Source organism: Lactuca virosa, chromosome 6 (assembly GCF_052849685.1).
Source record: "Lactuca virosa cultivar CGN04683 chromosome 6, Lactuca_virosa_CGN04683_v6, whole genome shotgun sequence".
Lineage (NCBI taxonomy): Eukaryota > Viridiplantae > Streptophyta > Magnoliopsida > Asterales > Asteraceae > Lactuca > Lactuca virosa.
Window position 1 is genome coordinate 109,275,605 of NC_136431.1, and position 72,089 is coordinate 109,347,693.

The 72,089-nt window shown below is 36.9% G+C and overlaps 1 protein-coding gene across 2 annotated transcripts; it reads left to right on the top strand.

Annotated features, from left to right (window-relative positions):
• Nucleotides 1-19,649: 19,649 nt before the first annotated feature.
• GCT (RNA polymerase II transcription mediator) lies at nucleotides 19,650-28,943 on the top strand. Of its 2 annotated transcripts, none has more exons than XM_079056070.1 (24): nucleotides 19,650-19,883; nucleotides 20,029-20,140; nucleotides 20,498-20,637; nucleotides 20,856-20,926; nucleotides 21,016-21,155; nucleotides 21,249-21,335; nucleotides 21,476-21,563; nucleotides 21,677-21,757; nucleotides 21,837-21,914; nucleotides 22,031-22,110; nucleotides 22,402-22,480; nucleotides 22,575-22,862; nucleotides 22,961-23,020; nucleotides 23,114-23,348; nucleotides 23,486-23,704; nucleotides 23,799-25,145; nucleotides 25,308-25,545; nucleotides 25,643-25,757; nucleotides 25,852-25,939; nucleotides 26,029-26,107; nucleotides 26,196-26,491; nucleotides 26,581-27,559; nucleotides 27,648-27,989; nucleotides 28,076-28,943. In XM_079056070.1, the coding sequence occupies exons 3-24, from the start codon at nucleotides 20,614-20,616 to the stop codon at nucleotides 28,684-28,686; spliced, it is 5,625 nt and encodes a 1,874-aa protein (XP_078912196.1). In that variant the 5' UTR covers nucleotides 19,650-19,883; nucleotides 20,029-20,140; nucleotides 20,498-20,613; the 3' UTR covers nucleotides 28,687-28,943. The 2 variants fall into 2 exon arrangements, with proteins under 2 accessions (XP_078912196.1, XP_078912197.1); XM_079056071.1 differs by having other exon boundaries at nucleotides 19,650-19,802.
• The last annotated feature ends 43,146 nt before the right edge of the window (nucleotides 28,944-72,089 follow it).

Sequence of the window (72,089 nt, forward strand, 5' to 3'; positions counted from 1 at the left end):
ACACCCAATATGAAATATTAAGGCTAGGACCCAACAAACTATTTTATAACTTAGAAGAGGGATGCCGTAATCCAAGCTATAAAATATTTGAAGGTAGGTGAATGACGATTCACCAATTTCCACCATGAAAAACGAAATAATTTATTAGGTTTTAATTGGATTTGAAAGTCCTAGATCTTTGAGATTCATTGAACTGTTCAAAGGCATGTTTCAATCTCGAGTGTGCCCTTCAGGTTTTGTGACTGGGATGCCGAGGATCACAAAACAAGGTGTGAATAACCATGCAAATATACTTGGTACCCTTAATATTTACCCCTTAATCAGTGTGTCGGTTAACCACACACGCTCCACCGATACTATGATAAATATTAAGTTACCCTTTGCCTACCTTGTTAAGTCCAGGTTAGTGTGCCGGTTAACCACACACGCTCCACTAACGACTTAAGCAAAGTGCAAAGTGTAATTTCATGGGTTAGCACCAAATTCACATTTTCCTAAGTAACTAAGATTGGGTATTAATAAGAGTTTAGTTACTTAGTATTTATCATTAATACTTTTAATGAAAGGAGAATTATAGTCCTTGTCCTACCCGTTCGGCTAACGACCCTCCACCAGTCAAGGAAGCGGTGGGTGAGAGTGGACACCCATTACACTGCCATTTTATAGGCAGTAACCTTATACCCCCCTTATAGACCGGCTTCGTGAATGAGGCCTACTAACGGTAAGACTGACTTTACTCTTATACATATATATAAATATTATTAACTTATAATATTATAAAGTATAACGGTTGAATTTTAACTTTTAAAACTCTAAGGGCTAACTTGGAATTAAAGTATTCATAAGTGAAAACTTTTCAAATTCCAAAACTTGAGGGCAAGTTTTGAAACTATTCAAAACTAATTAATTCCATAACTTATGAGTTTAAAGTAGTTTTAATTAAAAAAAAACTCTTCAAGTTCCATAACTTGAGGACAAGTTATGGAAGACTTTAAACTAATTAATAAAAAAAATAACTTTTTTTTTATTGTAACTTATGGAACTAATTAAGGTTACACTTTTTTTTAATTTAATGAAGAGACTCTTGAACCACCATAACTTGAGGACAAGTTATGGAGTCATAAAACCATTTAATTAGAACTAGACTCTTCATTTTGTAACCTTTGCCAACTTTTATGAGTTTTATGATTCTTAAATGTGACTTTTCATATAACTTGAGGACAAGTTACAAAAACACACTTTGGAATCAACTCTTAGATTAAAATGGATTGAAAACAACTATTTCACACAACTTTTCTATTAATCTAAGAACCTCATAAGAACAAGATAATTCAAATCATCAATCTTCAAGAAATTAGCATGAACATACAAACTAATACAAATCTTGAAATTATGACAATTATCTTAGAAATTGGATTAGCATGAACATTACCACATCAAAAACAAGTTTATAAGTCCAAAAACATCTTAGGGTAATGTTCCCAGTCCAATTCCAGCCAAAACAATCGAATATATGCATCCAACTCGATTTTTCAGCTACTTTTGCAAGTATAACAAGAAAACAAGCCTAGGCTCTGATACCACTGTTGGGTTATGAGCATTCTAACACTCCTAAGTGTACATGCAACCCTAAATACCTTGGATCTATGTTTTCTCTATTATACATACAATTATGAACATCCAAGGTATTATCCTAATCTAGCATACAAAATAATAAATATAACAAGATAGAATACATACCTCTTTGATGTAGAATGTCTTCATGAAGCTTGAGTGCCTAGTGCCCCAAGTGTGACACCTAAAATGGTTCACACAACACCAAATACACTTGGAATAACTTGAGAGAAACTTGAACACTCCTTGAAATCGTCTAGCCCTCACACTCACACATTAGTGCACGATTTCTTGAGCCATGGGATTCTTTTATATGGTGGCTATTAGGGTTACACCATGTAACTCATAACTTTACCCATTCCTTATGCTCCATGGATTTTAACCTCCATGGAGTATCCATGGGTCACCCCATGGACTTAGTCCAACATAAGGAATCTTGGATCACAAGCCCACATATATAAGAATGAATGATTTACACAATCAACCCATATATTTAATTAGTCTCCTTTTGATCACTTAATTAATTCCAAATTAATTCTTGATCAATACTAATTAAATAATCTTATTAATATATTAGAACTTATAATATATTAACCAACCTTGAGTGTTATTTCTCTCATTATAGTCTATCCAAATGCATGATGCCATGCAACCCAAATGGACCATGTCGGGTCGGGTCAAGTCTTACCAATTATAGTTATGGACTTAGACATTAATCCAACAATAGTTATTAGACTTATCCAAGTGGGAGACTGTTGGATTAGGTGTCTAAGCCCATAACTATAATTGGTATGTACTTGACCCGATACTAGCATGGTCCATTTTGGGTTGCCTTCATCAGAGCAATTTGATAGGATGGATATTTGAGGAAGAGGTTATTTGTGATTTATTAATATATTATAAGAATAATATATTAATTGAGAAATCATATTATCTGATTAGTATTGATCAAGAATTAATTTGAAATTAATTTAGTGATCAAAAGAGACTGATTAAATTAATGGGGACTAATTAAGTCAATCAGTAATACTTATAGTTTGGGCTAATGATCCATGTCGATTAGGAATGGACTAAATCTATGTGAGAGTCCATGAAGAGTTAGTCCAAAGGGCCTATCATATGGATTATTGGATTTATGGCCCAAGTGAATGAATTAGGGTTTACAAGTTGAAACCATTTGGAATTCCACACTATAAAAGTAACCCCTAGCATGCAAAAATCGTACACTCTATTCCAAGGTGAACCCTAGCATGCAAAAATCGTACAACAAAGAGGTAATCATCTAACTTGTTTTTTATGTTTCAAATTGTTGGATTAGTGTCTAAGTCCATAACTATAATTGGTATGTACTTGACCCGACTCGGCATGGTCCATTTGGGTTGCATGGCATCGGAACATTTGGATAGACCGTTTATGAGGAAAAGACATTTTGTGACATATTAATATATTATAAGTTCTAATATATTAATATGAAATCATGTTATTTAATTAGTATTGATCAAGAATTAATTTGGACTTAATTTAGTGATCAAAAAAAGACTAATTAAATATATGGGGATTGATTGTGTAAATCATTCATTCTTATATATGTGGGCTTATGATCCAAGATTCCTTTATGTTGGGTTTAACCCATGTGGTGATCCATGGATACTCCATGGAGGTTAAAACCCATGGAGCATAAGGAATGGGTAAAGTCATGAGTTACATGGTGTAACCCTAATAGCCACACTATATAAGAACCCCTTTAGTTCAAGAAATTGGCACTATTGATACATATTTTGAGGGCTAGCCGATTTGAACATGTATGTCTTCTTCTCATGGTTATTCCAAGAGTTCATGATGTTGTGTGAACCATTTGAGGTGTCACACTTGGGGCACTAGGCTCTCAAGCTTTATGGAGTCAAGCAACAACAACAAGGTATGTATTCTATCTATTTTATTATCCTAGTATCAATGTTTTGGTATGCTAGTTAGGATAATACCTTGGATAATCATATTTGCATGTATAATAGAGAAAACATAGATCCAAGGTATTTAGGGTTGCATGTACACTTAGGAGTGTTAGAATGCTCAAAACCCATCAGTGGTATCAGAGCCTAGGCTTGTTTTCAATTATACTTGATGCAAATTGCTGAAAAATGCTGGAAAAGTCGAATTTCGGGCATTCTGGGCACTGGACTCGCCGAGTCCACTGATGAACTCGCCGAGTCCATGAAGAAAATCATCCTACTCGACGAGTAGGTTGATACACTCGACGAGTAGGAGCCCCTGACAGCATATCTTCGAGTTTTTTGGCTAGAAATGGACTAGGAACATTACCATAAGCTGTTTTTGAACCTATAATCCTGTTTTTGATGTGGTAATGTTCATACTAATCCAATTTCAAAGATAATTGTCAATAGATTCATGTTTTGTATTAGTTTAGTGATTAGGCTAATTACATGAAAAAGTTTGATTAAATTATCTTGTTCTTATGAGTTGCTTAGATTAATAGAAAAGTTAATTGATTATGTGTTTTCAATCCATTTTAATCTAAGAGTTGATTCTAAAATGTGTTTTTGTAACTTGTCCTCAAGTTATATGAAAAGTCACATTTAAGTTTCATAAAACTCATAAAAGTTGGTAATGGTTACAAAAATGAAGAGTCTTGTCCTCAATTTATGGAGGTTCAAGAGTCACTTCATTAAGTAATAAAATGTGTAACCTTAATTAATTCCATAAATTACAAAATAAAGAAAAGTTACATTCTTTTATTAGTTTAAAGTCTTCCATAACTTGTCCTCAAGTTATGGAACTTGAAGAGTTTTTTAATTAAAACTACTTTAAACACATAAGTTATGGAATTAATTAGTTTTGAATAGTTTCAAAACTTGCCCTCAAGTTTTGGAATTTGAAAAGTTTTCTCTTATGAATACTTTAATTCCAAGTTAGCCCTTAGAATTTTAAAAGTTAAAATTCAAACCCTTATACTATTATTATAATTTTAATTATATAGATATGTATAAGATAAAGTCAATCTTACCGTTAGTAGGCCTCATTCACGAAGCCGGTCTATAAGGGGGGTATAAGGTTACTGCCTATAAAATGGCAGTTTAATGGGTGTCCACTCTTACCCACCGCTTCCTTGACTGGTGGAGAGTCGTTAGCCGAACGGGTAGGAAAGGACTATAATTCTCCCTTCATTAAAAGTATTAATGATAAATACTAAGTAACTAAACACTTGTACATTCCCAATCTTAGTTACTTAGGAAAATGTGAAAAGGTGCTAACCCATGAAATTACACTTTGTACCTTACCAAGTCATTAGTGGAGCGTGTGTGGTTAACCGGCACATCGATTAGGTGATAAAGTTAAGGGTACCAAGTCAATTTGCATGGTTATTCACACCTTGTTTGTGATCCTCGGCATCCCAGTCACAAACTTGAGAGGGCACAATCGAGATTCAACCATGCCATTGAAAGTTCAATGTATCTCAAAAGATCTAGGAGTTTCAAATCCAATTAAAACTTACTTATATTTCGTTTTTCATGGTGGAAATTGGTAAATCGTCATTTACCTACCTTCAACTATTTTATAACTTGGATTACGGCATCCCTCTTCCAGTTATAAATAGGTTGTTAGGTCCTAGCCTTAATATTTCATATTGGGTGTTATATTAAGGACTTTAAATCAACTCTCTTGAATATCTCCTAAAAGATGATCTTCCTAAATCTCTTGAAACAAGCTTTCCTAAATGAAGATGATGTCCCATGGAAATCATACTTCTTTCACCTCCTCCAATTATTCTCCCTAACCCACAAGTTTCTGAAAAGTTTAAGGTCACTCAAGCAAAGGTCTATATGTGATCACATCTTGGAGATGTAGTCAGATATTGACAAGCCGGGAGAGTTGGGTGTCAAAGTCTTGAGAAAGTTGGTGACTCAACTATTTTCTAAGTCACATAGTGAGTTCCTTTGGGACTCCTATGAAACAGACTATGACAAGACCCTTAATGATCTTATCTATTTGCTAAGATCAACTTCCTAAAACTTTATGGACATTGACAATGATGACATTGGATATCCAGTAAAGCTCTCTCTTCCCAATGGAAAGGGATCGACCATAGTCAACTCGGTTGACCAAATGGTAAAGAGAACGGCTAAGTCTGAGATAGTCCCATTATCAAGGGTCTATTGCCAAAGAATGGGGCATTGGTTGCGAAACTGCCAAATTTACCTAAGGATATTAAAGTCAATAAGTTTGACTCTACTTCGGGTAAAGTCCACTATCTAACTCTGCTAAGTTTCTATTCTGAGATTCTTGATACATGATGTGACTGGGTCACATGTTGATGTTTTAAGAATCAAAGAAAAAGTGAAGAAACTTAAAGAAAGAATATGTTGAATCTGATGGCATAGATGGATTTCTATCGCATAGTTTGAAGATCGGATTCTTGAGCTACTTCTTAAGAGTTATGATATATTGCTTAGGAATAAATAACAACAAAGTTTTCATGTGCTTTTGCATTATAAGGATAGTTTTTCCGCAAAGTTTTAAAATAAAAGAAATTTTTTTTTTTTATTTATTTTAAAATATCCTTACAATGGAATTTGTGAAAACTTTTGTTGCTTATAAGATTCCATTAAGAGCAAGAGTGGAAATATGAATTTGATTCTTTCATTTGTGGTAGTGTCTAAATTTACCAAATAAGGAAAGATTCTCATCACCTAAGTTTCAGTTGGATAGAAACTTGGAATCATGCAAGTTGTATAGCATGATGAATAAGAACTTTCAAGCATTGGAAAAATTAAGACTAACTACTTGTTCACATGGATGTGTGAGTCAAGTAAAGGATCGAGTACACATTCTTGTGCACTGATCAAGCCCACCACAAATAATCGTTAAGACTATTCGTCATTATTTACTAAAATTCAGTAAATATGGTTATACTTACAAGCTTAAGTGTAATTCTGAGACATTGGAAAAGGTTTCAATGTATGGCAGAGCGAATAAGAAGAATCAACTTAGGCAGAAAGATAAAAGTTTCTCAAATCTGAAAAGATGGGAGAGTACTTTAGTATCATGTTATATAATCATCTTAATGATTAAGAGACCTTATCACAATTCATCCTCTAAGTGCATTCTGGTAGCTAAGAAGAGGAGCTATGAATTGTTGAAGTGGTTAAATCAAGAAGATGATTTATCCTTCATTCCAAAAACAATTCTTAGAGTTATACTCTAAGATTGTAACTTGAGTGACATGTCTTAAAGAAGGTTTAAAACACTTGTCAAATGTAAGAGTAAAAGTTTTCTACTCTTGTACATTTGAAATTGGTAAGTTGTGATGTTTTGGATAAAACAAAGACCAACTAAGGCCAATTGTGTGAAGTGTTTGTCTTGATTAGAATCCACACTATCTCTTGAATATCTGACAAGAAAGTCTTATATGTCAAGAGGACAGTGAGAGTCTTAAAGGTCTTGAAAGTCTCAAGAACTAATCAAGAATAAAACCTAAAGTTCTTCACTAGCACACGACTTGAGGTTTATAACCTATCGTGTCGACATGTCTGTGCCTATTCAAGTTGGCTTTGCATAGGAGTTCTGAGAGTTCTCAATTGGTTGCACAGCTACTTGGAAGCAATGGCAGGCCCTTGAGCTGCCAAATGGCAAGAATTTAAGATTGCACAAGTTTAATCCATATAAGTGTGGATTTGTCAGTAACCTTGTCTTGTGGTTATGGTTTTGACAAAATTCATATGGATAGGAACTCATACACCATAAAATCTAAGTGTCATAAGGTTTCTCTCCGATTCATGAAAATGATGGTGAGGAAACACTTTCACTAAGTAGATTTTAGCTAGATAGCAATTGTGATATTTGCATTCTCAAAGTCGTTGGTGGAGCGTGTGTGGTTAACCAGCACACTAACATGGACTTGTGAGAAGTGGTAAAGGTCTAAACAATTGAGACTATGATTACGACATCCATTTTCATAGTTCTTAAAATTGTTTAGACACACCTGTGAGCTATCTAAGATAAGGTGTATGATAATGATAAAGATTTATCAAAGCAATCTAGTATCAGAAATCTGAACTTTGGTAAGAAAGTCAATAAAGTATTGATTTCTAGAAGTCCAGCTGATTTCTGATTACATGTCAAAGCTAGTGGGAGCATAAGTGTTATGCTAATAATCATCATGTTAGTGGGAGCATGATAATTATGATAAAGGTTGCAAGTTAGCAATGTTAATTATAGAAAACAAAAGTTTCAATTCGTGAGGCTGCAGGGGTTGAAAAAGTTGTTTTGCTATAATTAAGGGAGAGAAAATTATACTTCATTTCAATTCTAAAAGCTTAGATTGAGGTTTTAAGTCGTATTTAGTCAAGGATATATATATGAATTTCATGTTGGAATGACTCAACATAAAGAAATTCTATATATGGGTCCATTATTTGCGTTCTAAAATTCGATTATGATTACGGCATCCCTTTTCATAATCTGAATTATGAGAACTTGGCAAATAGAAATAGAAATGTTATAGCAAAAGACTGGTTTAGTCTTTATGTGAGACATCATGACTCGAGTCCCATATGCTTCGGATATAGGATCGATTACATGTGTTATATTTATCATTTCTAAAATTTTCCAAATGCCTGGGGCATTAAGAAGGGAAAAGGTCTAGAACTGGATATGACTAAAAGGATTAAGCAATTGTCGAGGACAATCTAAGGTTTACCAAAGATTGGTTGCTCAAGGACAGTTGGAAGTATAGTGATAATTCTGGAAGGACCATATTAACATAATCTGTAAGGAGGCAACTCTTGTTCAGAAGTGATAGTCAAAATGGAATCTGGAAATGTTTTAAAGTTAGAAATTATTCAATCTGTGTAAGATTAGGAAACTTATTGCAAGAAGGATATTTCCAAGGAGCTGATCTCCTTTGGAATGCTCTGTAATGGTTGTTGTCAAGTCTTTCTGACTCTGTGCATAATCATTACAGGAGGATCAATACATATAAGTTTAGAATCTAACAGATTTCAGTAAATGGCATGAATTTGGAATTCTTGCATTTGCAGTAAGGATTTTGGGACTGTGAAAGAGGATCATTGGAGTTATGTTCAATTGATCTAATTCACAAAGTGAAGATCATAGACAAACATAGTATGCATACTTGGTGTATGGCATGACTAGTGTTTAGAAAACATAGTGTACATGCTTGGAGAATGGGACAACTATTGTTTTAAATTCAAGAATAAAGTTGATAGCTGAAACAGTATACAATGAATAATGTGTAATCATATGGTGATAAATAAAAGGTGTTTTATTTATGTTCATAGGTTTTGATACCATATTAGATTCTATTATTATTGTGTTTCATTTTGCATGTTTTGACTTCCAGAATAACTAGGTCGTTCTTCCTGATTGACTAAGTTATTCAAACTATCCACAGTCGGTCATATGTTGGAAGTAGATATGAATCAAGACTGTCATGGGTTGGCTTGTAGAGGTCTAAGATGTTGGACAAGGGGCTACAACACTCATGAGTGCTCATAAGTTCTGAGTATTGGATTCAACCCGCGCTCATTGGAATCACTTCATGGATTTTATCATGAGTGATCATGAGACGATAATATCTTATATTCTTCAAACCTAGAGATATGAGTTGTTACTATGAGTTGGTTGTACATTGATTGCACGAAAACGCATTCGGTAACTCGGTGTTATAAAACGTGCCTTTGTGTATGATTCAACAAGTAGTAGAACAAGCCATATGAGTCGAAATTTATCCATTCCTTTTACCTTCGGGATAAAAGAGATATCTGTGGGCCCCTCGATGATTTGATGATGACAAATGGAAGTGCTCGGCCGAGCCAGGACTGATTTGATTTGTTCAATTAGTTAGTCGTCATAAATCGGAAATCGGGAAACAACAAATGGACAGAGAGAATGATTATAATCCATGTCTCAGTCCATATGATATCTAGAATGAAGGAATATATGATCCCTTATCTAATGGACAAGTCATTGACAAATGTCAGAGTTCATCTACAAGGTCAGAGTTCGACAGCGGCTTTTGAGAGCTACGATTGCCAGTTGGTTCCTGAAGTCATACGCAATAATAGTTTTAGACTTATCCAAGTGGGAGACTGTTGGATTAGTGTCTAAGTCCATAACTATAATTGGTATGTACTTGACCCGACTCGGCATGGTCCATTTGGGTTGCATGGCATCGGAACATTTGGATAGACCGTTTATGAGGAAAAGACATTTTGTGACATATTAATATATTATAAGTTCTAATATATTAATATGAAATCATGTTATTTAATTAGTATTGATCAAGAATTAATTTGGACTTAATTTAGTGATCAAAAAAAGACTAATTAAATATATGGGGATTGATTGTGTAAATCATTCATTCTTATATATGTGGGCTTATGATCCAAGATTCCTTTATGTTGGGTTTAACCCATGTGGTGATCCATGGATACTCCATGGAGGTTAAAACCCATGGAGCATAAGGAATGGGTAAAGTCATGAGTTACATGGTGTAACCCTAATAGCCACACTATATAAGAACCCCTTTAGTTCAAGAAATTGGCACTATTGATACATATTTTGAGGGCTAGCCGATTTGAACATGTATGTCTTCTTCTCATGGTTATTCCAAGAGTTCATGATGTTGTGTGAACCATTTGAGGTGTCACACTTGGGGCACTAGGCTCTCAAGCTTTATGGAGTCAAGCAACAACAACAAGGTATGTATTCTATCTATTTTATTATCCTAGTATCAATGTTTTGGTATGCTAGTTAGGATAATACCTTGGATAATCATATTTGCATGTATAATAGAGAAAACATAGATCCAAGGTATTTAGGGTTGCATGTACACTTAGGAGTGTTAGAATGCTCAAAACCCATCACAAATATCAATGTTGTATGCTAGTTAGGCTTCATGCTTTGGAAAATTAAAATTGCATGTATAACTAGAGAAAACTTAGATCCAAAACATTAAGGTTGTATGTGCACCATAGGAGTGTTATAGTACATAAAACCCAACATCTCCAATGTCCCTTGAGTAGTATAGATGCTAGATTTGGAATATGGTTGACTTTTATGACTCTTGCATGAGATTTTGGGGCCATTTTCTCCTTTTGTGCCCTAGTTAGTGTTTGGGACATGCATTGGACATGCATGTCCAAAAATCATCGATTTTTATGATGTTCTGGAGTAAATAAGACACTATGTAGGAGCTGGTTGCTTGGCCAAAAAGAGATTAAGAGTTTCATTAAGAACTTCTGATCAGAGCGTTCTCATAACGTGAGCACATGGGTGTCACGACGTGAGGATGGTATTCCTCGACTGTTTTGACTTATTAGGTCACGACGTGACCATTAGGGGTCACTACGTGACTATCGGATTGTAGGACAATCGAGTGTGGATTGATTTTGACTTTGACCAGGGTTTGACCTAAGGGTATTTTGGGTATTCTGAGTTGTATTTGAGATTGGTCACTATTTGATGAATAATTGACCGGTAGAGCTAATATTTGGAGCAGTGTCATGTTCAACGATCTTTTCAGACTGAGAGGTGAGTTTTCCTCACTATTCTTGTGGGTCGAAGGCACCAATGTCGGTCCATTAGTTTATGTATCCTGGTATATAGAATGTTGCTATGTGGTAGTGATATGTAGATTTGTTTGTTAGTCTGTTGACTGGTTATATGATTATCTGTTGCTAAGTATATGTTATTTGTTATTTATATGTCGACAAAGTATATGAGGTTGAGACTGTACTGCTTTGTGCTGTCAGTCAACAGACCGGGGCATTCCAACCAGGAGGTTGTGGGCCGAGGGTAATCCAACAAGGAGGTTGTGGACCGTTATGTATTGGGCAAGCCAACCATAAGGTTGTGGGCCGGGGCATTCCAACCGTAAGGTTGTGGGCCAGTGGTAATCCAACCATGAGGTTGTGGACCCGATATCTGTTGATTATTTGTTTGTGTGGTGGTACTTTTGGGGAACTCACTAAGCTTTGGCTTATAGTTTCAGGTACTTCAGATGACCGTGTCAAGGCGAATGCGTGATCGTGCGCATCCTTCATATTTATGTTATTTGGATTTTGGGATACTCTGATTACTGAAATACACTTTTGAAACAATGGCCTTGTAAACAATTATGGTTTTGGGTTGTTTTTGAAAAGTTAAAATTTATTGATATTTTTGGGATGTTACACTAAGGCATTATCCTTTCCTTTCAGATTGGAGATCATTTATCTTCTTGCCCAATTGATTCCCTACTTTGTTCTGATACTTTTGAAACTTTTCATAGTGTTAAATTTATTCTTAATCATATAAACATAACTACATATACTCAACCTATCAATAAATATAACATAGTAGTATATGTCGTCCGTTGTGGTGGATCTGATGGGTCCACAACACATTAGTGTGTACAAAATCCAACAACCCTTTATCACCATCACATGTCCATGTGAATAGTGACTAAGTCATCTTACCAACATATAAAACTCGCATACATCATCCAACTAAAGGTCGAATGGTTCCAAGTCAGATCCAATTGGAACTTGGTGATGCGATTCTTACTTATGTGGCCAAGGAGATCATGCCACAAGCGCGATTATATCTAAGCTATTTAGAGGAATCAATGTTTAAGTCATCACTGCTATTATTAGAAACACAACTACAATTTTATGAATGTCAATTGCAAGAAGATTTTTTAGACATAAAACCATCATCTTTATAAACTAGAATTTTCACTTTTCCATTATTAAATGAAAATTGAAATTCATGTTTATACAACGCATAAGATGAAATTTGGTTTCTAAACATCTCTGAGAGTAATAGCAAGCGACTAGATTTATCCTAACTCCATTACTCAATACATGCTCAAAATCCTCAATCATCGAGATAGGCGACATTCATCTATTCCAATGATTAGGTTTAGCTCTTTATGCTTAACTTGCTTCTTTCCTATATATTCTATAATGCCATCTAAATGTGATTACCATATCATGCATTAAGGATCCATGAATTTGAGTATGATTATTCAAGTACTTTATGTAGAGTAAAACATTTGAATTTACCATCCTAAAGATACTTAGGGCAATCTCCATTTCCTATGATCCTTGCCATTGCACTAATTGTAACTTGCCTCTTTTAAATCATGGTCGCATGGAATAAAGGGCACACCAATGCCATTCCTTCATAATGGGAAGTTCTGGCCGAAACTATTCCTTTCCATTTAGGATTCAAACGTTTCATATTCATTCAACCGATATTCAAAAGTGATAACTGAAATTGGATAAGAAATCTAATTACTCTCCAGTTTTCTCAGTTTGGAGAAGGTTTAAGAATCACATCAATGTTTTCCTCCATATTATTCATATTATAAATCAAGTCGAAATTATCATAAGAACTAACGAAAGACCCAAGCACAAGATCTACAGCAAGACTCTTGTCAAGGGCAACATTTAGATTCTCGAGTTTGTCTATGTAGCTTTCATTGATTACATACAAAATTCTATTCTTCAATTCGAATGCAATTAGGAACTTTTGATGATTTTCAAAACACCCTTGTTTTGCCATTTAGTGAAACATTTTACTCAATTGCAAATTCATTTCATACGTTCACATGTTCACAAAATTCCTCTTGGAACATTGAGGACATAGACATAATAATGCAAGAGACCTTCTTTGACAAATCAACATTTTATGGGAACAACAACTTATCTAAAGTTGAAACATTATTGATTTAGAGATATGCTCAATATGGACATCTTTCCCAATATCAAAATCAAGGAAGATCATATAATAATTGATCAATTCTCGAGGGAGAACAAAGAGAAACTAGAATTAGTAAGTGAGTGCAGAGGTGGAAGAGGATTCCATCCAACCTAAAGGAAAAAGTTTAATTAAGTCAATTTATTCCATAAGTATTAACCCAATTTTAAATTAAGGCTATGATCCATAAATATAATTCGTAATATGAAGAGGGATGTCGTAATCACATCATGAATCTATTTTAAGTAGGTAAAACATTTTACCAATTTCAATCAAAATGAAACTCCTAGATCTTTTGAGATCAAATGAACAATCAATGACATGTTAATCTCAGATTATGCTCTTCGATTTGTGGCTGGGATGCTGATGATCACAAATAAGATAAGAATAACCATGCAAACCCACGTGATATCCTCGAGGTCATTTATGATCTCACATTGATGTGCCAGTTAACCACACACGCTCCATCAACAATCATAATTTTCGAGAAGGTGCCATCATTTTAACTTTGTAGTCCCACATTAGTGTGTCGGTTAACCACATACGCTACACTAACGACTCACAAAGAAATAATGTGCGTTTTCATGGATTAGTATACAATTTCACATTTTTTTTCTAAAGTAACTAGAGTGGGGTTTTATAGAAACTTTTATTACTTTGTGCATTATACTTATAATGTGATTAGTGTCCTATCATACCCATTCGACTAACGACCCTCTACCACACAAATAAGCAATGAGTGAAAAAGATACTCATTCAACGATCATTTTGTAGGTCGTTTCCTTATACCTCTCTTAGAGTGTGCCTTCGTGAATGATGCATACTATTGATTCTACTGACTTTTAATGATACATATAGTAATAGACATTAATACATATGTATAAGGTATATTTTAAAACCTTTTAAATTACAAGGTTCAAGTCATATTAATTCAATTAACATTTTATAATTAGTATTTGAGCTATAATTTAAGAATTATCTATTAATTAGACCTTTAATTAATTTTCTTAAATCTTATTAGGATAATCATATTATCTTATAATTGTTAGTTATCTTATTTATCTTCCTTTCATATTCAAATTAGGAATCTAAATTACCTAGTTGATATATTAAGATTTTATGCATGTAACATAACATGGATTAACTAGTAATTATCCTATGTTTTGAATTAAGGCAAGAAAATTCATAAATCATAATTCAGACTGTCGTCACGTCATGACAGAAGGTTGGTCACGACGTGGCAAATAAATTTTTTTTGTTTTTTTTGTTTCTTTCGATTTTAGCTATTATGTACCATTAATGTGAAAATAAAGTTTCTAATACCACTGATGGGAATTCTAGGTTACAATAACAATATACTTGCGGAATATCACTTAACACTTAAGGGTACATACAACCTAAATTGGATCTATGTCTTTTCACGTCTAATATCAATATACTTATGAAATACACAAACTAAAACCTATGAATCAAAATTCATAGTTAAGAAGATTTGAATGATTAAATAATATATTTAATCCAAATTCAAATCAGTTCCTTATTAGCAATTATGAGACTTTTTGAAACCCTAAGAAAGACTCCAAAACCGTCCATGCCATGGATTATTATAGAATTGTCTTTTTTTTCAACTATTGAACAATTACAATTCACCCCCTACACATTTAATTAATTCAAATTAATCCCAAATTAATTCCCGATTAATTCTGATTAAGAATTAACCAATTTTGACTATTTCTAATTAATTTATTATACATATAATAAATTAACAAATCATCAATTAACTATTTCTAATTAATATATTAATCACATAATATATTAACATATCATTTTATCTCTATCATTTGATTAATACAATCCATTTCCTGGTTATTGGGGCAACCCAAAAAGGATTTTACTTTTATTCATCAACATTATACCAATTTAGTTAGGACCTAACACACTTAATCCAACGAATTTAATGTGCAAAAAAGGATTCATTATTGGCAAGATCTTGAAGGTAATCGATTTTGTATTATTTTTCTTGAAGGTCATCGTTTTGACTCTCCAAATTTTGTGGTGGATGGCAGCGGTGGACTGTGGTGGTACTGGTGATTAACTTCTTTTTTAATCTCGTTATTTTGAGTTGCAGGTAGTAAATAAGAGATTTCATTAGACATTTTTTTGATTTACAGGTTCACCATGTTTAAACTGAGACCATGGTAGACGATAGAGCACATGAAGTTGATTCTGATGACGAGAATCAAACGTATCCGAGTCACGAGATATTTGAGTGATTAAAAACATAAGCTATTACGAGGGGGAGGATTAAAAACAAAAAACGAGAGAATGGATCGATGAAGCAATATACTAAAGTCCGCCATGTTCGAAAAATATAAGCTATTCTGGCGAGGATGGCGATTCTGGTGAAGAAGAAATAAAAATTAGACATTCCGACCATACCACGCTTCGATTGTTCGACATGCTTGGTGGCGAGGACGAACATACAGTGACCGATGCTAAATCCGGTGAGAAAACGAAGGAGGACATAGGTTAAGTAGTATGAAGAGAGCGATGCTAGTAGTCCAAAAATGACATTGAGTATGCCAAATACTGTGAGGGATATTAGATGACCTTTAAAAAATATATAAATATCTAATTTAAAATGCTACATCACCAAAGTAACTGTCTCTCCCCACATTAGGTCATATAATAGTGTAATTGACATGTAAAAGTTAACTTTAGTGGTCTGTTGTGCCAAAAAAAACATAAATGGTCAATCTAAGATAACCACAAAACTTGATTGTGGTAGAATGTCATTTTCCCTTACATTTTATTTGAATTTGTTATTTCGTGTTTGTTAATGTTTCTAAATATTTATTTAACTTTAATATGTTTCTTTCCCTAAACGATGATCACTTATTATGCTTTTAAGTTTTAAAAACATTTTTATAGGTTTTTAACTTTATTAGGCTTGGATAGTTGACTCTATCAAACACCCTTAAGAGGTTTGATCCCGATATTGCTTAATAGTCTCCCTAAGCACAATCTACGTATTTTGACATGTGTTCAAATTTGAAAACTTAGTTGAGACCAATATGAACTTAACAATTGGATATTAAAAGTTAAAGTATTTGAAATTTACGATGTATGTAAGGATGTTACTTTACCTTTGTTTATTGATTATGTTGTTACAACCTCATATGCCTCGACACTTTAAACTTTTTAAATGCTAAGGACTTGACTAGTTAAAACCTTTCTCTGCAGGTAGTTTCATGAAATGATTCTTATTTTTCACATTAGAAGTTGTCTTTTTTTACTATATGAAAAAGATATTTATGAAATGTCTTAGGATATTTTCAAACAATAAAGTTTTCGATTGTGAATCTTAATTAACATGAGCAATTTGCTTTATGATTAGATCATTGATATCCATATGGATATCACCTTTCCTATAACCCACTTATAACCATATATAAACATGAAAAATATGTAAAAATCCTTTTTATGAAATATGTTAGAAAGAGTATAAATTACAAGTTATATATATATATATATATATATATATATATATATATATATATATATATATATATATAATAACTTGTAAATATTACGTTTAATGTTTTTATTAAAAAACTAATATGAGATTTCTTAATAAACAGATTCAAGAATTTCACCTCTTTAATTTTTGTTTTTCTATACATTTATAAGAAACACAATTTTATATTTTTCAGTTTCATTACAGTTTAATCTCAACTAGTTCTATGATCTAGCTTAATTGGTTCTCACTAAATGACATGTTTAGATGCAAGCTAAATTATTATTCATGCAACAATATTATATAATGGTTAGGCCAATAGATGTACTGTAACATCCTAAAAATGTGACCCAAAAATTACATTTTTCATTCAAGTAAAAACAATATTCCAAATCATTGTTCATACAACCCAAATAAAATAAGTATGTCAAACATCATAGAAATCAAAGTGTGTCCCATAAACAGAATCCATATGGTGTGTGTGATGCAGTCAACTCGAGCTCTTCCCATTGGAATCGGAAGTACGTGAAACATAAACTAAAAACCGTAAGCACAAAGCTTGGTGAGTTCCCCAAAGTACCACATACCAACATACATAACATATAACGGTCCCCGCCCAATGAGTATAACGGGCCCCGCCCTAACTTGCATAACGGGCCCTGCCCAATAAGTATAACGGGCCCCGCCCTAACTCGCATAACGGTCCCTACCTACATACAAACCATATAGCAACTAATTACATAAAGGATAATTATCGGGCCCCGCCCAGAAAACATACAAGCACATATACATACTAGTGTCACACAGACAATGAGTATCCTAACAGATCATATCATGGGTCGGCATTTGTGCCTTCGACCCGCTATACATGGTGATGAAACTCACCTCGAATGCTAAATCTCACGAAAGATCCCTAGCTGCTGTCCTGACGACTCCCCGGGCTATCGGTACAAAATAACACCTAATTAACACTTGGGTTCAAGACTATAACTAATGATCCATACTTAGGGTGAAATGACAATTTTACCCCTGACCTAGCTTGGTCTAAGACTAAGGCCCAAATGCAAAATCTAAAAGGCCCAATATCGAATAATCCTTTAAGGCCCACTTATAGCCCAATTTTCCAAATTGGGCCCAATTCCTTCTTATGGGCCTTAGCCCAAGGCCCAATAATATTTCTAGCCCAAAAATCCCAAAATCAGATGGCCCAACTAAACCCCTAACCTTCTAAGCCCAAAACGTGGCCCAAACCTAAGGCCCAACTTTGAAATGCCACCTGACTGAGATCGCGAGGCGTACTCAGCTTGTACGCTAAGCGTACTGGCTCGAAGGCTTGTACGCTGTGTGTACAGGCTTGTACACACAACGTACTCATCCAGATCAACCATCTTCTAGATTTAGCTCTCAACCCATTAAGACTTCGCCCCAGAATGCAGATCTGACCTCCTTGAGCTGGGTTATCACGTAAAGTTGCCAACTTTACGTCCATGCATGGCTATATGAAGCTCTAAAGCTCAACAAGGATTTAATAAGAGACTTAATGAATGTATGAGGCCCTAAACCCCATAAAGTTGGCACCTTTATGCCTAAGGAGCCCATGATAACCTTAGATCGGAAAGAATAAGTCTTTGGGATGTCCTAATTCCATCATTCACCCAAACCATGGCTAAAAACATAAAAACTTAACCCAAAAAGAGATCTAAGCAACTTTTAATCAAGATAATACTTGATACCTCAAACTCCTTGCAAAATGGGTAGTGGTTCTGGATCCAAGACTTCCTCTCCAAGCTTAGCAACTTCAAGATCTTCTAACTCCTTCACATTGCACAAAATAAACACCAAACTCTCTTCAAAGGCTCAAATGCTTAACAATGGAGGCTACAACTCGATTTAGGGTTTTGGAGGCTTTGGATGCTGGAAATGAGGCCAACCCTAGAGAATAAAGTGGCTTATATAGGGTGCAAGACCCTCAATTAGGGTTTCATTAAAGTACACATACGCCCAACGTACGTGATCTAGGTCCCGACTCACCAATAACTCAGGACGCTAAGCGTACCAAGTGGTACGCCCCGCATACTACTTTAGGGACCAAAATGCATAATTTCAAAATAGAGGGGTCATAAGGTACATACCAGGGCACAAGTGTTACATGTACCCTCACCACAACATGTGGCAGGGGTGTTGTGGTATTGAAGGGAGGTGGGAGAACATCACACCAAGTGGTGTGATGAGTATAATACCTTCCACTATGATAACTGAAACCACTACATAACCTCCTTTTTTTTCTCCATTGTTTTGACACTTGCAATACAATATCCTATTGATTCATATTTATTAAACAATATATAAGAAGTATGAAAAAAATAAAGGAATAATGACAAAAAAATGAGGTATGGTAAAAATAAGATGAATGAGATGAATATACATTTTGACCTTATTATGAATATTCACTTCTATACCTTGTCTCTACTTATATCACATCCTTGTTTCCCAAATCATTCATATAACAATCTATTGGATGATTTGATCTCGAGGTCTTTACTGAAATATGTGAAGGAGCTTCCGTTGACACAACCCGCTCCAAAAAAAAATACTGTATATAACAATTTATTACTACTTCAAAGTGAAAATTCTAAAAATCTTGAGGGGAGTCAAGTGTCGAATTCCAAAACCACAGGGCACGAAATGGATTCGTCAGCCTTGACGACACAGTACACACCAACAAGCCATAAACCACAAACCGGAAAAAGAAAGACGAGAAAAAAACGGAAGGAAAAGGAGTGGAGGATCGATTCTTCACAGGAGAATCCAGCCATAGCAGCACTTACCATCCCCAACACATAAAACCCTTCGCTTTTCTTGCTAAAAAGGGAATCTTTCAACGCAAAGGGTTCGTATTCTGTTCGTTGTTTCATAAAATTTCTTCATTGGTTACCCAGAATTCGCACATTTACAGATCTCTTTCACCCCCGTAAGTCTTAATTGAAAACCCGTTTTCAGTTTTCTCGAAATCTCCACCGTTTCACTTAATCAGAGCTAAAATTTGTTGTTTTTCCACTCTTTAGCTTATTCGATTTTAGCAACTTACTTCCTTTCTTAAATTTGTTTCTCTATAGTTGAAATTGAAATCCTCAGTAGCTGAACCTTGCCTTTGAATACTTCAATCAACGCGTGGGCCAGCTAGTAGCTTGATGCAGCAGGGGAAAATGTTTCGTAATCTATGATTAGGTATGCAATTGCCATTAATCTCAGTTCATATTATCTGTATGTTTATATTTTTGGGGATTTTCGCATTAGTTTTTTTCATTGTCTATATTGGGTCCATATTTTATATGCGATTATGGAGCTAGGTTTCCAATTGTTACTCTGATTGTGCTTTAATTTGATCAAATTTGAAGTTTCTAGGGCTAGCTAGGGATTCATTATGATCCCTCACATGTCACACAAACATCATGTATACGACTACTTTAAACACTCTGTATCTCTTTTATTCAATCAATGAAATTTTTCTTAACCTCAGTTGCTAATAATTTCATTTGATTCTGATCACAAACCATACAATTGGCTGATTTCAATTTCCTTCAGTTGTCTAGGGGAAGACCTCTACCAGTTTACTTGAATGAGGATACGAATGTGGCTTTCAATAGAACAAAGTTTTTACCTGATTTGAACTTGTGGGGAGGTGTTCAAGTGCATTAGTGATGTGGACAAATGTCTTCAAAATCGTATGTTTCTTCCCTTTACACTAATCTTCTTTTGAATATATTATTATCGCTTGTATTCGGCTATAGTAATGTTAACCATTGCTATCTACTTATCATATTCAGTTAATTATTCAAGTTCTTGATTTTCTTCCATTTTGGACACGTGTTATTGTTTCTAAAGATCACATGATTTTATTATTCATATTCTCATTTACTTTCTCTCTTTGACTTTTCTGAAGGGTGGTCTACATCAAGTATCATGGTTCCAATATCTCCCGAATGAATCTGATCCCAACATTTCTGATAGAAGGTTCTTTATTTTCATAAATTTTAATACTTTAGTATATTATAATTTATCAATTCTTGCTAAAAATCATATATTTTTCAATGTTTTCACAGTGCAAAGTTGAACCAAAGAGATTTTGCTGCACAATTAGTCCTTTCATCCCATTTGCAGTTACAAAAAGATGGATTCCTTAGCACTTGGGGTAATTCTTTTGTTGGCCCTTGGGATCCATCTCAGGGTCTACATAACCCTGGTAAACATTTAACTCTTTAATCACCTGTTTCAAGAATTGAAAAAGTGACATATTTAGTCCTCCAACTAATTCTTACTTGACAAAATCTTGTAGATGAGAAAATCAAGCTATGGCTTTTTATCCCTGGTCGCCATTCGTCTCCCAATGATAAAGCCAAAGCCATTGTATCTAAACTAAGAGGTACACTTATTTGTTGCAATCCATGTTTATAATCTGTGAAAACATATACTAGCAACAATACTATAAAATTACAAAAATAATGAAAGCAGATATAACTTATAAGCAATCATAGTGTAATCCATGTTCATAATTTGTTGCAGTTCTTGCATCTGGAGTTTGGTTAGCACCTGGGGATTCTGAAGAGGTGGCAGCTGCACTTTCTCAAGCTTTAAGGAATTGTATTGAAAGGTTCTTCTTTTTTTTTTTTTTTTTTTTTTTTTTCCTTTTCTATTCTTTATTTAGGTTTCTTGAAGAAAACTATATAATAAACCTATGAATTTCTTTTTCTCTAATGTTGACAGAGCATTAGTAAATCTTTCATATATGAGATTTGGGGATGTATTTTCAAGATACCATCCATCTTCACAAGGAGAATCATTCAGGTATGATCATTGATATTCTATAATTTTTTACTTTTTGGGTGTTTAAGTAGCTTAAAAATTACGATTTTTGCCATTGTAGGAGAGGCAGACCAATGCTTGAGTTCATATTTACTGCAACAGAAGAAGCAGTATTCGTTCATGTCATAATATCTGCAAAGTTTGTTGCTTTCTTCCTTCTTTTTTTCTTTCATCAAATCATCAATTGTCTTTATGACTTATGAGTTCTTATTTGCTATATGAAGATATTTACATTTATACCCTTCTTGCTACCAGGCATGTTCGGGCACTTTCAAATGGTGACATGGAGGCAATCTTGAAGCGCACGTCTAGTCATTCTAGTGACAGGCTTCCAGGTTGATTTATAGCATCCTACTTTCATTTATTTCTATTACAACTTTTTACTCTCATTTTTTTTTCTTATTAAAGCATTGTACTTTGAAAAAATCTATTCAATTATAGCAATAACTGCTAAATCTTTTTCTTTTTGGACCATTATACTCTAAAAATCTATCCATTTATATTTGGATTTCCAAAAAACAATTCTTTAATAAGAAGAAATGAAAGTAGAATGCTATAGTTAACAAATCAAGAAAAGTACATTGCTATTTCTTGTATTTAACTCTATAAAGTATTTGCTTATGCAGTTATTGCCTCACCTCATGGAATGCGTGGCAGACTTACAGGATTTTGTCCAGGTGATCTTGTGAAGCAATTGTATTTCAGGTATTCCTTCATTTCATAACTTCTTTTTATAATAATTAATAGCTTAATAATAATAACATAACTCATATTTCTTGTTTTTTCTTGTAATGAACAGTTCTGGAAAGTTCAAGGCTTCAAATGGAATTGTAGGTCTTCCAAACCAAATGTCCCAAACCTCCGGGTGCCAACTCAGGGGCCAAAAATGTTACCTTGAAGTAACCCTAGGGTGCGAAAGTGTCAAAAGTGAGAAACCATTACCATCAAATTCAACTAAAAACTTTTCAAAGCATCATTCAACTGAAAATGAGAAGGGGCCCACGTACGATAAAACTTTCATATATCCAACCGAAGCAGTTCTTGTACCCGTTGTTCAAACATCATCTGCTAGATCCTCTCTAAAAAGGCATCCCACTTTATCTTTCATTATTTAAAAAAAAAAAGTAAATAAACTTATATTGCTATTATCTATATATGTTCACTAAGTGTTACTTTATTGTATAGATTCTGGCTTCAAAACTGGATGGGCCCATCATTGTCTGGTTCCTCTTTCTCTATGCAATGGTAAGTCTTTTTGTTTTCAATTAACACATACAAAAACATTGTAACATTTACAATTACATAATCATAATCTAAATTCTGTTTGGATCTGTGTAGTGATGCTTTGAGTAGCATGGATGGATCATGGCATGATGCAAGCATCCGTTGTCAACAGGGTTACAATAGTAGTGGGAATAGTAATAGTAGCAGTATTAGCACAAGTTCATCCAGTGATAGTGATTATAGAATGACAGCAGAAACTGGTGACCTTGAGGCTGATGCTGATTCTCTTTCTTGCATAAAATCTGGATTAACTTCTGCTGATCAAATGCATATTGATGCCTCCAAAATGGTACAATCATCTATCTAAATAGTAATTTCACTTTTGGGCCAAATTATAGGAAAATCACTTATACTTTGTATTTTTCTTTTTGCATTATTTTCTTAAAGTATGTATTTTTTTTCTATGAATCATATAAAATTATGCAGGGTAGCAAGCGATCCAGGCCTGGAATGACTGAGTCATATGGTCAAGCTGGAGCTGTCATTAATGACTTTGGGTCAATGGAGGTCAACAATGAGCAAGGTGGGTCCCAGTGGGATTGGGATGATGATGACAGAGGCATGGGCATGGACATCCAAGCACTTCTCTCAGAGTTTGGAGATTTTGGAGACTTTTTTGAAAATGATGCTTTACCTTTTGGAGAAGTAAGTGATAACATTACAAAACAATGAAATCTTTAAGAAAAAAACTTTTATTTTTCTTCTAAACTTTTATGATGTTTTTTTGAAAAATTTAAAGCCACCAGGGACTGAAGAGTCACAAACACAAACTCCCATGTTTTCTGCAACGGATGGTGGAGATGCAAGTAGCAGCCCATTTACAGGGATGATGGATGCATCTGATCAGATCATTATTCCACTTGGGTTTTCATCTTTTGAAAGTTTTAATCCACCATCAACTGTTATAGAAGAATCCATAAGCAAAAATCAAGAACTCACAAAAGAAACAGTGTCATCAGGCTCAATGAACTACAACCCACCAGCTAACAACACTGAGTTTGATTATGTAATAAAAGCAGAAGCCATGATGACATTCGCACCTGAATATTCAGCAGTTGAAACCCCGGGAAATGACTTGTTATTAACTGTCATTAAAACTCCATATGTCCCAAAATCAAGAACAACCGAAAGTGCAAATTCAAGCACGAATAATTACATCTACTCTTCAATTCCTCCTAAGCATGATTTATCTGATGATAAATCGGGTGCGAATTTGAATGATAAGAACTACTACACTCATGTGGAAAGTGGAAAACTTAAAGATACAAAAGATGAAAAGGATGAAAAGCTTTCGTTTCGCGACAGTTTTGGTTTTGAAGAAGATGTTGCTAATGCTAAAGGTTTCAGTTCTTTAAATACTGCTTCAAGATCAAAGATTTTGGAAGGAGGATTAGGAATGGAGAATTTTGTTTTGTCATCAAAGACAGGTGTCGCGAATGAACTCGAATGCGTCATGTTTCAAGCTTTTATGTGTAGAATAAGACATACATTATTAGCTTCAAACAGATTATCCAGGAACAACAACAACAACAACAACAACAGTAATAATAATAATACAATTTTGTATCAAATGCATAGTGAATCGAATGTTTTGGGGGATAACATGTCATCAAAATACGATATAAAAAAGAAAGAAACAATTCCAGTTAGAATCGCGGGTGGTGACATGGACACTGGGCTTCTAGATGGGCCTTTGAACTCGCCTGTTGGTGTTTGGAGGACAGTTGGTGTCGCGAAAGGGTCAAAGGCAATGAGCATGACACAGAATATGGAATCTTTCGGGAATATTCCTCATAATTCTTTTACTGAGGAAGGAATGTTGTTGTCATATGGTCAAAGGCAACCTCTTTTAGAGCTTCTTGATGGAATGTCTTTGCTTTTTCAACAAGCGTTGACTTTTGTTGATGTGACTTTGGATTCGGATTGTGGAGACGGGCCCTACGGGTGGTTGGCAATGCAAGAGCAATGGAGACGCGGGTTTTCATGTGGGCCCGCTTTGGTTCATGCGGGTTGTGGCGGTGTGTTGGCGGCTTCTCATTCTCTTGATATTGCTGGTGTTGAGTTAGCGGATCCACTTTCCGCTGATGTAAGCTTCCACACTTTTTTTTTTTTTACTAAAAGACTATTTTGCCCCCCATTAGTACAACTTGTTCTGTGGTTATGACTTATGACAGATGTAATCATTCTACATTTTTGGGAAATTTTGTATTTTTAATTAATGTTTGATAACTTTAATGTTATGTTTCAGGTTCCGGCATCATATGCTATAACATTACTACAATCGGACATAAAATTAGCCTTGAAATCGGCTTTTGGCAACTTTGATGGACCCTTGTTAGTCACGGATTGGTGCAAAGGGCGAAATGGTCAAATTGATGGGTTTTCAGCTGAGTCATCAGCAAGTATAAACGATTGTAGAGATTCTTCAAGTACACCAACAAGCCCATCTCAATCTGCTGGTGGATCAACATCCTGTCTTAGCAAAGGTAGTAAATATTTTTACTCATTTAGTAAATAGTAAATACATTTTGTTATATACTTATTTATTGTTTTAATAAAATAAAAATCACATATTGTTGATAGATGGAAATCGAATTGATGATGTAAGCGAAAGAAGATCAAACCAAGATGAGTCAGAGCAGCAACTCGGCCTCAGGCCTGCACTTCTTGTGCTTCCTATTCCTGCTATTCTTGTTGGGTATGATTTTTAGTTTTCATTTTTTATAATATAAAGTATTTGTAATGTTATTTTGACCGGTCAAACTCTAAAAGGATGTATACAAATACAACAGGTACCAAGATGATTGGCTAAAGACATCAGCAAGCTCTCTTCAACATTGGGAAAAAGCTCCTTTTGAACCTTATGCTATGCAGAAACACGTGAGAAAAATTTAATTTACCATTAGTTTTTAACTTTTTATTAATAATTGTCAACTAATTCATTATCTTCTTTCACATAATTTTTGCAGATGAATTATTGCGTTGTATGTCCAGATATCGATCCCCTTACAACTGCTGCTGCAGACTTCTTTCAACAGCTCGACACTGGTGTGTCATAATTACTTGTCTTCTTCTTTTTCCATTAAGTTCTTTTTCTTTTTTGGACTGAATGAACTAAGTGTCTGTTTTCATACAGTTTATGAAACCTGCAAATTGGGAACTCATTCACCTCAAAATTTGGGTAACCAAACTTCCAAAGACTCGGTCAAATGGTCAACTTCCGGGTTTGTTTTACTGGATTGCCCTCAATCAATGAAGATCGAAGGCGATAGTGCATCTCTCGTGGGATCAATCAGTGATTACTTTCTTTCTTTATCCAACGGTTGGGATTTAACAAGTTTCTTGAAATCCCTCTCCAAAGTTCTCAAAACCCTAAAACTCAATTCCATCTTTGCCCCTAATTCAAAAGAAGGAAACACCACTCCATGCACAGTAAGTATTTTTACAGTATCACTGTTTGTTTGTCATCACTCATCAATCAAATCTATACAAATAATTTGGACTAACTTGTAATCAATCAGGTAATATACGTGGTGTGCCCATTTCCCGAACCCGTTTCAATTTTAAAAACCGTGGTTGAATCATGTGTAGCCATTGGATCTGCCATGTGTCCACCATCCGATAAAGAACGAAGATCCGCCTTACAAAATCAAGTTGGAAAGGCTTTAAGTTGCACAACAGCTGTAGATGAAGCATCAATTTCAAACATCGTGACAATTTCCGGTTTCAGTGTCCCTAAATTAGTCCTCCAAATCATAACCGTTGATTCCATCTTTCGTGTCACAACCCCGTCTCTCAACGAGCCCGTGATTTTGAAAGAAATCGCCTTCACGGTCTACAATAAAGCCCGAAGAATCTCCCGAGGGAACGGAATCACCGATTCCATTCCATCGGTTAGATCTCAGTCGCAGTCTCATTCGGGAATGATGCAAATGAATTCGAATTCGCCGATTCCAGGGATGTGGAAAGACTCAATTGCCCCTCGAATGGTGGGACCTAGAGAGGGCGAGTGGGATAACAACTCATGGCAAATGTCTAATCGTGTCACGGGAGAATATTTTCTTCAAGATGAATTGAAATACATGTTTGAGCCGCTTTTTATTCTCGCGGATTCCCCGGAACGCGGGATTCCGCCGGAATCACTGAAGGTTTTGTCAGATGATGGGACGAGTTCGGATACCGGAGACGGGTTGGATGACGGATACGGGTCGACCCATAAACCGCCCCCGAGTTTACATTGTTGTTATGGATGGACAGAGGATTGGAAGTGGCTTGTTTGTATATGGACTGATTCCAGAGGGGAATTGCTTGATAGCTATACGTTTCCATTCGGTGGAATCAGTAGTAGACAAGACACAAAGGGGCTTCAATTCCTTTTTGTTCAAATTTTGCAACAAGGTTGTCAGATACTTCAGGCATGTTCGCCGGAAACCACCACCGCCAGGCCACGAGATTTTGTCATTACGCGTATCGGTTGCTTCTTTGAACTCGAATGCCAAGGTATAATTACGTTTCTACCCTTTGGAAATTACAATTTACAATTACAATACTCGTGTTAATTAATTAATGTGATGTGATGTGTATGCAGAATGGCAGAAAGCGCTTTATTCTATTGGTGGCTCGGAGGTGAAAAAGTGGTCGTTGCAGCTCCGGCGATCGGTGCCGGATGGGATTCCGGCGAGTAGTAATGGCGGTTCTGAAATGGGTATGATTCAAGATCGGAATCTGGCGACTCATGGGAAGGGTGGTGGGTTTATGAAAGGTGGTGGGATGGGACAGGCGGCTTCTAGAAAGCAGATTTTGAGTGGTGGTGGACATATGGGAATGGATAATTCCAAGGGTTTGCTTCAATGGGTGCAAAGTATAACTTTTGTATCGGTTTCAGTTGATCATTCTTTACAGTTGGTTTATCAAGCAGATTCATCTCCAGGTTAGTTTTATTTTTGAAGGAATGGAATGGTTCATTCCAAGGAATGTGATTCCTGTTTAATTTAGTTTAAATTCTTGTTGTAACAGGGACAACTCAAGGGAGTGGAATCATGGGGCAATCGGTCTACACGGAAGGATTCACACCTGTAAAATCATTGGGTTCCACATCAGCATCTTACATATTCATTCCATCACCCACCATGCGATTCCTCCCCCCAAACCCCCTCCAACTCCCCACCTGCCTAACCTCGGAATCACCGCCACTCGCCCACCTCCTCCACAGCAAGGGTTCCGCCATTCCCATTTCCACCGGATTTGTAGTCTCAAAAGCCGTTCCTTCCATGCGAAAAGACTCAAGAACCAACTCCAAAGAAGAATGGCCTTCGATTCTCTCAGTAGCCCTTTTCGATTACTACGGAGGCAATAACAATAACAATAGCAACAACAATAATAATAACAACAACAATAATAATAACGAAAAAACATCCAAGAACATGGGAAAGTCTACGGAGAATCATGTGATTTTGGATAGAGTGGCAGCTGAGCTACACGCGTTGTCTTGGATGACTGTGAGCCCGGGGTACTTAGAAAGAAGAACATCGCTTCCTTTTCATTGTGATATGGTGTTGAGGTTAAGAAGGCTTTTGCATTTTGCAGATAAACAACTCTCGCAGATTTCGATTAAATCAGAAGTTTAGATGTTAGTGGTTGTGGAGAAATAGTTGTACAATGTATAACTAAAAAAAAAAAATGCATGATTGTAGGTTTTTTTTTGGGTGATTAGGGTTAATGTTTTTATCAAGGGTTGTGAGAAATAGAGGGGAGATTAAAATACATAGATGGTCATCAAGTGTTGTAGTGGTAGGAGTTGTTGATTGTTTGTACAAAAACAACATTTGGATTTTGAAGGGTGTTTGTGAAGCATTATAGATCAACATAATCACCTCTTATTTTAGTCCATTAGTCAAACAGATGATTAATATTAATGAGACAAAAACTATAATATTTTGTTCTGTTAAAAGGTTGAAAAAGACAGTAAATGCCATTATTCATAGCGAAGAAATTTTGCTTAAATCTTGTCCTGTCCAATGACATAAAAACAAATACAATCTCATCTATGGGCATGAACTTAATCCGTTTTATTTGTGTAAAAAAAGAAAAAGAAAAAAACTATATAATATAAATATAGAAGGATATACCGAGAGAGATGATAACATGGGGTGGGTGGGGGCAATTTAACCCATGTGAGAGACAAAGGTCCAACCAACCGACCCTTTTCGATAGTGAAAAGCAATAATTATGTGTAGACACCCATTTGGGTTAGGCCTTCTTCCCCCATGTGCAATGCACATGATGCCAAAATCTCATTTGTCATTTTACCTCACCTTCATTGTTCATATCTTGTGATCCTCAAAATATCTTTTGGTTTTTTCATTATTGATCGACCTAAATTTTGCTCACATAACATGAAAAATAAGTTATAAACTTGGTTATTGTTTTATATTATTTGTTACGCATTTAGTTCAAAAACTAGTATTGTTTCCATTTAATCAACTTGATTTCATTTTGTTTTGGATTTGGTCACATAGTCCAAAATCAGGACACTACACTAGTCGTACGCCCGAGGGTATTTTTGTCTATTCATCTCCGTATTTGGTGAATGTGATTAATGATTTTATGAAGAATGAATGAAAACAACCTCTCACACAGCATGTGATATGATTTGACGTCTAATTTTGGACAACGTACCAATCGCAAAACAAAATGAAACCACAATAATAACAATTGTAACACAAATAATTTTTGAATTAGATCTATAGCAAACAATATAAGTATATAAAACAAAGATAATGGTAACAAATTTTGGAATTGATTTACATTAGTAAATAATTATTTCTTATTAATATTTGTAAGATGGAACAGTTTTTGGTCTGTTTTTAGCCTTTAGGATATGCCATAGAAGTTTCTGTTTTTTGGAGTTGAGCACAAGTTTTCTCCAATGATGTGGGGTTGATTTGATTGTTAATCTTGTTTGTTTTATTAGCATTATTATTTAATAATTCAAAACAATAATGAAGGTAACATGTTAATTCAACTTTTCCATCTTAAAAAAAAGTCGTTCTGTCTTTTCTTTAAATTAGTGAAAGATGTCTCCTTTTCTACTCAACAAATTCATCAACATAATTATTGTGATCAACAATTTGAATTTTGAACGCAAAAAACCATAAATTTCTTATTTTTTTTTTTACCTTCTCGGATAACAGAATAGTCATCTTGTTATTTAAATGGTTTACGTCGCCTTGTTTTCATACAAGAATAATTTAAGTAAAGCTGCTATACTAAAGTTCTTAATCGTGAATTTAATTGCATATAATTACAATATCAAAAGGAATTATGAGAAATAGGAGAGTATCGAAAAAGCCATTGATTAGCAAAAAAAGTAGAATCTGTCAAAAGAGTTAAATAAAGGAATGAATTGGATTATGAAGTAATCGTAATCAAATAAATATTTGGTTGACACTTGACAGTAAATAAGATAAAAATCAACAATAGAATGATTTTTTATTTATTTATATTTATAATGACATGTTATTTATCTACTGTTGTTCCGGGAGTAATCTTTGTTGCTCACGTTTCACTTCCTTTTTAAACTCCATCTTTAGTTTTAGGTTCCTCAAAAATTTCCTTACGAAGAATGTAACTTATTTGGTTTCGATACGTTTTTACCCAAACACGTTGCAAGTCGCTTCCCTTTATCCCTTTCAAATGCCGTGGAAGGGGTTCTTCTAGTGGAATCTCATCGACATTATCGTTGAGGTCAGAAAATTTTAGTAGTGTCACGATAATAGACAAAAAAAAAAAATTCGAAACTTTTTGCACTGCATCTAGAAAAACCAGACGTTGCCGGTGCCACTACAGGCACCATAATAAAACCGCCAGTGTCGAGGTCGGTAGTCTGGGTGTCCAAAATTTATGTGTAGTTGTTTGATTAAGAGGTCTTAGGCCATTTGTTGGATCTGGTAGATTGCGTAAGTACATCTTGATTGAGTACCCATTTCGGGGTATTTTTTTAGAACTTCCCATACGTTGACCTGGATAAATGCTTTACCAGTGTGCCTTTACCGTTATTGTTGGATAGCGGTAGCAAAGATGTCGAAATCATTTCTTCAACTTTTATATTGATTGTTAAGATTGTTGTAAATCTCATTCAGTTGGGTAAAATCTTAGCTTTCATGTCCCACCATTTGGAAGAAAGAACTTTGTTATAATGACAAACTTTATTATCACTTCCTTGAAAATGTTCTAAAATTCGCTCCCAAAAACCATTGTAGGTTTTTGAAAATGTTATCTTGAGAGAGGGATACCCAAGCAAGTGCTAATGCGGCTTCCTCAGGCTTTCGACCAATTCTTAGGACCTTTTTTTTTCGGAATGGTTTTTTTGCTTCTTTTTTTTATTAGAAGCTTTGAGTAGTTCGGACGGTTGTCTTTTGACTTTCGGGTACCAAATGCGGTTGCACATTGGTACCGATTCAGGCTCAACTTGGGGTTGAGAAGGTTGAAATGAATTTTTTATTGTTGTTGGAAGATGTTTGGTTGTAATGAAATTTTTTGTGAGCATAAGATTGGTTGTTGGATTTTTTATTATTTATTTATTTATTTGAAATGATAGTTAGAAAATGTTGTGATGTTGAATTCGTGAATCTTGAAGCATACTCATGAAGCTACCGGTTTGTGAATCGTATTGTTGGAATTGTGGAGGTGTTGTATTTAGCTAGAACGACCCATCTTGATTTGCAGTGTTTGGGTTTCGTTTAGGTGGTGGTGTGTTTGGATTTTTACTTCATTGGTTGAGTATAAAAAAGTAGATGAGAAAAGAACTAGTTTATATATATATTATGGAATGAAAGATTCTAGTGAGGAAATATTTTGTTGAATTTGTGTATATTTATAAGTAAAATGTAAATTGATTTTAGAATGAGATATATGTTTAAAAAAAGTGTGTGATTGAGGCCACGCCTGCCCATGCCAACAAGGCACCACTCCATGTAGATGACCACTTCAACATCATGCCCATGATGTGCTATGTGTATCTGATTGTCTAAATAGTGCGTGTATTCTAGGTTTTTAATAAACCGGAAATAATAAAATTGAAATTCTTATAACTATGAATTGTGAAATACTAAAATCTATCAAAGATGAAACTTATAATTTTTTTATAAGTGTCAATTTGACAATCAAACAGTAATTGAATATAATCCAGCATTCCAGTTAAATAAACAATTCCACATTCATATAAGTTACCACCTCATTAAGTCATACACAAATAACACTTAAGGTTTAATTCAAAGTGACATAACAAGACGTCTAAACTGTTTAAAGATATTTGAGCATTAAGTGAACGTGTCTTACTATTATTAATCAAATGTTTTTAAATAATTATGAAAAAGCAGAAACTATTTAATGATCATCTTATTACTTTTCACCTAATTTTAATTGACCCCCATTAATAAAATTCTAAAATTCCTCAAAAGGAATAATAATGTGAAATTTGAAGTAGAATCATGTACTACGAAGTGGGAATGCTATTCCCAAAGCACAGGTTCGGAAAGCAAGATTTCGAATAAAGCTACAAAGGTGCAATTGTGCAAACGCATTGAGATTTGTTTTACTTTTGAGATGATAGAAAGCAACACTAAGAATTTGATCAAATTAATATGAAACTATCTACAATGATTCCGATAAAGAACAACTGTCCATATAATAGATCTTCCAAAAAACGTAGATCAATTCCAATAAAATCAGGAACTGAATTTCATTAAATACTAGCAAACTCAAACAGAATCATAGATAAAAAGATATAATTATGAATTCAATAAGAAACAAGAATGATACAATATGAGTATGGAGTTACTGATTACATCGTCAGATTTAACATAAAAATAGTACTAGTTCCTCCCAAATCCACAGATCAAATCCATTAATATCACGAACTAAATCTTATTAATCTACCAAACTCAAACAGAAATATAGATAGAAGATTTACATTCTTCTCTCTCGCTTCCTTCTATTTAAAATAGGAGAAAAGAGAGGGAGCAGAATTGATAGGTATATTTATAGTAACAATAACTCTGAAAATTAAACCATACTCTGGAGTAGAATTAATTAGAAGAGGAAGGAGAAAACGAGTGCTGATAGAGAGGCGATGGCGGTGGGGATGAAGACGGTTGTGGCGTCGGAAGTAGGAGCTGGAGCCGGAGCCTCTGCGGCGGAGACAGAGATGGCTGAGACGGCCATCCTCATCACCATCATTATGGCGAAAAGCTTCATCATCTTTGTTGCCTCCATGAATGAGCTCTGCAATTCAATTCTCGATGAAGATTGTGGGAGAGAAGAGAATTGTGAGAGCAGATAGTGGGGAACAGAAGGGTTCAGGTGTTGGGGTTTTATAGGGAAGGGTAATGGAGTATTTTTAAGACATGGGTGGTAGTAATAGAGAAGGTCGCTGCCCGCTGCCCGTTTCTTTTGGAGAAGAGTAAATTAGCGTTTTGGTACATGACCTATACATCTTTATCCATGTTACAATACAAGGTGTTTCACGTTATACGGGTTTGGTAACACAAAAATTAAATATAAAATTTTAAAAAAAAAATTATTTAAATTTAAAATTTTAGATTTGAAATTTAAAATTAAATACTATATGAGTACTAATATTATAATTTATTGGTTATTTTCAATTAAAACAATGATTAATTGAAGTGTAAATATGATGTGTTAATTAAAAAAAAATAAAAAAAATAAGAAAATGACAAATGGAAAAAACATTTAATCAAAAATACCAAAAAATGACATGTATCCAAGTTAATGAGAGAATGACATGTGACAAAATTATTTTCATTTATTAATGAAGATTTGAGAAATTGATATCCTTAGTGTTTTGGTAAAATGACAATTGACAATTCTACAATTTTTCTGTTTTTTTAGGTGTCTATCTCTAAATCTTTACGAAAATATGTTTTCATAACCCCTGCTCCAAGCCTTCTCCTTGCCACCCTCAATTAAGGCCAACAGGGATCGATCCTGGGTCACATCCTTTGGAGAGTGATTTTCCATGTCAATCTTGTCCTCATGCCATCAAGGTGATGATTAAAATATCATCCTAATATTGTTTCCATCATTTTTTAAAAATTCGTAACCACGAGCATCTCATCTTCTCCGATGATACCCTCACCAACTACAAATTTGAAATTACACAAGTATTGAAAACTACAAAACATGTAGTCAAAACTTGAAATTACACAACCGAGTGCATAAAAATTAAAATAATATTTTAATACCATAAAATCCTATAAATTTATCTTCATAACTAATTCAAGAAAAAAAAATACGTGGAGAAGAATCGACGAGGAATCTAGACTAGAGAGGAATATATAAAATCAAATCATGAACGAAAATAAAAAGCATGAGGATAATTATCAACTTGAGGTGTTAGAATGTGCAAAACTAATAGGGGCGAGAGGCGATACAATTGTTTCAGTGGGAACTGCTATTGCCTATTGGGGCGAGAGTCGATACAAAAGGTCGTGTGTACATCTTTATTTTTTTGCTACGCAGGCGGCCCCTATTGTTTCAAGTTATTGCATGGGTGGTTCATGTAGTTTCATTTTATTTCATAAATGATATAAAATTACTATTTTACCCATATTTGATTTTTTTTTATTAATTTTTATTTCTTTTTTCCATCTTAAATTAATATTTTATTCATTAGAAATTACCCCACTCCACCCTAACCCTAAAGTCGCCACCTTTCTCACCCGTCTCTACCAAGAACTGCCACCTTCCTTTTTTTTTTCTCTCTAAAAAAACCACCACATTTAGTTCCATCGGCCACTACCACCTTCATTTTCACTCTACATCAACAACATCATCTTCATTTCTCTATAGTCCACCTCATAGAACCAATGAAGTTGCCTTCAAGTGTAACATCCCAAAATCCCATGCTAAAATTTTCATTTTTAACATAATATAAACATCTATTTAGAAAAAATTACATTCAAGCAGGGCCGACCCAAACGTATATGGGGCCCAGGGCGAAAAGAAAAAAAAAGGCCCCTTAAAGACAAATATAATAAAGATTTAAAAAAAGGTCATTTATTCTTCACTATAAACGCGTTCAACTAGCAATAACAAACAAGTCAAATTGTTTATCTTTTGAGCTAGTTTGAGTTTGAACTAACTTTAGGCCCTAAAAATCATTTATGTAATAATTTTTTTTATATATATACACTACATAGCCCAGAAATTTGGGCCCCCCGGAGACGTGGTCCCTGGGCGGTCGTCCGGGTTGCCCACCGTCTGGACCGACCCTGCATTCAAGGCAACCCATCTGTTCATAAACCATTATTCAGAAATCAGAGTCATAATGAAGACAATGCAGAATCTCGAATCATAAAATTGTTAATGTGTGTGTACAGTCCCACCTTCGCAATCCGATAAGTAACTGCAAAATATTTAATCTACAACTATAAGCAAAAATCTTAGTAACTTCCCAAAAATATCGCATACAACACATCATAATAATCAGTTATGTGTTATCAGCAACCCTAGGGACTATCAGCGGTCCTAGTAGGATACCATCACGCCCTGTGGATTAACAACACACCTCACAGGTTATCAACAACCCTAGGGACTATCAGCAATGCCATAGAATCACAACAGTCCATGAGTTATCAACAACTCAGTTCATATATAACAAAAATCAACAAATAAGACCCAGCTAGTCAACACACATATACTACCACATAGGCAAATATAGTGAGAAGACTCGCCTCGCGAATAGCAACTAAGACACAACATCTCACACACAGGGTAAACATGCATAACGAGACACCTAACAACAATCAAGACGTACCCTCTTACTCTACACCCTAAAGCCTTAGTATGACCAAAAGTCAACCAAGGTCAAGAGTCAATGATAAAACCAACCCCCAACTAATTGTCACGTCATGGCTACCCATGGGTCACGTCGTGACGAAGTTAGGACAAAACAATCATGGAAACGCTCATCTCACGAAGTGACATATAACTCATCACATCGTGAGACCCGATCTAGACAACTTAAAACATTAAGCTCTTAATCCTTAAGCCAAACCTTCAAATCTTCCAGAAGGCTTTATCCAACCTAAGGACCCTAAAAAATCATAGTTTTTTTAGACATCCATGTCCAATGCTTGTATTGAACACCAACTATGTCAAAATAAAGGAAAAATGAGACCAAAACTCATGCATGGAGTCCAATCCACCACCAAACTTTAGATCTGAGACTTAAGCTTATAAAAGGACCTCAAAGATCCATAAAGTTGCTAACTTTGTGGATTCCATGCATTCAACTCAACCCATACATGGAGAAAAGTGGGTAAAACCTAGATCTAGCATGCTTAATCGAGAAATGCTAGAACTTGAGGACTTACAAGGGTCCAGAAACACCACAAGATGGTGAAGAGGATGCTTGATTGATGAAACAATGGACCAAAGGAACATTCTTATTCAACAAGGAGCTAAAACCCACCAAAGGAGCTCTCAAGACCAACAATGGATACTATGTTCGCTTAGTGCAGAGAGTGAGGTGATGGATGTTGAGGGTGTCCAAACCCTAGCCCTCACTTCCATTAAATAAAGCACAAAACCTGAGATTAGGGTTAACACTCAGAAAACCATCATGACGTGACAAGATATTCGTCACGTCATGACGCCCAAAATGAATGCATGCCTTATGCATTGATGCCCATGTCATGATGCATCCACCATCACGTCATGACCATCTAAACATCCTTGTTTTTAACATTTCAAATGCCCAATACAGAAAAGAAACATTTAATTGCAAGAAGTGCTACATAAACTCTATTCCATTGAAACCAAAACTTTTACTTGATCTATTTACAACCCGCTATTCCGATAATAGAAACATTTGAAAAACTGGGTGTTACAATTCTCCCCCACTTAAACTGGATTCCGTTCTCGAAATATGACTCGGTTAGAATTTTAACTACACTAACACAAGCCATATGATCCTTCCAACCATTTCATATAATTAACGCATCTGCATCGAACTCGGAGGACCATCCAAAACCCAAATGATTCCAACAAACAACCCACTTGATTGAAACACTCAATTGCATCAACTACCTCTCTTCCCAACTCTACGACCCAACTCATAGAGAAAACCACTTAAACGGGAATTCCCAAAACTGGATCTACTAGCCATCCCCATCAATGAACTTCACAAAATCGGAAGCCCAACAGTCCAAGCTCTAGAGACAAACACAATGGTTGAAGATCATCCATACGCTATACATACCTCAAGTCCCTAATCAGGAACACTGTGAGAAACAATAAAGATCGATAGATTCTATATTATGTAATAAAGAAATGACAAGAAACGATATTGATCAAAAGGATGTCGAATGATTATTAATCAATGCAATAGAATAGTTCTTGAGGCGGAACTATTTTGTACTTGCTTCAAAAGTCGTAACCCTAAAAGTTACATGCATGATATATATATATATATATATATATATATATATATATATATATATATATATATATATATATATATATATACAAACTAAGATTCTAATTCCGAACATGGATAGGCCCATTTCGGAATCTGAAATAAACATAAATCTAATAACATACATTTGACACAATAACATGCATGATATACATATAGCCGCTTCCATCATCTCACCGGAAAAGACTTAGCACCGACAGGCAATCGGGTTCCTTCTGGAAGAGAGAACAACTCGGTTTCTCGCTCTGGTTGCCATTGTTGCAAAAGAAGGTATGAACAAATTATACGATTCACCTTCGCAAAAAAAACACTTTTCGATTATTTTTTCCATCGATTAACGTTTTTCCCTTTCTGATTGTTTCAGGAAAACTGGATCAAAACGAGACGACAGAAGAATTCCAATAACTGGATCAAAGGTAGAAAGTATTGAAACATCCAAAAAATACAACCCAAAAATTCCGTTTTTAATTCATTGTGAAAATCCTAATATCCAATATCATAATAAAAACCATAATTAGTATGTCTCAAAATATCATAACAATGTCACATATCAAATCTCGTGTCAAAATATCATATCCAAATATCAGAGTCTAACTCCCAGGCTAAAGACTGTGGTGTGTGCCATGCGATCATCTCGAGCCCTTCCCAGTGCTAGTGGAGGTACCTGAAACCAAAACTGAAAACAGTAAGCACAAAGCTTAGTGAGTCTCCCCAATCTACCACATACCATCTACACATAGCATGTAACTAGGAGATACGGGCCTCGCCCACACTCGTGGAGATACGGGCCTCGCCCACGCTTCGCTAACTGGGAGATACGGGCCCCGCCCACACTCCGCTATCTAGGAGGTATGGGCCTCGCCCACACTCCACTATCTAGGAGATACGGACCTCACCCACACTCCACTATCTATGAGGTACGGGCCTCGTCCATGCTCAGCTACTTCGAGATACGAGCCTCACCCACACTCGGCCATGATGAGGTACGGGCCTTGCCCACACTCAACTACTAAACCCAACATACAAGTATCACACAGACAACATGTAAAGCTAATCTACTGCTCATACATCATAATCAACTACTACTATGAGATACGGGCCTCGCCCACACTCTGCTAGGATAGGATATAGGCCCCGCCCACACTCAGCTACTATCATATCATACTACAGGCCGGCCTTGGTGCCGTAGACCCGTTCCTACTGAAGGAGAACTCACCTCGTATAACTGGCTGCTGATATCCCGAGTGAGAAATTCATGTTTGCTGCTCCGGCGACTCCCCGACTACAATCACACAACATTCTGAATCAACTAATGATTCCTCATGGAGTAAATGACCAATTTACCCCTGGTCAAAGTCAAAGTTCTGGTCAGAGTCAAACTTCCAGGTTGACTCTACTCGCCGAGTCCTACTATGGACTCGCCGAGTTCCCTAACTCACAATTCTCTAACTCGCGACTCGACTCGCCGAGTCGGGGCGTACACTCGTCGAGTCCCTTTACTTCCAGATCCTTGTTCTAACCCACTGAGTCCTCTTCCACTCACTGATTCAACTCACAACTCTCAAATCGGAGAAATCGGGAGTTTGCGCTCCGACTCGCCGAGTCCAAAGAACGACTCGTCGAGTCCTATGCATGTCTTCACTATACAGTTGGTTCTAATCGATTCCAGTGCATCTAATTCATAGATCTGAGGTTCTAGGGCCGATATAACACGTAAAGTTGCCAACTTTACGTACATGCATAGAGGTATGAAGCTAAAACACCAAAATAAGCTAGAAATGGGAACATAGGATTTGGAACAAGGCCTTGCTTTGCATAAAGGCAGCTACTTTGAGAGCCTGGAGCTCAATGATGTCCAGATCTATAGTTCCCTACCCTAAGGGAGCTCCAATCTCGAGTTTGGACCTTGAAATGTCCCAAAAGTGGCAAAACAAGCATATATGAAGATCTACTAGGAAAATGAACAAGATAGAGGCTTTATTACCAGATGAAGTAGCAAATGGAGACTAGCTTCTGGATCTTCTTCTTCTCCTTTGCACCTTCTCTCTTTCCTTATCTTCTACACTTTCAAGAATACACCAAATCACTCAAAATCAAGAAGGAAACACTCAAACTCACCAATGGAGGGCTAGGGTTTTGAGGGGAACGCTCTAGAGGTGCTGGAGGTTGGGATGGGGGCTATAAGGACGTTTAAATAGGGTACAAACCCTAAGGATTAGGGTTTCATCCAGACTGGCCTACTCGTCGAGTCAAGACGCGGACTCGCTGAGTAGGTCACTTAAACCCGCGTCCAATCCTGGCATCTACTCGACGAGTTAGGGCTACTACTCGTCGAGTAGCTCTTTATAAAAAGACATTTAATGAATTAATACGTACCAGGAACGGGGCATTACAAGTATACCGGCCGATGATTACTCTTTTTCGCTTTCTCTCTAATTTTCCACTTGAAAATGTCTATCTCTCTCTCTCTCTCACACACATACACAAACGTATAGGTATGTAGTAGTTTTTAATAGTTGCATATCGGTTGTTTTGCAGGTTTACAAAGGATGGAGTGTTGGTGGAAGGGCTGTTTTGGAAAGATGTTGAGGGCTTGGTAAATGAATATGATAAGGCTAAATGAAGAAGAACTTTCAAGACAATGAACAGATCAAGAAGATGGTTTCAGGAACACCCAAAAGTCAAAAATCAAGAAACTCCATAGAATCAAACTCGATTCTTGAGGCTGTGGAGAAGAAATACCCTCCCGGCGGTGAAGATGCGGTGGTGGTTTACACTACCACATTGATCGTACTAGTGAAAGGGAGATTGATCAGTGGATCAGATGAAATAATGAAGTCAGAGGAGGAGGGTAAATTTGGGATTTTACTAGATGGGATTCCAACAATGGCAGCGGCGGATGCCGGATGTAAGGGTTGTGGCGGGGTAAGTTTGTGACATGTACGATGTGCAATGGGAGTTGTAAGTTGATAGGCGGCGACGGGAGGCGGAGCATCAAGTGTGTAGATTGTAATGAAAATGGGTTGGTTCAATACCCCATTTGTTGTTAAATTACAAGTTTGGACATGACGAATTTTCAGGTTAGTACAGAATCATAATATGTTTTCTCTCCTTAAATTTTGACCATTTTGGTCATAAATAAAGGAAAATTTAGGGGCTTTGTATCATCAGTATTTCCAGATTACATTTTCTAAATCATAGTTGATTATATGAGTAATACTAAAAAGTATTTATTTGTTGCCAGTAGGTTGTAATATATTTGTGACACAAAGGCACTAAATCAACTGGTATGTTGCTCTTCCAACATTTCATTTTCAATCTTGAAATGAATGTCCCCAATATATTTGTCATTTGGTTATAATCTAATTTCATCTAACTCGATCTAGAACTTTTTGTACATTGGATTGTGAATCCATCTATACTGATTTCTTATATATTTGTAGAATACTCTTATCCAAGGAGGCTGTAACACTCCAAATCAGGTATTACTCTTTAGACCCTTGAAATGGAAAGATGGCATAAAAGGACCCTTAGAACGCGGGGCGTACTCCAGGAGTACGCTTAGTGTACTAAGGATGCATGAACGTGGAGGGTGGCCGTGTATGTAGGGCGTACGCATAGGTACGCGGGGCATACACGACAGAGGGCCAAAACCCTAATTCTCGGACTTGACACCTATTTAAACACCCTTAAGCCTCTTGGACCAAACCCTAATCAGTCTCCATAGTCTCATTTCGACCTTCTACACCAGAAATGCCTTGTGAGAGTGTTTTTGAGCTTAAGGAGTGTATTTGTGGACATTTTAGAGTTCATTCAAGAAGAAGGAATTGCTAAGAAATCTTGGAGTGGCATTGGGCTTCAAGAATCTGCATCTAGTTCACCTTGAAGAGCTTCTGGAGGTATAAAGCTTTGATCTTGCCATCTTATTCATTAGATATAGGTAGGGTTTTCTATATTGTCCCTTTAGTTGGTTTTGGACCTCCTCTTGAGAGTTAAGCAACTCCAGAGACTGAAATAGTTAGATCTGAGCTTTGTGAGCATGATAGATGCATAAAGGTGCTAGCTTGAAGAGTATCTAGACTCCATGCATGAGTCTAAAGCTTTATATGAAGTCCTAATGTGAAGAATGAAGTTTTTAAGTCCCATATAGCATGCAAGGGCATAAAGTTGCCAACTTTATGCCCTAGGACATCTTAATGAGCTCAGATATGATATTGGACGTTAGAACATCGAGTATTAAGCACTTAATGGAAGAAGGTGCTTAATCTGTTTGTACGTTGGGTGTAACTTAGAGTACGCAGCGCATACAACTCATAGACTCAGTACTCTGCATGTACCAGGGTGGTACGCAAGGCGTACGCACCTCAGATGGGCTCAGACTTGTTTTGGGCTTGTAAGCCCTTTGGGCCTTAATTAGTCATTGGGCCTGGTCACGTTTTGAGTTAGTGGGCCAACTTATCTGTTTTGGGCCATGGTTACTATGGTTAGGCTTTATTGGGCCATGAGGCCCATTAATGATTTTGGACATGGACTTTGGGCCATTAGTAAAGGAAGACTTTTTGGGCCATTGTGAAAGGACTTGGGGTTTGGGTTCTTCAATTGGGTTGTTGGATTTAAGTGTTGTGTCTTTGGGCTCGTTTAATAGTCCATTTTGTTTACCCGGTTTGGGCCTGTCCAACCGTGGATTATCATTAGGGTTAGCGTATATATTATGCATGCATGTATAGCTTTAAGATTATCATTCTCATTAATAGCTTTTGCATTGTAACCCTAGCTGTCACACCCCAAAACCGGAACGACGGAATCGTTCGGGGGTGGAGGACGTCATGTTCAGTATCACAACAATGAATAGTAGTAAACAAGCAACAACATCATCCATTGCATTAATAATATAATTTAATACAAGTGTGTTCTGTCAAGTTAATAGACACCAAAAATATGAATCAAAATAAAAGATGAGTCTTGAACGAGCTCCATCTTCTCAAAACCTGGCACCGGTACCTGTCTACTGGTGACCTGAGAATACAAGTTATTTTGAAAGAGTTGATCAGCTTTAAAGCTGGTGAGATCATAAGTATTTTAGTGACTGTGTTTGTATGAAAGTGTTTGTAAGTCGGTGATGTACAAGTTTGTAAATGTTTGTAAAGGTTTGTAAGTGTTTGAACTCTCCTAGAAAACCCTATGTTTTCTACTAAAAGTAGCATTCTACCAAGGCATCAAATGTTTGTATGTAAGACTCTTGTAAGAGTATGTATTTTCCCAAATCTGACTATCATTAACCAAAAATATAGTTTTTACATTACTGTTCATTGTGTGAAGATCACAAAGTGAATGCAATGGGGAAATAAAATAGTACTGTAGTGTTGTATTAAGTAACTACTGCTGTACTAACTACCTTAAACCAATTGTTATTTAAAGTACCATGTGATCGGCCTGTACCATACTACCGACTAGAAACACGACGATGTAAGACGTCGGAAGAAATGACGTTTGGCACCCGTAGACTTGCAAGTCCCACTGTAGCGAGCAGCAAGGTGTAGGATAGTCAATCCAGTATAGCTCTATACACAAACTCAACGCTCTCCACTTAAGGAGATTCTGGATACAAAACGAGCCATGACAGGTGATGCCATGCCCCGTTACGTGGCTCACATAACTGTAGTAGTGTTCTTGTATATGTATTGTGTGTACTAGCTGTATTATATGTTCTCTCTCTGTCTAGTATGTATGTATGTTCTCTCTGTTTCTCATAATAGTATGTTCTCTTGTATAATGTATAGTATGTACTAGCGGTATTGTAATGTATAATATGTACTAACTGTATTGTATGTTCTCTCTCTGTCTAGTATGTATGTATGTTCTCTCTATTTCTCATAATAGTATGTGTTGACTAATGTATGAACTGACTCATTGTATGTTTCATTGTTCTAGTAATAGTATTAGTAACTTCCTAAACTATACCTATTATAGTTTACTAGCAATGTTGTTTGTATGTATGAACATGTTTGTATACCTTTGCTACCCAAAGGTATTGAATAGAAAGAAGGAACTTTTATATCTATATACATATACATAATATATAACTAGGATTCAAACGACCTTCGGACAAAGAACCGATACCCTAAGTCCACTACCAAACAAGGAACATGAGGTAAGGTGAGCTATCAGTCCTAAGTCCTTTCAATCCTACTTATATAACTGTATCTATATAGATACACAATTAACAGAATATAAGTTTAAAAGAGTTTAATAAAAGTATTTGACCTGTAACAGAGTTTGTAAAACAGTTTGAAGTAGTTTGTTTGATAACACAGTTTGAAAAGTAAGAAATCCACTTGTTTGGTAGTTATTAATCACATGTGATTGATATAATAACTATAATAGTTCAACTTGTATTCCCCCCATAAAAGCATTTAAAATCATTTAAAAGGTTAATTAAGGGGTATGAACTCACCTGTAGTGAGTGGTTTGGATGAACGGATGCTATAGGATGCTAAGTGTCAAGTGAAGACTTGAGCACACACAAGGATCCTAGTTAACATATAATAACACATATATGTATCCAATTAGTCATTAAACAACTAATTAACCAAGTTAAGACACCCTAGGACATGAAAAACACTTTGATTCAAGTGCTATAAGTACCAAGGATTGCATCTAAGGGTTGTAGGGCTTTGTTTGAGTTTATGGTCCAAGGGTAAACTCTTTATGAGTTTACGGTTTTGGGTTTATAAGTCATAAAGAAGTATCCTAACTTCAAGTCTAAGCCTTAGGAAGTGATTGTGGCACCATTGCACCACATTATAGAGTTTATGACCCATGGACCATTTCTCCATGAGTTTATGGCCGTAAACTCTAATGCTTCTTGATCTTTTTGATGTTTAAGGTCCCAAACACTTCAAGGAAGTGATCTAGACTAGTATCCAAGGCTTGGTAAGGGACTAGGGTTCACAATGGCCCTTTCATTAGGGTTTACGGTTCAAGAACATGTCTTGACTGTAAACACCTTTGATCTTGTGTTTCTTTGTGTTTTCTAGTTGATTAAGATGTGAAACAAGCCTTATAACACACTAGGGTAAGAGTACTTACAATAAAGAAGCTTGTAAGGGTGTTTAAAGTCCAAGAACACTAGTGTGTGTTCTTGGTGTTCTTGGTGAAATGAAGATTGCTTGAAGATCTAAACAAATGAAATGATTTCATGGATGAAATCATGTAAGCTCACTAGATGATGAAGGATATCAACAAATCAAGGCAAGAAACACTTACAAAGTTGAAGATCAAGAAGGAAAATCGGATGATACTTGAGAGGATTTCGAGTTCTAGTCTTGAAAATGTGAAAAAGTGATAAAAATGACTAAGTGTCATATTTATACTCCTTAGAGTTTACGGCCGTAAACACCGTGTTTGGGCCGTAAACTCCAAACTCTTGGAGTTTTGAGACTTTATTGATGCACAATAAACCCTAGAGTATCCTCTCTCCAGTTATCTCTTGAAGTACTAAGCTTTAAAACACTCAAACTGACTCCAAAAAGCTTAACAGTTAGCATAAACAGTTCTGACTTCTATTGAAGTGAATGGTTGTACAAAATAGAAACTTCGGGTTGTCACACTAGCACACCTCTACAGTCGAAGTTCTTCATCGAGCTCTTCTGAGGTGTGAGATATTAATCATTCGACACCATTTGATCCATTCCTGTGTTCTTTACTTGATTAATATTGTTTTTCTGTTTAGAATCTATCGATCTATAGCGCAATATTCTCATCAATTGGCATCCGAGGAAGAGACTGTGTAATACATACACATCTCTTCTGTTTGAAGAATCCTTTAGGGTTTCCGCTTTTATCAATATATAGAAGCTGTCTTCTTTTTGTCGACGGTATATCTTGTGTTTGATAAAACCCTAAGTTCAACTTTACAAGTCTGATTCTAGCAGATTAAAAGAAAAAGTTCATCATGTCTCACGATGAATCTCAAATCAATCCGATCAACATCTCCAACAGTATAGGATCCACTACAAGGGTTCCTATTCTTTATACTCAAGATTATGAAGTATGGGCGCATCACTTCGAAGACTATGTCGTTGGATCTGAAGACAACGACTATCTTATCTGGGAAGCAATAACATTGGGTCCGTTTGTTCATTCTGGAACAAACAGAACCGTCAAGACTCAAAAAGAGTATAACCAACTCTTGGCGGACGTAGATAAGATCCCTTAAGACGAAAAAGACAAGGTGTTATGCAACGTTAAAGCCATGAGGATGATACGATTCGCTTTGCAATCCGATACTTTTTGTCTGGTATGTTCATGTACAACAACTAAAGAAATATGGGATAGGTTGAAAGAATTATATTCAACTGATGAGGATCTAGAGCACTCGATCCAAACCCTATTGCTTTCTGAATTCGGTGCTTTTGAACAAAAACCTGAGGAGAAGCTCATTCAGACATTCGATCGTTTCAACCATCTGCTCAGCAAGATGATGAAGCACGGTATTGAAAGGAAGGTGATTGAACAAAAGGTTACCTTCATGAATGGATTAAGGCCCGAATGGATGGCAGTGGTCTCGACCGTGAAGGCTCATGAGCAATTTAAATCATATTCGCTGGCGAAACTGATGGGTATACTCAAATCTCATGAAAGTGTGGTGACAAAGGAAGCGGAGATAGTTTCGGGTGTGGGTTCACTGGCCCTCGTTTCTAAGAGCAAGAATGTAGCAGACGAAGAGGAGGAATCTGATATGTCAGAGTGTGATCTGTCCAGTGAAGATTATATGCAATGATGGTTACAAACCCAAAGAAGTTTGCTCGCAGAAAGTTCCCGATCAACAAGAACCGAAACTGGCAGGTAAGCTACAGCTCGGAAAAGGTGAAAGAAAAAACCAAAAACACCTCTCAAAAGGACGACGAAAAGAAGGAGAGTAAGATTATGGGAGACTCTGGGTACGATTGCAACTACTGTCATGGAAAGAACCACTTTGCTAAGGATTGCATGTTAAGGAAGATGGCTGAGAAGAAAGATGGTGAAGATGACGAAGCTTACTACATGAGAAAGCTGGAGGAGATAAAGAAGAAGAAAGCAACTAATGTTTCAATGAATGCTTTAATTGTGCACGAACATGTTATTGATGATGAGTTTGGTGGAGTAGAAGTCTGGTCTACAGACTCTGAAGATGAAGAGGTACGCAGACCCTCGCATGGAAGAGCTTATGTGGCGAGAGAAGGAGTTGCTGAGTCGGCTGGGAGATGCTTAATGGTAACAACCGAAAGTAAGCATGAGGAAGCGAAGCTTAAGGAAGACAAATGTTTCGCTGCCAAGCCTGTGAGTGAAAAGATCAGCGATTGCGATCAGTTGATCAAGAAGGTACAATCTATCCTAGAATCACTTAAAATACAGTAACAAACTAAAATTCAAGTTTTCTAACTTAAGTGGCAGTCTTATGCAAACTCGCTTAGCAAATTCTAACCTAACTGACCAACTCAGCAGGGAGTCTTCCAAGTGTGAGGAAAGAAGGATGTGGATACAGCAGAAGGAGTCAGAGTTAGTTAGGGCTAGGGATGAACTTATTTATGTGCAACGAGACAATTTGAAGTTTTTAAAACAAAGAAATGTTTTCTGTTTGATTGCTAAACGCTTATATACTAACATCACCCAGTTACATTTAGATTGTGAGATAGGTAAAAAGATTCATAAACTGATTTTGCCCTTCCTTGAATTTAAGGAAGATGAAGTCATTGCTGAATGTGAATCTATAATGTCTTCAAATGAGATTTCAGTAACCTACAAATATGGACTGGACAAAATTGATCTTTCATTGAGTCCAAAGAACATAAATGCATGCTTAAGAATTTACTGGACGAAAATGATAAATTAAAAATCAAGACCGAGACTATACAGAAGTTTGACTCATCCAACGCCAAATTAAGTTCAGAAAATAAAATAAATTTAGAAACCACTTCTGAATTTGATGAGGACAGTGAGATGAGCGAAATCTTCGTAGAAGACGAGGTCGATTGTTAAGAATTTCGTAAGATCGAACCTGATGCAGCAAAACAACTCATATCTGAAAATTCAGTTGAGTACGCTCGGGTGTCAAAGGACAAATCCAAGAAACTCAATGAAAAGGCCGTTGTTTATCAGAAGGTACAAACTACACCAAACCAAGTGTATGCAGTCACAAGAGTAACTAAGAAACAAACATCGGAGTTGACATCCATGGTTGACAAAGATAATGATGAAGGGTGCGATAACCACTTCTGGTCCGCTCCTATCGATAATGCAGACGAAACAGTTGGTCTGTCAGAGCAAAGCTCATGGAGAGTTAAGGGACGATAAATTCCCGAGCCCCTCAACAAGCCCTCAAGCTTTGACAAACCCAGTTCAAGTGGTACAAAAGAAATACCAAAAGAACCACTGAAAGCTTCCAGCGTATCATCAACAACAACCGAAGCTCGTGAGAAGAAAACGAAACTAAGGCCAACATTCACTTGACTCAAGAGCAACTTGCTGAACAGAAACGCCAGGGGAACAAAAGATACATGAAGAATCTCAATGAGAGAAAACAGTTTTGGCAATCCCAAAACCCCACTTATGTTCGCTCTGAAAAAGCTTCTAATCTCAAGATGAAAAAGGAAGCACAGGTCAATCACTGCCAGTCATGCAGTCAGGTGAACCGAATGACCTGTTTCGGTCCTAATACTAGTGGTCACAAGAACCAAAAGTCAAGCTTCGGTCCCAACTCTTACTACGCCAAGAACCGAAAGTCCAGTTTCAGTCCCAACACAAGTGCTCAGAACCGAAAGTCAAGTTTCGGTCCTAAAACCCATAATCCTAACTCCCAACCAAAACCTAACTCTGTAAAGGATATCAAAGGAAAGGGAAAGCTGTGCTCAGATTCTGAAGTCCAAAATAACAAAAAGTCAGCTAACCCTAGGACTCCAAAGAAAACCTCAACTGTGAAACCAACTAACAAAAACACACTCCAGTTAAAACAAGATAAAAATAAAATCAAAGTTTACACCATCAAACGAAAAGATGAAACCACTTTAATAAAAAGAACATATATGGTTGATATTTCGGTTGCAATTCCCTATTCTGTAAAAGACTCACCAGGGCCCAAGAGACTTTGGGTTCCTAAATCTGCTTAATTTTGCAGGTTATCAGTGACGAGCAGTTTGACAACGAATGGTATATTGACAGTGGCTGCTCTCGTCACATGACTGGAAGGAGGGAAGAGCTTAGGGAGTTTCGGTCCCTTAAGGATGGTGGATGTGTTAAATATGGAAAAAACTCATACGGCACGATCAAAGGGTATGGGATGATCACCAACGGAGAATTCTCAATACGAAAAGTAGTCTACGTGGAAGGATTGCAGCACAACCTCATCAGTGTTTCTCAACTAGTCGTGGGAACCGGTTTGAAAGTCTCGTTCGATGATGAGGGATCATAAATAATTGAAAAGCAAACAAAGAAAGTTCTGTTGAAATATGAGCGCAAAGGGGAAATGTATCCTCTAAATCTCAACCCGATAAAAGGAAAGCCAGCAATATGTTTGCTGTCGAAGGCGAACTCAGATGAAAGTTGGTTGTGGCACCGAAGACTATCGCATCTGAACTTCAAAGATATTAATAAACTGGTGCTTGGTGATCACGTGCGTGGACTTCCTATTCTCAAATTTGACAAAGAACATCTGTACGCAGCATGCGAGATGGGCAAGCAAAGCCGAAAGAGTCACCCTTCTCGTATCAATACAAAGATCACCTAACCTCTGGAACTACTGCACATCGACCTATGTGGCCCTTCGGCTATCGAAAGCATCGGTGGTAGTAAGTTTATACTTGTAATTGTAGATGATTTTTCACGCTTCACCTGGGTTTTCTTTCTTAAACAAAAATCAGAGGCAACTCCCAAGCTGAAGGTTTTTCTCAAGCAAGTGGAAGTGCAACTGCGAAAGGTGGTAAGAAACATAAGAAGCGACAATGGTCTAGAGTTCAAAAATAAAGCCTTTGAAGAGTTTCTGGCTGAAAAGGGAGTAACTCACAATTTCTCTGCTCCCTATACTCCACAACAGAATGGCATCGTTGAAAGGCGAAACCGTTCATTGTGTGAAGTTGCCCGAACCATGCTGAGTTTCGCTTCCCTTCCATTATACTTCTGGGCAGATGCAATTGCTACTGCATGTTACACTCAAAACCGATCCTTCCTCAACAAGCGATTTTCCATCACTCCATACGAGATTTTGAACAATCGCAAGCCCAATGTAAAGTTTTTCCATGTGTTCGGTTCAAGATGCTTTATTTTCAACTCCAAAGAAAACCGAAACAAGTTTGATGTAAAGGCAGATGAAGGGATCTTTCTTGGCTATTCGCTTACTTCAAAAGTATATAGGGTTCTGAATAAACGCTCAAGGAAAATTGAAGAAACCTACTATGTAACTTTTGATGATAATTACATGAAAAAGATTCAAGCAAGCGAATGTTCAACGGAAGAAATCTTTCCGGAATCTGTTCAAGTCTCTATTCCCATTTCCAATCAGTTTGAAGAGTACATGCTGCTCTTTGACGAATCAGAGAAGGCGATCCAATCAGAAGCGAAAGCAGCAGAAAACAAAATCGATACCTTGAAGAACATCATCGATGAAGCTGCTAAAGACATGGAAAGCGAACCTCAACAACCAACCGATAAGCAGACTCAGAGCAAACCTACTGCATCAGGTGTTCATCCAGCTACTAAAGACCCTCCAAGAGAAAGCACTATACTCCAGGGGGAGGGTTCGTCTACACCAAAAACAAACGACATGCCTTTCCAGGGGGAGAATCCATCAAAAACTCCAACCCATGAAGATCCATTTGAGGGGAGAGTACTGAACCTGACATGGGATTCGGTTCCCCATTTGAGGGGGAGAATGAAAATGCAAATGACGAAGGCGATCTGTCATAACTAGAAGAAGAAGTCAATGCTGAGCTGGATCCTGCTATGATCCAAATTACCCTCCTCTAATAAAATGGACAAAGGATAATCCTAAAACTCAAATCACTGGTGAATCATCTGAGGGTGTTCTCACACGCTCTCAAATGAAAGCGAAGCAAACTGCTCTATTCTCTCAAGTAGAATTCTGCAGGTTTAATTCGTTTGTCTCTAAAGTTGAACTGAAGACGGTAAATGCTGCTCTTGATCACTCTGATTGGGTGCAAGCAATGCAAGACGAACTCCATGAGTTTGAACGAAATCGTGTTTGGAGGCTGATTCCCACACCAAAGGATGTATCTGTAGTCGGTTTAAAATGGGTTTTTAGAAATAAGTTAGATAAAGAAGGTAATGTCATTCGCAACAAAGCGAGGCTGGTGGTGAAAGGATATTGCCAGGAAGAAGGAATAGAGTATGAAGAGACCTTCGCTCCAGTAGCAAGGTTGGAATCAGTGAGAATCTTTTTGGCATATGCTGCACGTAAAAACTTCGAAGTTTTCCAAATGGATGTAAAATGTGCTTTCTTGAATGGAGAACTAGAAGAAACAGTATACGTAGAGCAACCACCCAAATTTGTGAACGAGAAGTGTCCTGATCACTGCTACATAGTGGATAAAGCTGTTTATGGATTGAAGCAAGCCCCGAGAGCCTGGGACAAGAAGGCATCTTCATTAATCAGGAAGCATACACGAAGACTCTGTTGGCAAAGTTCGGCATGACGGGAGATTCCAAAGTAAAGGTTCCAATGGCATTTGGCATGAAGCTGACTCCATCTCTTGAGAAACCGGCTGTTGATGTGACTCTCTATCGTCAGATGATAGGATCTCTAATGTATCTAATAGCTAATAGACCGGACATAATGTTTTCTGTCTGCCATAGTGCCAGGTTTCAAGCAAATCCTAGAGAACCTCATATGGTTACAGTGAAAAATATCTTCCGGTATTTGAAGCGAACCTCGTCTCTTGGTCTTTGGTATCCTGCAAAATCCGGCTTCTTTGTTCAAGCTTTCTCTGACGCTGATCTTGGTGGATGTGGATTGGACCGAAAGAGCACATCCGGCGGATGCCAGTTCCTTGATGACAAACTTGTCAGCTGGCAGTCAAAGAAACAAACTTGCGTGTCTCTTTCCACAGCCGAAGCTGAGTACATTGTTGCAGCATCCTGTACATCACAAGTCATATGGATACAAAGCCAACTTAGAGATTATGGCTTAAGCATGAAGAAGATTCCTCTCTACTGTGACTCAGAAAGTGCGATTCGAATATGTCACAATCCGGTACAACACTCGAAGACTAAACATATTGCACTAAGATACCACTTCATCAAGGACCATGTTGAAGATGGTAATGTTGAAGTACACTTCGTTCGGTCCTCAGATCAACTGGCTGACATCTTTACTAAGGCCTTACCAGAAGCAAGCTTTAATAAAATACTCAAAGGCTTGGGAATGATGGAAGCTGAGTCAGTACCGAAACCCCTTTCTTCTCACTAAAATTGAACAAACGAAATAGAGCGAACGCTCGGTCTATTTCGGTTATAGAATTTTTCGGGAACCGAAATGAACCGAACGCTCGGTCTATTTCGGCTCCAGAATTTTTCGGGAACCGAAATGAACCGAACGCTCGGTCTATTTCGGCTCCAGAATTTTTTGGGAACCGAAATGAACCGAACGCTCGGTCTATTTCGGCTCTAGAATTTTTTGGGAACCGAAATGAACCGATCGATCGACCCATTTCGCTTCACCTTTTCTAAGGTATGGTTTCGGTTGTATATTTTTGTAAAGCTTTCCTATTCTTTCGTGTGTTTATATTTAGTATTTATTTTTCATTTCTGTTTTTTTTATTATTTTTTTCTCAGAAATTACAAAAATCCAAAAATATTTTCTTTTCTGCTTTTATTATATTTCAAAAATTCCAAAAATCCAAAAATATTTTCTTTTCTGTTTTTTATTTTTTTTAGAAAAAATCCAAAAACTACAAAAATATTTCTATGTGTTTTTAAGTTTTATCTCTCAATTCTCAAACTTGATTCAAGTTCACAGATGCGAAACACAATGACGTTGGGGCAGGTTTAACATTCTTATCTATGTACTAGTTAAGTGTCCCTAGAAGCATGCTGCTGCATGTAGACCAAAGCCTCCTAGACTCTGAGTGAAGCCTTAATGATTCGATCGACACCTATCGTTTCTTCCCAATTAGGCTGCTAAATTCACTCCAGTCATGAGCTACCTTACTCTTCTCACAGTGAGTTAAGAGTTTTCTGCTTTGTCATTCTTAATTCGCAGAGGTACTTTCGGCTCTTTAACCACCTCATTTTTCTCCATCCCGTTTCGCTCCACAATCGTAACCCTTGAGATTCTCAGTTATTACCACTGATGTTTATGGTTACACAACATCCGTGTTGATGATCTTAGACACGCTCACCACGTGCTGAGTTAGACCCAAAATCCAACACCTTGAATGAATTGACGGTGAACGCTAAAATGTTCAAGCTATAACTTGTACCTCAAGAAATATCCTTATTAATTTTTGCTTGATCTTTATGATATTGTCTATCACCAAGACGTTTCTTCCCATAAGATCCAGTTTCAGATTTGTTTTTGAGATTTCTTATTATTATCGAGTCACAAAATACATTCTCCAACCTACTTGTTCAACAGACCACATCGGTCTCACAAGTACTTCATCCTTTTTCGGTCTTATGTTAAGTATCGAAGTTCGGTTGAAGCTAAACCACCCACTAAAGCCTATACATGAAAAGATGCCTTTCAATGTTTCTTAACAAACATTTGATCGTACTTCACGGGAAACCACACAGACACTTCTCAGTCTCTCTTGACTTTGAAGGAAGAGATTCATGCCCGAGATCATTCGTTTCATGTCTTCAAATACATCACTTATATCCCATACACATCTTGCATTATTTCATTTTCTTTGGCACACTCTTGCACGGAGATCATTATGATTTTCCAAACTCTTGTTTGTGGTACTAATGGCACTTTTCAGATTTATGCTTTCGGTTATAACAGATATGGTGGTTCGCTTTCTTATGGAGGAGCGAAGGTTACTTAACATGAAGCGAACGAATGAATCCCATTTGTAGCTGCTTGCACTTGACTTTGAAGCATTTTAAAAATTGAAGAGACGGTAATTGGATAAGAATTTGGATTGGGCGCGTGAATTTGAAACGGTTCCTAAACCCACGCCTGCTGACGTATATCTAGGGAAACCAAGCTGTCAAATCGCGCTTTTTCAGGCGACGTTTCAAAGATCGTATCATCATCACATCGGATATTTTCTCTCTCCTGGCAACGGTATAAAAGGGGGTTCTCACACCTACTGTACCTCTTTACCTTCTTCAACCTCTCTCTTGAAAACTACAGGCGATATACAACTGTTCATCTTCTTCTTCACTACAAGCATGGCGGAATCATCCACTCTTCAAGATCAAACAACTTCATCATCTTTGCTTACGATAAAACCCAATCAGAATCTCATCATTCAACTGGACCCTTTCCTTTATGATTCGTACATGCTTCACGTTGTAGAGTATCTAGTTCTTTGGGTCGTAATCACCCTATAAGCTTCCAAAACGTAAGTATCCTTTCCATATACTTGTTATCCATTAGAAGCACTTGATTAGCAACCAAGAACAACCATTTTATGCTTGATCTTCAAGAGTTTACGGCCGCAAACCCCTCACGTGGCCGTAAACCCTTCACAAGATCATGGTGGGCGTGAACCCTTCAACCCATGGTCGTAAACCCTTCAAGTTCATGTGTTGGCCGTAAAATCGTTGGCCGTAAACTCCTTGGCCGTGAACACTCCTTGGTCGTGAACACATCCTTGTGTGGCCGTAAACACCCTTTTATGCAATCATATGTGATTGTAACACTTCATTCCAAGTATTTCCTAGCACCTAAGGTTGTTCCCTTGCATGATTAGTTGTTATATACACTAATTATATACATATATGTGTCATTATATTCTTAATAGGATCCGTTTGTGCTCGAGACATCCCTTGGCATACTTAGCATCCTATATCGATCTTACATTCGAATCACTCACTACAGGTGAGTTCATACCCCTAAACTTATCTTTTAAATGATTTTAAATGCTTTTATGGGGATGAATACAAGTAGAAAACAATATAGTTATAATATCAATCACATGTGATTTATAACTATCAAACCAGAGGATTTCTTATACTTCAAAACTGTGTTATCAAACAAACTATTTCAAATCATTTTATAAACTGACATCAAGTCATCAATAATCATTCAAATGGTTAAAACTCTTTAATATGCTAAACTCTTTATCGTTTTACAAAACTATTTTAAACTTATATATTGTCAAAATCATGTCTATATAGATATAGTTATATAAATAAGGTTGAAAGGGCTTAGGACTGATAACTCGCTTTATTTCTTGTTCCTTGTTTGGTTGTGGAATTAGGGTATCAGTTGTTTGTCCGAGTGTCGTTTAAATCTTAGTTATATATTATGTATATGTATGTAGATATAAAAGTTCTTCCAATCAGTTCAATACCTTTGGGTAGCAAAGGTGTACAAACCTGATCAGTCATTCAAACAACAGTACTAGTAAACTATAATAGGTATAGTTTAGAGGATTACTACTCACTATTTCTAGAACAATGAAACTTACAAGAATCAGTTCATACATGAGTCAGTTCAAACATACTATACACTAGAACAGAAGGAACATACTATACACTAGAACAGAAGGAACATACTATACACTAGAACAGAAGGAACATACTATACACTAAAACAGAAGGAACATACTATACACTAGAACAGAAGGAACATACTATACACTAGAATAGAAGGAACATACTACACTAATACAAGAACAATATAACACTAATGTGAGCCACTATTTCATGGCATGACAATATACTGCTGTGTCACGTTTTGTAACCAGAGTCTCCTGGAGGGAGAGCGTGAATTTGTGTATAGATCTATACGGGATTGACCATCCTACACCTTGCTACTAGCTACAGTGGGACCTGCAGGTCTACGGGTGACGAATGTCATACCATTTCAACGTCTTCGAACATCGTGTTTACTAGTCAATTAAGTATGGTTATAATCTCATCACATTTTACCTTAATTAAATAATTGGTTTAAGGTAGTTAGTACATCTGTAGTTACTATATACAATACTACTGTACATCGTCATTTTCCCATTACATTCATATAGTGATCTTCTCACATAAACGGTAATGTAAACTATTTTCTGATAAAGATAGTCATATACTTGGGAAAAACACTCACTTTTACAAAAGAACAAACATACAGAACAGTCGGGTCTTGGTAGAAGACTACTCTCCTTTTTAGTAGAAAATATAGGATTTTCTAGGAAGTATACAGACATTTACATAAACACTTACAAACTTTACATCAAACACTTACAAACATTTTCATCAAACTTATACAAACATTTGACACTAAAATACTTATGAACTCACCAGCTTAAATGCTGATCTACTCTTTCAAAATAACTTGTATTCTCAGGTAACCAGTAGACAGGTACCGATGACCAGATTTTGAGAATACGGAGCATGTTCAAGACTCGTCTTTTATTTTGATTCATATTTTTGGTGTCTTTCAAACTACACACAGAACACACTTGTATTAAATTATATTATTTATGCAATTGATGATGTTGTTGCTTGTTTTACTATTGTGAATTGTTATGATACTGTACATGACGTCCTCCCCCCTCCTCCCCCCCCCCCCCCCCCGAACGTTTCCGCCGTTCTGGTTTGGGGTGTGACAGATTGGTATCAGAGCTTTGTTTATAGTGAATTGAGTATATCAACCCATAAAAGATATACAACTATAAACACATCGGGATTAAAATACTCTAACCAAGAGTTTATACTTTTTAAATAATAAAATATTAAGCTAAAGTATACATACAAGCATTCATACTAGGATCAGTGTCATACTAGAACAGAACAAAAGTATTGCGGTTGTTGGACAACACAAGTAGGCTTGGGGACATATGATCAGATCTGGGAGTGATATAGCATGATCAACTATATCTTTCCGAGAAATGATTAGCATGTGCCTAGGAATGGTTTTGGTGTTGCAGCAAGTCTAAAAAATTACCAACACTACTACAATGAAAACTTTAGAACAAAACATAAACTTAAAATACTATAGGAGTATTTTGTGTTACTATAATTACTTATTTGAGAACTAAAAGGTCTTTATTAGTAGGTCAATAGTTGCTGAGTGGATACGCTAAGGTTATATGTGACTAGGGTGTCATAGACTTAAAATCTGTGATCTTTGCTTTATTTCATGTTCCTTGTTTGGTTGTGGACTTAGAGTTAGGGTCACTTATTCGAAGGTCTATTCTGTTTTGGTTAAATATGACTGGAATGCACTACGCAAGTAGTGAAGTAACTGGTAAGGATCATCCTATAATTATCTTAAGTAGTACGTCTATTAACTATCTCTTTTATCCCTATTCTCGCTTAGATAACATGGCTGGATTCCATCTCCCCGGCGACCCGTACTTTCCCAACCAAGGAAATGATGGTTGGCTCGATGCAGAGCCAGAAGAGAATCATGCAATTCCTTTAGATGATGACTTCGCAGAAAACTTCCCGGAGGATTCTGACTCTGAGCCAGAAGTCAATGATCTACCCCTAGTGTCTCCAATCCCAAATCCTAACCCTCGTCCGACTTTTCAAGGCCTGACGCCTTTGTGGGCGGAAAACTTGGGCAGATGGAGTCAAGAGTAGGGTCAACCCTTACACTACAATGGGGACAGAAGCTTCTACAATCTGAGCGAGGGAGCCTCAGCAGACAAAATCCTGCCTATTCTGGTTCGCAGGGTTGCTCGAAATGACGAGCAGGGTAAGGCAGCCATCAACCGAGTTATGGAAGTTGATGCCTATGCGGGAGTCAATACAGTCCACATTCGCCATCTACAAGCTGCTCATGGAACTTCGAGCACGCCAGGCAACGTTCGAAAGGCGTATGTTGGAAATGGAACGTCATCAGGCAGAATCAAAGGCTCATCCGAGCGGTTCTCGTCGCAAGTTGAGTCTACTCTACTTTGTCTTTTGGATATAATTAGGTCTATGTATAGACTCTAGTATTAATTTCCCGCTTATTTTAAGACCTTGGACTTTCAGTCTGCTAGGTCTTAGTTTTGTCAAAATTTTCTTATTCTGGTTTGATGTAAGACCTACTTCTAGGTCACTTTTCCCGAACTCGTTACATCTTTAATGCCAATGTTATTGACAGACATTTACTCTCATGGGAAATCTTTATCCAAATACTTTCATCCTTATATTGTTAGATCTCTATTTCAATCATACTCTCATCTGTTTGTTGGGCTATGGTGATTTAGTCCATGGACCACTCTCATTATACTCACAATTGAATTCTTACTATTATCCTCATCTTTGTAAACTTTTATTTGAAAGATGCCTCCACGTCGATCAACGAGACGTAATCCTCCGATAACTCCAATTCAATCACCACTACCTCCTCCGCAATTCAATCCAGCAGCTATCCAAGCTGCAGTGGCTGCGGCTGTTTCGGCAGCCCTAGCTCAATTCAACACCACCGGTACTAGCGGGAGTGGAACAACTGTGCATTCCACTCAAAGTGATGCTCCAGTGCGCTCTAGAGAGTGCTCGTATAAGGAATTCACCAACTGCAAGCCCAGGACCTTTAACGGGACTGGAGGAATCATTTCCCTCTCGCAATGGTTCGAAAAGACTGAGTTGCTCTTCGAGATCTGCTCCTGTCCGGAAGGGAGAAAGTTAAATTTTCTGCCTGCACCTTCGCGGACAGAGCCCTGACATGGTGGAATAGCCATGTCAAGTCACTAACCCTGATAGTGGCAAATGCTATGGGTTGGGAAGCTCTGAAGAAGCTCATGATTAAGGAGTACTGCCCGAGGGGCGAGGTTCAGAAACTTGAACAAGAACTTTGGAGCCTAACCATGAAGGCCTTTGACATAGTTGCCTACACCGCCAGGTTCAGCAATCTGGTGGCTTTATGTTCGAGAATGGTCCCTACTGAGGGAAAGAAAGTCGAGAGGTATATATGGGGGCTAGTGCCTCTATTCCAGGGGAATGTCTTAGCTTCGAACCCCTGACAGTGCCAAGCGACTGGCACAGCGACTCATTGATCATGGAGTCCGCACCCCGACAACGAAAACAACCCTGGCCATCCCAGAACCATCCAAAGCCGCTGACAACAAGCGGAAGTTTTGGGACAACAAAAAGAAAGGCAACGCGGCACATTACTCTGCCAAAAAGCAGCAGGTCGTGGCTGTTCATGCCGCGCTAGCACCTACTGCCACTGCGCCGATGAAGCAGTATGCTGGAAGCTTCCCCAAGTGCAACAAGTGCAGCTTCCACCACAATGGACCCTGTCGGGAAATGCAGTGCACTAACTGCAACAGAAAGGGGCACACTGCCCGTTTCTGCAAGTCTCCGGCTAGGCTAATCACCCAAGTCCCCGGTTTTGGTGTGGGCCAGGCTTGCTACGGATGTGGCGAGGTGGGTCACTTCAAAAGGAACTTCCCGAAGGAAGGGAACGCGGGCGGAGTGGGAAGAGTTTTGGCTATAGGCCACGAGGAAGCGGCAGCAGACCCTACAGTGGTCACTGGTATGTTTCTCCTCGATAACTCATATGCTTGCATACTGTTTGTTAGTGGAGCGGAGAAGAGTTTCGTGAACCAGAAATTTGCACACATACTTAAACAAAAACCACGTGCACTGAAAGAACCGTTCACAGCAGAAATGGCTAACGGAAAAACTGGGAGCACTAGCTGTATATACATAGGTTGTACCCTAACTCTAGATAGCCATTCATTTCCAATCGACCTCATGCCGGTCTCAATTAAAAGTTTCGACGTCATTATCGACATGGATTGGTTGAGCCTTCATCGTGTTGACATCATGTGTTATGAAAAGGCCGTTCGTCTTAATCTACCGTCTAACGAAACTCTAGTTATCTATGGCAACAAACCTGACGCGAACCTTCGTATCATCTCGAGTATACAAGCCCAGATGTACTTACGAAAGGAATGTCATTCATTCCTTTCTCATGTAGTCGATATGAGCCAAGAGACGAAAGACATAAAGTGTTGGGTTTTGAGCATTCTAACACTCCTATGGTGTACATGCAACCCTATAAACCTTGGATCTATGTTTTCTCTATTATACATGCAAATATTAACTATTCCAAGGTTTCATCCTAACTAGCATATTATAAAGCACCTATACTATAAAGTTCTAGTTAGATGACATACCTTTTGATGTAGCTTGATGTCTTCAAGCTTTAAGAGCTTAGCCCCAATAGTGTGGAAGCCTCAAATGGAATCACAAATCACTAAAACACCTTGGAAGAACTTGAGAGAATATGTATGCACACTAAAATCGGCCCACTCTTATTTTCACACACTTGTGCCAATTTTGTGAGCCAAGGACCCCTTTATATATTATGGAGGATTAGGGTTACATCCATGTAAACCCTAATACCCATGACCTTTCATTTACATAGGATCCATGGGTTAAAAGCTCCATGGACCATCCATGAAAGCTTAGCCCAACCTAAATGAACTTGGCCCATTCCATATATATAAGAGTCCATATTTAATTAGTTCTTTTTGATCACTTAATTAATTCTAAATTAATTCTTGATCAATACTAATTAAATAATATGATTCCATATTAATATATTAGAACTTATAATATATTAATATAAATCATAAATATACTATTCTCAAAAGACTATCCATATAAATTGTGCCGGTGAAGTGCAACCCAAATGGACCATGCCGGGTCGGGTCAAGTACATACCAAATATAGTTATGGACTTAGACATTAATCCAACAGTCTCCCACTTGGATAAGTCTAAAACTATTATTGAGTATGACTTCAAAACCTAACTGGCAATCGTAGCTCTTAAAGCCGCTGTCGAACTCTGACCTTGTCAATGACTTGTCCATTAGATAAGGGATCATATATTCCTCCATTCTAGATATCATATGGACTGAGACATGGATTATAATCATTCTCTCTGTCCATTTGTTGTTTCCCGATTTTCGATTTATGATGACTGACTGATTGAACAAATCAAATCAGTCCTGGCTTGGCCAAGCACTCACATGTGTCATCGCTAAATCATCGAGGGGCCCACAGATATCGCTTTTATCCCGAAGGTAAAAGGAATGGATAAACTTCGACTCATATGGCTTGTTCTACTACTTGTTGAATCATACACAAAGGCACGTTTTATAACATCGAGTTACCAAATGCGTTTTCGTGCAATCAATGTATAACCAACTCATAGTAACAACTCATATCTCTAGGTTTGAAGAATATAAGATATTATCGTCTCATGATCACTCGTGATAAAATCCATGAAGTGATTCAAATGAGCGCGGGTTGAATCCAATACTCAGAACTTATGAGCACTCATGAGTGTTGTAGCACCACTTTGTCCACCAACTTGGACCTCTACAAACCAACCCATGACAGTCTTGATTCATATCTACTTCCAACATATGACCGACTGTGGATGGTTTGAATAACTTAATCATTCAGGAAGAGCGACTTAGTTATTCTGGAAGTCAAAACATGCAAAGTGAAACACAAGAATAAATGAATCAAATATGGTATCAAACCTTATGAATATAAATAAACACTTTTATTTATCACCATATTGATTACTCATTATTCATTGTTTCGGTTTTATCAACTTTATACTTGAATTAAAAACACTAGTTGTCCCATGCTCCAAGCATGTACACTATGTTTTTCTTAAACAATAGCTTTGCCATACATCAAGTATGCACTCTATTATGATCCTTACTTTGTGAAATAAACCAATTGAACATAATTTCAATGATTATAATTTCACACTCCCAAATCCTTATCGAAAAATGTGAGAATTTCAAATTCCTATCATTTATCGAAATCTGTTTAGATTTTAAACTTATATGCACTAACCCTCCTGTAATGAATATGTACGAAGTCACAAAGACTTGTCAACAGTCATTATAAGGTATTCCAATGGAGATCAACTCCATGGAAACTAAGTCTCATATTCAAAGTACATTGCTTTGGACATGCTTCTTGCATTAAGTTTTCTAATCTTACACAGATAACTTCCACCTATGGAGACAACTCCATATTCTCATTTTGACTATCACTTCTGAATAAGAGATGCCTCTTTTCAGAATATGTCAATATGGTCCTTCCAAAATTAGCACTATACTTCCAACTGTCCCTGAGCAACCAATATTTGGTAAACCTCAGATTGTCCTCGACAATTGCTTAATCATTTTAGTCATATCCAATTCTAGACCTTTTCCCTTCTTAATGCCTCTGGGCATTTGAAAAAATTTAGAAATGACAAATATTATAGCACATGCAATCGATCCTGTACCCAAAGCAAATGGTACACGATTCATGATGTCTCACATAGAGACATGATTCTAGACCAGTCTTTTGCTACAATATTTTTATTTGCCATGTTTTTCAAAATTTGACTATGAAGAGGGATGCCGTAATCATAATCGAATTTTGAGAACGCAATATATAGAATTTCCTTAAGTTGAACCAATCCAACATGAAATTCATATATATATTCTTGACTAAAGATGATTAAGGTCTCAATCTAAGCCTTTAGAACTGAAATGAAGTATATCCTCTCCCTTAATTATAGCAAAACAACTTTTTCAATCCCTGCAGCCTCACGAATTGAAACTTTTGTTTTCTATAATTAACATTGCTAACTTGCAACACTAACAATAATTATCATGCTCCCACTAACATGATGATTATTAGCATAACACTTATGCTCCCACTAGCTTTGACATGTACTCAGAAATCAGCTGGACTTCTAGAAATCAATACTTTATTGACTTTCTTACCAAAGTTCAAATTTCTGATACGAGATGCTTTGATAAAACTTTATCAAAATCGTACACCTTTCCTTAGATAGCATGCATGTGTGTCTAAACAATTTCAGAACTATGAAAAGGGATGCCGTAATCATAGTCTCAATTGTTTAGACCTTTTGCCATCTGCTTCAAATCTACTTGGTGGAAGTGTTTCCTCACCATCATTTTCATGAATCGGAGAGAAACCTTATGACCCTTAGATTTTATGGTGTATGTGTTCTTATCCATGTGAATCGTCAAAACCATAGTCACAAGACAAGGATAATGACAAATCCAAACTCATATGGACTGAACTTATGCAATCTTAACTTCTTGCCACCTGGCAGTACAGGGCCTGCCATTGCTTCCAAGTTGTTATGCAACCAATTGAGAACTTTCAGAACTCCTATGCAAAGCCAACTTTAACTGGAATGGGTACATAATATGTCAACACGATAGGTTATAAACCTCAAGTCGTGTGCTAGTGAAGAACCTCAGGTTTTATTCTTGATTAGTTCTTGAAATTCTTTTTAGGATCTTTAAGACTCCCACTATCCTCTTGACATATAAGACTATCTTGCCAAATATTCAAGAGATAGTGCGGATTCTTTATCAAGACAAACACTTCACACAATTGGCCTTAGTTGGTCTTTGTTTTATCCAAAACATCACATCTTACCAATTTCAAATGTACAAGAGTAGGACACTTTTACTCTTACATTTGACAAGTGTTTTAAACCTTTCTTTAAGATATGTCACTCAAGTTACAATCTTGGAGTATGACTCTAAGAATTGTTTTGGAACGAAGTATGACTCATCTTCCTGATCTAACCATCATGACTCCTCTTCTTAGTCATAAGAATGCACTAAGATGACCTTTAGAGGACTAATTGTGATATGATTTCTAAATCATTAAGATGATCACAAACATGATACTAAAGTACTCTCCCATATTTTCAGATTTGAGAACTTTTATCTTTCTGCCTAATTTGATTCTTCCCATTCGTTCTGCCATACATTGAGACTTTTCTAATGTTTCATAATTATACTTAAACTTGTAAGTATAACCATATTTACTAAACTTTAGTAAATCAAATAGTCTTAACGAGCTTTGTGGTGGACATGACCAGTGCACAAGAATGTGTACTCGATCCCTTTAGTCCTTCACTTGACTCACACATCCATGTGAACAAGTAATTAGTCTTGATTTTCCAATGCTTGAAAGTTCTCATTCATCATACTATTCAACTTGCATGATTCCAAGTTTCGGTCCAATTGAAAGTTGGGTGATGAGGAACTTTCCTGATTTGGTAAATTTAGACACTACAACAAATGAAAGAATCAAATCCATTTTCCAATATTGCTGTCAGTGGAATCATATAAGCAACAATTTTCCACAAATGCCATTGTAAGGATACTTCAAATAAATAAAATTAAACAATTTTCTTTTATTTTAAAACTTTGCGGAAAAACTTATCCTTACAATCCACATGGAAAATTGTTGTTATCTATTCCTTAGCAATATATCATAACTTCTTAAGCAACTGCTCAAAATTCTGATGCGATCGAAATCCACCTTCGCGATCAGAATCAGCATATACTTCCTTTAAGATTTCTCTCTATTCTTTGATTCTTAAAACATCAACATGTGACCCAGTCACATCATGTAATGAGGATCTCAGAATAGAACTTAACAGAGTTAGATAATGGGCTCTACCTGATGTAGAGTCAAACTTATTGACTTTAACATCCTTAGGTAAATTTGGCAGCTTTGCAATCAACGCCCCTTCCTTTGGCAAAATAAACATATGGACCCTTTGGTAATGGGACTATCTCAGACTTAGCCTTTCTCTTTACCATTTGGTCAACCGGGTTGACTATGGCCAATCCCTTTCCATTGGGAAGAGAATGCTTTTTCTGGATTTCCAGTGTCACCATTGTCACTGTCCATAAAGTTTTTGGGAAGTTGATCTTCTAATCAAATTTGCTTTACTATCGTTCCAAATCATTGCTGATTCAGCAGCACCAAGCAAATAGATATGATCATTAAGGTTCATGTCATAGTCTGTTTCATAGTAGTCCCAAAGGAACTCACTATGTGACTTAGAAAGTGATTGAACATCCAACTTTCTCAAGACTTTGACACCCAACTCTCCCGGCTTGTCAATATGTGACTTCATCTCTAAGATGTGATCACACATAGACCTTGCTTGCCATTAGGGCTTGAGTGACCTTGAACTTGTGGGTTAGGGAGAATAATTGGAGGAGGTGGAGGAAGAGAAGTATGACTTCCATGAGCCAAACTCGGGAAGTCATATTCATTAGGAAAGCTTGGTTTGGGAAGATCATTGTTGTCTAAACCAGACATCAACAATGGGAGAAATTCACGTAAAGTTGATTTAAGTCCTTAATATAACACCCAATATGATATATTAAGGCTACGACCCAACAAACTATTTTATAACTTGGAAGAGGGATGCCGTAATCCAAGCTATAAAATATTTGAAGGTAGGTGAATGACGATTCACCAATTTCCACCAAGATAAACGAAATGTATGATTAGGTTTTAATTGGTTTTGAAACTCCTAGATTCTTTTGAGATTCATTGAACTTTTCAATGGCATGTTTCAATCTCGAGTGTGCCCTTCAGGTTTTGTGACTGGGATGCCGAGGATCACAAAACAAGGTGTGAAGTAACCATGCAAATATACTTGGTACCCTTAATATTTACCCCTCAATCGATGTGCCGGTTAACCACACGAGCTCCACCGATACTATGATAAATATTAATTTACCCTTTGCCTACTTTGTTAAATCCAGGTTAGTGTGCCGGTTAACCACACACGCTCCACTAACAGCTTAAACAAAGTGCAAAGTGTAATTTCATGGATTATCACCTTATTCACATTTTCCTAAGTAACTAAGATTGGGAATTTATAAGTGTTTAGTTACTTAGTATTTATCATTATACTTATAATGAAGGGAGAATTATAGTCCTTGTCCTACCTGTTCGGCTAACGACCCTCCACCGGTCAAGGAAGCGGTGAGTGAGAGTGGACACCCATTAAACTGCCATTTTATAGACTACTAATGGTAAGTGAGAGTGGACACCCAGTAACCTTATACCCTCCTTATAGACCGGCTTCGTGAATGAGGCCTACTAATGGTAAGACGACTTGCTCTTATACATATAATATATTAAACTTTTAATATTATAATAGTATAAGGGTGTATTTTAGACATTTAAAATACTTGGTGGTTTAATCTATTAATTAAACTAGACTTTTAATTTAATTAAACTCAAACCATATATTTATGGATTAATAATACTCTTTTAATTAAACGTTTTAATTAACTATTAATAAAGTCCATAAGAGTTAATTTGAACTATTCAACAAAACATCATAATTCCAATTATTAAACTCAAAATTAAAACCATTTAATTAATTGTTTAAGTTATGAACCCAAGAGTTTTAGAATTCAATTCTTTTTTTCATAAAAAACTTTTCTCAAATTCCAAAACTTGAGGGCAAGTTTTGTAATTCTTGAAAACCTTTGGATTCCATACTTATGGAATTAATGGTGTTTTATGATGAAACTTTCCATGTTCCATAACTTAAGAACAAGTTATGGAATTCTTTAAAACATTAACACCAAATTTTGTAACTCCATAAAAACTTTGAATCAAATTTTTTTTTTAAAAAAAAAAAACTTTCATATCCATAACTTATGGAAGTTTCAAAAACCCTTAAGATCATAACTTTAAAAAAAACTTTTGAGCTCCAAAATTTTATGACAAAATATGTAACTCCTTAAAACATTTAGATCAAACTTTTAAAACTAATAAAATAATCATATCATTTTATCTTTTACTAAATTTGACCTAATTCAACTCATATAACAAATGATTCAAATTTTACAAATAATTCGTTTTTCACAAAACAAGTAATTATCTTAAAATTTGACAAACGTCATGTTTTTTTTTCCTTTTTTTTTCAACTTGAAAATAAAACATTTGCATCAATATAACAGAAAACAACCCATGGCTCTGATACCACTGTTGGGTTTTGAGCATTCTAACACTCCTATGGTGTACATGCAACCCTATAAACCTTGGATCTATGTTTTCTCTATTATACATGCAAATATTAACTATTCCAAGGTTTCATCCTAACTAGCATATTATGAAGCACCTATACTACAAAGTTCTAGTTAGATGACATACCTTTTGATGTAGCTTGATGTCTTCAAGCTTTAAGAGCTTAGCCCCAATAGTGTGGAAGCCTCAAATGGAATCACAAATCACTAAAACACCTTGGAAGAACTTGAGAGAATATGTATGCACACTAAAATCGGCCCACTCTTATTTTCACACACTTGTGCCAATTTTGTGAGCCAAGGACCCCTTTATATATTATGGAGGATTAGGGTTACATCCATGTAAACCCTAATACCCATGACCTTTCATTTACATAGGATCCATGGGTTAAAAGCTCCATGGACCATCCATGAAAGCTTAGCCCAACCTAAATGAACTTGGCCCATTCCATATATATAAGAGTCCATATTTAATTAGTTCTTTTTGATCACTTAATTAATTCTAAATTAATTCTTGATCAATACTAATTAAATAATATGATTCCATATTAATATATTAGAACTTATAATATATTAATATAAATCATAAATATACTATTCTCAAAAGACTATCCATATAAATTGTGCCGGTGAAGTGCAACCCAAATGGACCATGCCGGGTCGGGTCAAGTACATACCAAATATAGTTATGGACTTAGACATTAATCCAATATAAAGAACATCCAAGAAGTATGCGACTTTCCCTACATCTTTCCAGAAGAACTACCAGGATTACCACCACAGCGTCAAGTCGAGTTCAAAATCGACTTAGTTCCAGGAGCTACCCCAGTAGCCAAATCGCCCTATCGTCTAGCACCAGCTGAGATGCAGGAGCTATCTGGTCATCTTAACGAACTGCTCAGTAAGAGCTTTATTAGACCAAGCTTCTCACCATGGGGAGGACCGGTCTTGTTCGTGAAGAAGAAGGCTGGATCGTTCCGTATGTGCATCGACTATAAAGAACTAAACAAGATTACCGTCAAGAATCGTTACCCTCTGCCTCGCATAGACGATTTGTTCAACCAACTGCAAGGGGCGAATTACTTTTCAAAAATTGATCTGAGATACGGGTATCACCAGTTACGAGTGTTAGAGGAGGATGTTCCCAAGACAGCCTTCCGAACTCATTATGGACACTACGAGTTTGTAGTGATGCCATTCGGATTGACCAATGCACCCGCAGTATTCATGGACTTAATGAATAGGGTGTGCCGTCCTTACTTGGATCAGTTCCTCATTGTATTCATCGATGACATACTTATCTACTCTCGAAGTAAGGAGGAGCATAATCAACATCTACGTTAGGTTTTAGAAACACTACGAGTAGAGAAACTTTACGCGAAGTTCTCTAAGTGCGAATTTTGGATTCTAAGAGTCGAATTCTTGGGTCACGTGGTTAGCGAAAAGGGAATTCACGTGGACCCTTCCAAAATAAAGGCCATTGAGAACTATTCAGCATCGAAGACGCCTACTGAAATTCTTCAATTTCTAGGCCTCGATGGCTACTATCGCAGGTTCATTCAGAACTTCTCAAGGATCGCGAAACCGCTTACTACATTGACCCAGAAAGGCGTGGCCTTTGACTGGGAAGAGAAACAAGAAAAGGCGTTCGAAACGCTGAAGCGAGCCTTATGCAGCGTTCGAAACGCTGAAGCGAGCTTTATTGCGATGCATCCAACCAAGGGCTCGGCTGTGTTCTTATGCAACGAGGTAAGGTCATTTCCTATGCCTCAAGACAGCTAAAGACACACGAAGTCAACTACACCACACATGATCTTGAGTTAGGAGCAGTGATATTTGCTCTGAAGATCTGGAGACACTACCTGTATGTTACAAAAAGCACTATCTTTACAGACCACAAGAGTAGGGATGAGCAAAAGCGGGTACCCGCCCTAATTGAATGGAACCGGAACCGACGGTTCTTGAAATGTTGGAACCGGAACCAGAACCGGTTACACCGGTTCTTTGAATTTTGGAACCGCTCCAGGAACCGTCGGTACCGGTTCCAATACCGGGTACCCGGTTTCAAAAATCTTTTAACTAGTTCTACCTTGTTTACAATTCGCACAAACTGTTCAAGCTGAAAACCATTAAATTTAATGGTAAACAGGTTTAGTTGAAATTGCTTAAAAATCATGTTTTAAAATAACCTCTATAACTTGAGCAAGCCCTTTTCAAAGCAGCCTATTTAATTGTAGGCCAATTGAGAAAATTGAGTAAAAAAATAGAACTCCTCTTCTTTTATAGAATAAGGAATCCATTACTTTGCTTACCACCAGGCGATGTGGGACGTATATCCTCTTTATAAATGATAGAAACATCAACTTATTGTATATCAAGCAATGTGGGACGACCAATATAAATAAATGAAGTTGACTAATCATTTGCATATAAAAGAGTACTTGTATATCATTACTCTTTTATATTTATATCATTACTCTTTTATATGTGTTTACATAACAGATCATATAGCTTTTTCCTAATTATTTACCTACAAACCAAATTTTCAAACTTAGTATATAATCAAATGTAATCGACTATTATTCGATTAAACAGAAAAGGAACTACTTGTCTCTAAATTGAAATAACATTAACACACACACACATATACATATATATATATATATATATATATATATATATATATATATATATATATATATATATATATATATATATATATATATATATATATATAACGGTTCCGGCGGGTACCTGGCGGGTAGCGGTTCCGATTAAATGAGAACCGGAACCGGAACCGCTTAAGGCGGTTCCAAAACATTAGGAACCGAAATTGGAACCGCCTAAGGCAGTTCCGGTTCCAAAACCGGCAGTTCCGAAAGCGGGTACCCGGTTCCGTTGCTCATCCCTACACAAGAACCTTCAACATATATTCGACCAGAAAGAGCTCAATATGAGACAACGACGGTGGGTCGAGCTACTCAATGACTACGAATGCGAAATTCGTTATCATCCCGGTAAAGCCAACGTAGTAGCTGACTCCCTAAGTCGGAAAGAATACTCTGGTCGTAGAGTCAAATCATTGACTATGACTATTCATTCACATCTGTCCACACAAATTAAGGAGGCTCAGCTAGAAGCCTTGAAACCTGAAAATGTGGCGGGTGAATCCCTGTGAGGGATGGATAAGAACTTGGAAGACAAGGGTGGCGGAGCCTTATACCTCATGGATCGGATCTGGACACCGAGGCACGGTGGTTTCAGAGACTTGTTCATGACCGAAGCGCACAACACTCGATATTCCGTCCACCCAGGTTCAGATAAGATGTATCTGGATCTCAAAAAGTTATACTGGTGGCCTAACATGAAAGCAGAGACTGCTACCTTCGTGAGTAAGTGTCTTACTTGCTCCAAGGTTAAGGTCGAATACCAGAAACCATCAAGTTTACTACAACAACCGGAGATACCGGAATGGAAGTGGGAGCGGATCACAATGGACTTCATAACCAAGTTGCCCAAGACAATGGGTGGTCTCGATACCATTTGGGTGATCGTAGACAGGTTAACAAAGTCCGCACACTTCCTGCCTATCAAAGAAACTGACAAGATGGAGAAACAAACGAGAACCTACATTAGGGAGATCGTACGACTGCATGGTGTTCCCATATCCATTATCTCTGATAGAGATAGTAGATTCACTTCAAGGTTCTGGCAGTTGCTACAAGGTTCCGTAGGAACTAGGTTGGACGTGAGTACAGCCTACCATCCGCAAACCGACGGACAAAGTGAGAGGAATATTCAAACTTTGGAAGATATGTTGCGAGCCTGTGTGATAGACTTTGGGAAGGCATCAGATACTCATTTGCCCCTTGTCGAGTTCTCCTACAATAACAGTTATCATACAAGCATAAAGGCTGCTCCATTTGAAGCCCTCTATGGCCGAAAGTGCAGATCCCTTCTGTGCTGGGCTGAGGTGGGTGACACACAGTTAGCTAAAGGACGAGTTCCTGACAGCACTCTTACAGGTCCAGAAATCATTCAGGAAACGACAAAGAAGATCGTTTAGATTCGTGAACGATTGAAAGCATCTAGAGACCAACAGAAAAGCTACGCAGACAAGAGAAGGAAACCTTTGGAATTCCAGGTTGGTGACCGTGTTTTATTGAAGGTCTCACCCTGGAAGGGCTTGATACGCTTCAGAAAGCATGGGAAGCTAAATCCAAGATACGTAGGGCCTTTCGAGATTATTGCTAGAATCGGCCCTGTAGCTTACAAACTCAAACTACCTCCAGAACTTAGTAACGTACACCCTACTTTCCACGTTTCGAACTTGAAAAAGTGTCTATCCGACGAGACTCTTGTTATCCCACTCGACGAAATCGAGATCAACGAGAGCCTCAACTTCGTGGAAGAATCAGTAGAGATCATGGACCGTGAGGTCAATCAAACAAAGCAAAGTCGTATCTCGATAGTGAAGGTTCGCTGGAATGCCAAGCGGGGACCTGATTTCACTTGGGAGCGTGAGGATCAAATGAAACTGAAATATCCTCATCTTTTTCCTTAGTTATCTGTATTTGCTTAAACTCTAATTTCGGGATGAAATTCCCTTTAATGGGGGAATGATGTGACAACCCGAGATTTCTATCTTATAAAGCCATTCAATTCAATCAAAAGTCAGACTTGGTTCTGTTGACTTTTAGCTTTGTAAAGGGTCTGTTTGAGAGTTCAAAGCCTAGTACACTCAACGATTGGGTGTTAGGAAGTATTTACTTGAGTTCATTGAGTTGCAATCGAGCCGGAACCACCTTCACAAGGAGTTCACGGCCGCAAACTAGGGTTTACGGCCGTAAACCCATGTTGGTCGTGACCCCTTCTTCATATGTATGAAGATCCTTCATTTTTCTTCATTTCTCACAACTCTAAGTCAAGAACTCTCATTTCTCTCTCAAGTATCATCAAGAACACTTCCATTTCTCTTCAAAGTTGTAAGTGATTCTTCCATTCTTTCTTGATATCCTTCTTATTCAAGTGAAACCTTATGATTTCATCCATGAATTCATCTCTTTTGGGTTTAGATCTTCAAATCACCAAGAACACCAAGAACATCAAGAACACACACTAGTTCTTTGGGTCGTAATCATGCTATAAGCTTCCAAAATGTAAGTATCATTTCCATATACTTGTTATCCATTAGAAGCACTTGATTAGCAACCAAGAAACAACCATTTTATGCTTGATCGTCAAGAGTTTACGGCCGCAAACCCTTCAAGTGGCCGTAAACCCTTAATAAGATCATGGCGGCCGTGAACCCTTCAACCCATGGCCATAAACCCTTCAAGTTCATGTGTTGGCCGTAAACTCCTTGGCGGTGAACACTCCTTGGTCGTGAACACATCCTTGTCTGGCCGTAAACACCCTTTTATGCAATCATATGTGATTGTAACACTTCATTTCAAGTGTTTCCTAGCACCTAAGGTTGTTCCCTTGCATGATTAGTTGTTATATACACTAATTATATACA

Excerpts from the sequence above, each read along its gene's own strand:
- GCT (XM_079056070.1), top strand. The coding sequence starts at position 20,614 with ATGTGGACAAATGTCTTCAAAATC. Across the intron at positions 22,111-22,401 it reads TTCTAGTGACAGGCTTCCAG|TTATTGCCTCACCTCATGGA; the intron begins GTTGATTTATAG and ends TTGCTTATGCAG. Across the intron at positions 25,758-25,851 it reads ATTCCTGCTATTCTTGTTGG|GTACCAAGATGATTGGCTAA; the intron begins GTATGATTTTTA and ends CAAATACAACAG.